We start from the raw sequence: 72,089 nt of genomic DNA, 5'->3' as shown, positions 1-72,089 counted from the left end.
ATTGCCTTAAAGCAGGTTGTGTAATAAGCACTGTGTGGCGCATTTTTTAACTTCAGAGTTCTGGAGTAGTAGTGTCCGTCATTGTTGTGATGTAGTGTGTGGGATCTGTCTCTGTGTAGCGTGTGGTAGTAGCGGAAGGCCTTATCTTAATGTAGGGTGGCTGGGGTCTGTCTGTGTTCTGGTGCAGGGTGCTAGTAGTAACTTGTAAAGGAGCAGGCAGCGCGTGTGGTCAGACGCTTAGATCGAAGTGCTAGGAATAACTGTCCCGTGCGCTGGAGAGGTGCCTACCTACGCATGTGCCATCGCTAGGCGTGTATACAAAACAGTGCAAATAGTTCTTCTGTCAGCAATATGCAAAGAAGCGCCTCTTCATGGTGGTGTCACTGGGCAGTTGTGGTGCCCTTGTTTTAGGGAACGGGCAGGTATCAGGCTACTTAGGTGTACACTAATTAAAATGTACTTTGGCTAAGGGCAGGCAAACCTGAAGCAATCATGTGCCCAATTCGGAATAAAATGAATGTGGCAGCACCCAGAGGGCTCCTTCCACAGACGCGCTCTTTGCAGGCAAGGGGGTTTCCCCCGTGCATGATGCGATGCTATGATTGTGCTGGCACTAAGGGGGCAGATGTAGGGTGTGGGCCAGCCTCGGGCTGAAAAGCATGTGCTACAGGGAAGTCTCACTGGCACGGCAGGGTCAAGTCTAGCTCAGGGGTGCATCAGATCAAATGCATAACCCTGTGCTCTTTGGATGGCAGCCTGAAACTGTCCTATATATTGGTGTAATGTAATGTAAGGTGCACTTATATAGCGCGACTGTGGAGTTTCTATTCAATGCTGTAGAACTCAGTGATGTCATTAGAATGACATCACTGAGAGACTCTGTGAATGTTGCCAGTTGATGAAGCTGGAGGTTACTCTATGGATGTGTACTTCTCATCTTAAAGAAATAAAGGACTTCACCTTGATTTTACCAAAGCTTGTTTATATCTGAAGCAACAAGCTGGTGGAGTTTCAATATTCATATCTGCAGCCAAGTGTGAAGATAATTAGCAACTTCAAGACAATAGTGCTTTCAAATTGTGGCCAAATGTAAAAAGAATGGATTGAAAGGCTAATTTAAAAGCTCGTGTTTCGTATTGAACTAGAGAGTAAGCGTTCAATTCTTCAATTTTAAATTAAAGGTTGCGTCTAAATGTTGATGGAATTAGATGTATAACTATTTAAATAAGCTTTGTGGTTAACGCGAGCCAAGTCAAGTGAAAAAGCACTCAACTCTTGAAAGTAAGCTGCGCGTGCAACCAAGGGTGGAGAAAGCCATTAACAAGCACTCAGGATAATTGAAAACAAACATCGTGTCTAGCGCGCGAGTGCAAAGGAAACCAAGCTGTTAAGCTAGTTGAAAGTAAACATTGTTCAGGGCGCGAGCGTGGGAGTGCGAGGGAACTTGAGATTAAACAAGCACAAGCACTCAAGATATCTCAAGAAAGAAATAAAGATGATTACAACAAGAGAAAAGGAGTGAAGGATATAAAAATTGCAGTTGGTGACTGGGTGATCACTAAAAGAATGGGTTTGGTTAGAAAAGGGGAAAGTAAGTTTTCCAAACCTCAAAAAGTGGTAAAGGTAATGAATTATGTGGTAACTCTTGCTGATGGAAAAATATGGAGTATGGGGAACTTGTGCAAGATTGATGTTCCAAATTCTTTTGAATGATTATATTTTTGTATCTCTTGTGATTTAGGAATGTTTTGTTATCACTAAGAATATTAACCTGTATAGTTGTTGTTTTTGGATCATTTTATTGTAAACTCTTTGTAAGGGGGGAGATGTGTGGAGTTTCTATTCAATGCTGTAGAACTCAGTGATGTCATTAGAATGACATCACTGAGAGACTCTGTGAATGTTGCCAGTTGATGAAGCTGGAGGTTACTCTATGGATGTGTACTTATCATCTTAAAAAAATAAAGGACTTAAACTACTAACCACTGCCTTTGTGGTTACTACAGCGACTGTCACCCAAAGGGTATCCTGGCGCTTAGATTACCAGTCAACAAATATCAAAGCTCAGAGAGGCGAAAGTCTAGTCTCTAGGTAATTATCTGGTTTTCAGTTCCTTCCTGAAGCGTGGCAGGGTGTTCAATTGTCTAAGCTCTGGAGGTAGTGCATTCCCGAGTCTGGAAGCAGTAGAACTGAAAGATCTGCCCCCCATTCGAGCTTTATTTACATGGGGAACACAATCCAGATTTGCAGAAGAGGAGCGCAGGGATCTAACAGGAGAGTACCATACAAACTTCCTTTGTAGTACTTTGGGCCCAGTGTTATGTAGTGCCCTGTGGACAACACAAAGTGCCTTGAATTGAACTCTTTGCACAACAGGCAACCAATGTAGGTCTTTTAGGGCCAGTGTGGCAGAGGCTCTATAAGGTCGATTTAATGCCAGCTTAGCTATAATTTCTTTATAAGAGAAGCTGGAGCACCCAAAAGGACAGCATTACAATAATCTATTCTACTTAAAACAATACTCCGTACAGCTAAAGGTCTAACTGGAGTAGGTAGAAATGGGAGAATCTTCCGAAGAGCGCGGAACAGAAATAGACAGGTGCTCACTGTTTTATTAACCTGGGAATCTAGTTGTAAGTTGCTATTCAGCAACACTCCTAAATTATGCTCTGTGTTAGCAGGCACTAAGGAATTATGTATGTGTGTTCTTATATAGCGCTCGACTTACCCTTGGGCATCTCGGTGCTTGCATTGGGAACCCGTCCTGGCTTTTTCCCTGTGAGATAACCCATACTGGACATCACCAAGGTGAAAGCCAGGCATCCCGCCGCGGGGGGGGGGCCGTAGTGGAGATTAAGCAAGCTATTGCCCAGAGTTGCAGAGTGTGAACCCATGATTCGAGTAGGCACCGAAGTGAGAATTATCGAGTCCGTGGACACTTGGGCTCAGACCCTGCCGCGTCGGGAATTGAACCCTGGTCCCGGGTCTGACCTCTGCTTCAGGGTATGCCTCCTCTAACCAGTGAGCCACACTTCTCTTAGCGGAATCTGGCCAGAAATCTGCTGGGAGGGGACGCTGAATTTTACCTGCAGTACAGCACAGGACTTCAGTTTTTTCCCCATGAAATTGTAGGGAGTTCACCTTCAGCCATTCTGCCGTTCTATGCAGACAATTATGGAACTTTTCCAAAGACGCTGCATTATTGCCTTCAACAGCGAAGTCAAGCTGAGTAACATCCGCATAGTTAATGACATCATTGTCGAATGATTTTATTAAAACTTTAAGAGGGCGAAGATATAGGTTAAACAGAATTGGACTAATGGCAGAGCCCTGTGGGACCCCCTGTTTAACATCCTTGTACTGAGAAATGAATGGTGACATAGTCACTGCTTGCTGTCTGTTAGAGAGATAAGATTGCAGCCAGTCTCGTGCCCTACCCACCACGCCCAATTCCTCCAATCTCTTAATCAAAATCCGGTGGTCAACCGTATCGAATGCGGCCGACATATCAAGCAGCACTAAAAAGGCTGTTTGACCATTGTCAGCCCGCATTCTCAGGTTATCCAAGACTGCTACCAAGGCAGTCTCGGTCCCATGTGAAGGACGAAACCCAAATTGGACTTCGTCCAGCAGCTAATTTTCCTCAAGGTACCTTGAAAGAGATTTTGTCACTACCCTCTCCAAAATCTTAATTGGATAGGGCAGCAAGGAGATGGGTCTATAGTTAGAGGGACACTGGGGATCCAATGTAGCCTTTTTTAGCAGAGGAGAGACAACTGCTTTTTTCCAGCAGTCCGGGACTGTCGCTTTAGTTAAAGATTGACAGCAAATGTGATATAAATGTGGAAAACGTTCACCACCAAACAGTTTCCAAAACTTGTGTGGGAGTGGGTCCATGGGGGAGCCTGAGGAGATGCCAGCAGCAATTGCATTAAATTTCTCTTGTGTGGGATTCTGGAAATAATCCAGAACTGTTGTGTGTTCCCTATCGCTTATGCCACACTTTATTAAAATAGCATCACCAGTATACTTGCGTGCATCATCATCCACAGAGGGTTTAAGTCAAATTAAAATTTTATTGATTTTTTCTTCAAAAAAAATTCCCAAGTCATCACATAATTCTTGTGATGCCAGGGTTTTAGATTTAGCACAAACTGGATTAGACGGACCTCTTACTAAACTAAATAAAGTTTGAGTTTTATTACTTGAATGTAGAATAGTCTCCTCAAAATATTTAGCCTTGGCTTTACCTATCGACTCTTTATAGATGTGAAGCAAGTTTTTTAGAGCCACTTTGTCTGTCTCCAGATAATTCCTCCTCCATTTCCTTTCTGCTTGTTTGCAGCTAATCTTCATCCGCCTCAGCTCTTCATTGTACCATGGGGCAGATGGCTTTTTACGGCTTTTGACTTTCCTCAGAGGTGCTAGCTGGTCTAGTGAGTTGGTAATTTGACGGCATAAATTCAGGTGATTCACTTCCACTGAATCATGCATGACATAGCTGTTATCAACAAGCAGAGGGAGGTCCGTAGATTTTAATATTTTAGACCACTCTCTACCAGTTCGAATGGCAGACCTATGAATGTCTTGTTGTTGGCAGTTAACTACTTTCAAGGAAAAGAGGACCAAATAGTGGTCTGTCCAGCATTGTGTAAGTATTTCCTTTACAGTTGTAACATTTCCATCAGAAAAAATGAGATCAAGCACATGGCCTTTCTGGTGAGTGGGGTGTAGTACCAGCTGTTGGAGATTAACGTTCTAACAGGCCTGACAAAGCTCTTTAAAAGCTGCATCAAGGACGCCATTCTCCCAGAGGTTAAAATCTCCAAGGATCAATAGCTTGGAGTGAGAGTGTGATAAATTATATATTGCATCAATCAATTCCAGATAAGCCTGAGCACCTGGTGGTCTATAGCAAAGTAGGCCTGTGCATAAGACACCACTCGTGTCTTTGAGTGAGAACCCCAATGATTCAACCCCCGGGATGTCCTCTATGCAAAGTTGAGTAGTATTCCAGATGTCTTTATAGATAAATCCTCCCCCTCTCCCATCCCACCTGGGTTTATGGCAGATTTTATAACCTGGGGGACAGGCAAAGCCAAGCTCAACATCTCTGTCTGCTCGTGCCCAACTTTCTGTAAGAAACAGGACATCGAGTTTATAGTCATCTAATAGTATATAAACCTCCATAAAATGTTTAGTCAAAAATCTGACATTGATCAATCCACAATTAAGAGTCCCTAATGTTACTTTCTTAAGGAGATTCGTACCGATTTCCGTGCCGCTGTCATTAATCGTGATCCTGTCCCTCCGAATACCAAGCTGGGTAAGCTCATCTCTAGAATAGACCAAGCGAGAAGCAGTGGGGGCAGCATGGCTGGTGCTGTGTGCGTCCAGAGCGTGGACGGGCGCAGACGGGCTCGCCTTCGGCATGCCGTTGGCGCACGCGCTGCGTGCTTGCACCGCCTCCATTAAATAGGGAGGTGCAGGTCAACAACTAGAACGCTACCCAAGATGCTCATCTCTAGAATAGACCAAGCGAGGAGCAGTGGGGGCAGCATGGCTGGTGCTGCGTGTGTCCAGAGCGCGGACTGGCGCAGACGGGCTCGCCTTCGGCGTGCCGATGGCGTGCGCGCTGCGCGCTTGCACCGCCTCCATTAAATAGGTAGGTGCAGGTCAAGAACTAGAACGCTACCCAAAATGGCAGTGCTCCGGTGACTCGCTCTTACAGACGAGTACACCAGCACATCAAGGGAGCGAGGAGGAAAGTGACTGTGTGCAGTAAAAAGAAGTAAGTGGTGCCAATAGTTAAAAATATTTTCTTTTTAAAAAATGGTCTTAAAAACAAACAATGCCCTGCTAATAAAAATAAACAACATCAGTTTCACTATCAGAGTCTCATTTTGTCTATCGCAATGAACGCGCTGCGGGTAATCTTATGGCTAACCGCGCGCTTGCACCACCTCCATTAAATAGGGAGGTGCAGGTCAACAACTAGAACGCTACCCAAGATGGCAGTGCTCCGGTGACTCGCTCTTACAGACGAGTGCACCAGCACATCAAGGGAGCGAGGAGGAAAGTGACTGTGTGCAGTAAAAACAAGTAAGTGGTGCCAATAGTTAAAAATATTTTCTTTTTTAAAAATAGTCTTAAAAACACACAATGCCCTGCTAATAAAAATAAACAACATCAATTTCACTATCAGAGTCTCGTTTTGTCTATCGCAATGAACGCGCTGCGGGTAATCTTATGGTGTGGTGCTGTTGAACGAGAGATTATAGGATCCGCAAAAGCATACCTTTGACTTGAGCGTAAGCTGCTGACATGCATCATCCAAAGCGCTAAGCGTTCGTTGGCACACCAACACTGGCAAAAGCATCTAAAGAGTTTGTTACAAAATCATGCACTAGCAAAGCCATCCAACAGGCTTTAATGTTCGCTGTCTGCACAATTACTCGGATTTTATTGGCTCTCTAATTGCTTTGTACTGAGTACTTGGGGGCATATCATCAAGGCGCTGCGATAAAATTATCGCCTCTTTAGAGTCCGTTTTCGGGAGAAAAGTGGTGATAATTTTATCGCATTATCAGCAAGGTCACGCTATCGCGTGAATCCTTGCCTTAGCACCCTTTCCCTCAACGCCCAGCTTTGCTTCTTTAATGAGATGCAAAGTGGGCGTTCCGCTCAAAAATAACGTGATAAATGTCGCTAACCAACATTTCTCCTATCAACAAACCATCCGCTAACTTGCATGGCGATAAGAAAAGTAGCGCTGACCGCGCTTATCGCTACTTTTCTTACGCCTGCTTTCAGTCCGACTTAGCCATTATATCCAATGGAAGGTGGATATAATGGCTAAGTCTGCCCTGCCCTATCAACAACGTATCACCAATCGATGTGCGATTATCGATGGATTTCCAGCGATAATCGCACATTTGGCAGCTAACTCTGGAATTTTTATCGCTTTGGAGATAAGCGTTGCTGATAGCACGCTATCTCCGCGATAAAATCCAGCGATAGCCGGCGATAATTATCGCCGGTACTTGCTGATATGCCCCCTGATTTCATTGAAAACTGAATGAAGACAAGCAAGCTGGGGCTGAATCCTATTACAAATTCAAACTGGTCTGCGCTCACCCACCAATCCGGTTAACAAACAAAATCTATACTTAGCATAGTGTGCTGCCCCACTGGTATTGTGCTTCTTCTGTCATTGCCTCCAGATATATAATACGAGTGACATTAAACCTACAACCAGCCAGGACTATAGGCTTTGTCAATGGTTGTAAGTTGCATAAGATAAATAAGAACAAATGAAGCATTTTCATTATTATATACAATGAAAACATAGGTGGTTCAGAGATGTCTTACAGGTGGGAAACACTTAGAGGGCCTGTTTCCGTTGGTTGTATGCGCTTGACTTGAGGGTCATTTTGCAAATAGACCAGTTTGAGGATTGGGCACATTTTTGATTTGATTCTAATATTTTCTTCACACTTGTGCTTCAAAATGCTATGGGCCTGATTCACAGAATTAACTTAAGACAAAATCCTAAACTTAGTACCATTTTGGTATTCACAGAATGCACTTACTACTTCTGGTATTCACAGAATGAACTTACTACTTTTGGTATTCACAGAATGGATTTACGACTACTAACTTTACGTCCGCACTCGGGCCGGAATTTCCGGCCCGGAGGCGGAGTTTCCGGCCCGGAGGCGGAGCTTCCGGCCCGGAGGCAGGGCTTCCGGGCCGGAGGCGGGGCTTCCGGGCCGGAGGCGGAGCTTCCGGACCAGAGGTGGGGATTCCGGCCAGTGGCGGAGATTCAGCATGGTCAAAATCTCCGCCTCCGGCCCGGAAGCCCCGCCTCCGAGCCGGAAGCTCCGCCTCCAGGCCGGAAGCTCCGCCTCCGGGCCGGAAATTCCGTCCCGAGTGCGGACGTAAAGTTAGTAGTCGTAAATCCATTCTGTGAATACCAAAAGTAGTAAGTTTATTCTGTGAATCGCAAAAGTAGTAAGTTCATTCTGTGAATCCCAGAAGTAGTAAGTGCATTCTGTGAATACCAAAATGGTACTAAGTTTAGGATTTTGTCTTAAGTTTGTTCTGTGAATCGGGCCCTATATTTGGATCCCCCTTTTTCTCAACAATTTGCAGTAAATATGTGGTGTAAAACCCACCATTTGAATAATTTTTTTTCAAAATGTTCTTCCGTAACCTTCCATTTGCAGTTTGAGTTCGCTCCCTTATTACATTAGGGTACAACATTTTTCACCTCACCACATTCAAAACCCACCAGCCGCCACTGACGCTGCTTGTATTTCAGAATGATCTCCCTACGTTTAATATTCTCCCCCAATTAGGAGTCACTCTCCAGCTGCGTTCCTGCCTCCTACACTGCCTTTGAAGCTCCTTCAGCTCCTCAGAGAACCAAAGGGCAGAAGTTTTCTTCCTACCCTTAGGGCAGGCTCTGGCCAGAGAGGCTATATCCTCATTGGCTGACCTCACCCATTTGTTAAAATTCTCTGCTAGTAAGCCTGGACCCTTAAGATATTTCTCTTTGAATTTAAACTGTGCCTCTGAGAACCAGCTGTTAGTAGGTGCCCAACATACTTTCCGCCACATGTCCCTCGTGTGCTCAAAACCTTACCAGACTGTGGTCCGACCAACTTAACTGCATGCAATCGCCAACAGTCATCACCTCTTGATTGAAAAAGATCCCATCCAAATTGAGTCTACCTTTATGAGTCACGGTATGGACCTGGTTGCGAAGGCCAAAACTGTGCATGAGGTCAAGTAGAGCTATAGTATCACGGTCATTCTCTTCTTCCAAATAAAAATGTAACTCCCCCAGAATGCTGATAACGCCACAGGAGATAAAAGGGTTCAAGTACTTGATGCCAGTTCATAATGAACTGCTTTTTGGGACCAGTCGGATGATAGGTCAGACTGCCTGCCAAAATCACAGAATGTTTATTTTTAATTTTGAAGTGCCCCACCTCACAACCTTCGCCACCGGTGTTGATGTGCTCTAGCGTGCAACTCAACTGCTACCTAAAAATAATGGCCAAGCCTCCACCCCTTAGAACACTCACATCCAGTCTCACTACTGCAAAACCTGGTGGTATAGCAACCGCAAAGTCTGGGCCAGAGTCCTTCTTGGCCCATGTTTCCGTAACAAACAGGCAATCTAACTGCTCTGTCCCAATCAACTTGCTAATTTCTAGACTGTGTTTGATAACGGAGTGGGAGTTAACTAACACACAACATAGGACCTCTTCTGTCCTTGCTCCCCCCAATATGCTCTTCCCCATAGTTCCTGGGGGGTTGTCTCCAGCACGACCACCGCCTCCCTAACTTTACACCTCTCAGCAGTCCAATTGCACAATGAACAACTCCACTGTTCTGCCATCCCATGATCTAACACTACCCCTCCTCCACACCTCACCTTCTGCTTCAGATTCATAAGTGTCACCCTCGTATAACTAAGCATGTGTTTAGCTGTACTCGAACCGGCAGCATTCCTGGCCCCTGATCCCATCCAGGCACGAAGAAACACAGGTGAGCTTGCCTTAGGCACGCCTTCAGTGTGTCCACACATCAGCTTGTTTAAATCCATGAGGCTGGCACATACAGCAAGAGGGAGCATCAAACAACTAGAACGCTTCCTTCTGCAGAATGTAATGGTGTGGTCACAGAGATGGCCACCAGAGGAAAACAGAGGCACCAAAAGAAGAGATAAAACTGCCTGTAACAGGCCCTAATCCAATGCAACTCCCAAAAATGCCATTTAGAAGTCAATATCACCATAAATATAAAAATATAAATAATCTCACGTAACACCAGCACCTTTGTAACCACATGACTGCTTATGCAAGGGTCCTCCTGTGTCTAGCCTGTATCTGGCAGTACACACTGACCAGTTCTATATAAATCCTCCTCTAGCTCCAGGGTCAATTCCCGTCTATTCTGTGTAAATACCCCACCAAAAATAAAACAATGTTTAATAACTGAATTTGGAAAAAAATATATTTGGAGAAAATGCAAACTGTAATGGTAATAGAACGCGTACATTATACCAATACCATCAGGTGCAGGATTTACCTGGCACATCTGAGTTGTGCACCTCAGAATGTGGAATAACGCAACAGGATCACATGTCTTTCCCTGTTACGAGGTTAAAGATTCTGATCTTGCTGCATTTTTCCCTTGCAAATTCCACCAGATTTTTACTGGCAAAATTTGCACCGCATAAACATGTGCGAAAGTAGTAATTAACCCAACAGTTAAAGTACAGATTTGGGTGCATACTCACATTTGCATCCGTAAGCAGGACTCCTGTGGCAACAGAACTTGAGCCATATGTACAAATCTTTTTTTGGAGGTCGCAGTCTTGGCAATTTTGAAATGTACCAAAGTCAAATCGTGAGTCAGTTACTTGTAACCGAATGGCAATTTGGAAGAGGAGTGTTTAGGGCGTGCCTTCGAAATACCAAAATGCAGTGGTATGCAGCAATGTTTTGCGACCGAATTACAGTCACAAAACATTAATCGTTTGCTGACTACTGAAAGGCAGTGGTAATCATTCGCAAATAGTCAAGGGTCCACATGGGAATCTTTCCACTTTGAGAATGTTAAACAAAATCTTTTTCAAGAACAGCCAGTGGTCTCAAGGACCACTGCCTATTATTTTATTTTTTGTTTTTGAAACGTATCCCGTTTTCTTTAATAAAATACAATGCCAGACATGGTGGTCTGTTGACCCCTGCAGGCTGCCATTCCTGTGATGGCCATCATTTTTGATGGGTTTCAAACTGTGACCTACTTGATTAATGTTCATGAGGTAGATCGATTTGTGACCACTACGATCACTAATTAAAAGTTCTAAGGTTTTCTCTACTTTAGAAATTGCAATTTCCTAATTGTGATTCGGTAAGAATTGCAATTTGGAAATTTGGGAAATTCCTAATTCTTGTACATCTGGCCCATGGTTCAAAATACTCTGCTGGCTGCACAGATGCAGAGGTCATTGCATGATGGGCTTTTCTGGAGCAGACCACAGCAGGCACTTGTTTCATGCCCATGTAGTGGATAACGTGAACTTATTTCACCCACTATCATTCTTAGTTCTGCTTTATTTTCAGAGGGCACTGCTCGGAAACAGTGAGCAAGGTTTGCCTCAGATAGAACACGCGTCACAAGGACCATCTAACGCACATCACGCATGCGCGGTTGGTCCTCAGACAGCCACAAGTGGATGAGTACAGGACTGGGGGCCATCTTCGTCCCTGTGTAATGTTTTCATTCGCGTCCAGCGGGATTGCGGATTTACACAATGTAGTTTTACACCTTTGAAAGTTCCAAGCAGAACATCAGTTAAACTGCCTGGGGCGGAGGAGAAGGTAAAGGCCCTAATTACATATACATTCACGGATCAGTTCTGTAAATGTAAACCTCACAACCGTCAAAAGTCCCTGTTGTGAGTGACTTGTGCGTTTTTCCAGATTCCACAGCAGGTGTTTCCAGCCACGTGCACCCCAGGACCCTAAAGGCTGTGCACAGGAGCGATCTAACCCCTATGAACAGGATGTAAACAGAGTCCTTTTACAGGGCCCTGCATGCACCATATTCTCATCAGAGTATTAAACACACAGACAGGACCTTCACACCATGTATGCAGCACAGATCCAGGGTGTCTGTAACTGTACATTTAGCACAGAGAGAGGCTATCTACGCCGGTGACGTCAGCACTTCCAGTCAGACTAGCCCTGCCAGGGTGTCCGTGTCCGACACACACAGGAGATTGACCGGTGAGGCTCGCCTGTATGTGCTTCAGAGACAGTGGACGGTAGGGGTGAAGGAATGCAGATAGTGCTGGCCTCGAGGTAGTGGGGGAGGTGCAGTTCCGGTCGTGGTAGGGGTAGATCATGGTAATTGTGGTTGATGTAGTGACGTATTTCCACCAGGGTGCGCCAGTCTGAGATATACAATGCCCTCTGCACGGTGCCCCCTCCCCTATAGGAAGAATGCCTCCATGTCACCAGCACTGACAGTCAAAGGAGGCGTTTACCTCCAGCCTGGTCCTGTCTAACCAGTACCGTGGCATGCCTCCTTCGAGCATTCCTCCTCACAGTAGGCGAGATGTAGCGTACATTCTGGGGGTGGGATCTGTAGACACTGGTTGAGCCTCATTCCTTGGTGAGCTGCTCACATTCACACAGGAGAAGAGGAGGCAGCCACAGCTTGGTGTGCTCACACAGGCTAGAGGCTAGGACCACCAGAGCCCCTGCAAGGATGAGCAGCCAGGGGCCACCTAAGAGTGGCCCACAGCAGGGGCTACCCGACTATCCACCACCTGCGTACAGCAATGAGCCCACGCCAGTCTGCCCTTTGCCACCGCCCTATGCGGTAGCCGTCAACCCTGCGTATTACCCGCCATCCTACCCTCAGTACTCCAGAAACTACCCGCAGTACACTGTAAGCTACATCAATGGCCAGAACACAGTGGTGACCACCCAGCCAGTGGTGACGCCGGCTACGAGACTGCTCCATCCACAATCCCACATGGCGTACTCCATATTCAACCTGCTCTTCTGCTGCCCGCTCATCGGAATCGCAGCTTTGGTCTACTCAATAAAGGTAGGTGTTCAAGGGAGAGTTTCTTTATTGCCCAGGGAGGGCTTCACCGAAGGGCCTGGGGTACCAGCAATGCACCCTATGACCCTTGATGACAACCCAAGGCGTACCCCTAGCCACTCCGTTCCTCTCTGCAGCCTCCTACTTCTTGCAAAGGGAGAGCAATGGCTGAAAAATACATAAAGATGTGTTTTTAACAGGCATGTTTATTTTCTGTCTGCCACCTTCCTGCTCATTGAAACAAGGGGTACTAAGAGCGATGCCAGGTGTATCTGCCAGCCACTGGTAGCAATTGTCACAATTTGCTGGTAAACTTGACACCCATGTGCTTCTGTATTGGCATGGCATGAGAGGTGCAACATGAGAGATGTTTGGAGACCTCAGCCATGAAACACTCGAATATCCAAGGTCATCAAACGTAAAGCTCTCTATGTGTTGGTGTCTCAGGGGGGGAATCTGTGTCAGGTTGAGGGTTCACACTGGAATAGCTGAACTGGTGCTGGAGTCTCAGAGGGCACCAGACAGCGGGTGTTGTGTCTGTACTGGAGTACCATGGTCCGATGTGAACCAAGATGGGGCTGCGTGGTGCTGGGACAACAAGAACACTGCTAAACAGTAGCTAGATTTCACAGGACTCTGCAGCACAAGTCTGCTTGAGCCTTTTTCTATATCTGCCTCCACACAGCTTTGTTTATCTGTAGAAGTCATGTCAGCACAACACACTCAGCACTAAAGACCAAGAGGCGATGCCGTTCATCAGTGGACTCCGTGCAGCACTCTGCTGACAGCCCCTGGAGTGCCCACTCTAGCAGACCCAACCCCACTTTAGAGGTTGTTATTCCGCAATGCCGCCCCGACCCGTAAAAAACCTCCAACAGATAAAGCTTGTAGGTCACTTTTGTTAAAGGCATCTCTGCCAGTCACGAAGAGTTCTCTAGATGGAACTGATGGTTCTCCGCCAAGGGATGGGGGCGGGACCTCCACTGCAGGGGCGTAATACAGGCCCCCGCAGCACCCGCGCTCCAGGGGGCACCCTCCGCACAGCACTCGGTCTGCAGAGCCCCTGAATGAGCCCGGAGGGGGCCCCTCCATGTGCCTTGCAGGGAGGCCCCCTCGAGTTTCGTTACGCCAGTGCTCAGCTGGTCCACTAACTTCTGAACATGGTCCTAAGTAAGTGCTCAAAAAACAAACCTTGATAAATGTATCACCAGAAACACAACATAAGCCACTGGAGCGTGACTCAGGAAAGCCTTTTTCCAGTGTATCAAGTTGATACAGAGCGACCACGTTGCTCTATGAAGCGGACGTGCTTTCTCCTCTAGAGTTGTAGGAGCAGGCTGCTGTTTCATTTTTAATCTGCTCCATTCTTGACCACTTTTCCTATAACACCGACTCAGAGACCACAGCACACCTGGCAGGACCTCATGTTATCAACAGAACCCTGGATTACTGAATCTAAGCTCAGAACCCCCTCGGAGTGACCTCCCGCTCACAGAAAGACTCCCCCTGCCGCCTGCCTTTTAGCTCAGAAATCATTTTCGTGTAAACAGCCGCCGCTGTTTTTGGCCACGTCCACACTCCTGCAATGTTGGAAAGTGAAACTACAAGTGCGAAAATTCAATGTGCTGCTGTTGGTTAAGACCTAAGGTGTCACGCATGACGCGGGTCAGTTGTGCAGGGCAGCAGCTCGCCTGCCTGGCAATGATTCAGAGCTGCCTCACATCACAGAGTCTCAGGGCCGGATTCACAGACGCAAACTGAGAGGAAAGTCTAACTTTACGACTTTCGTTATTCACAAAGGGCATTTACGAGCAGTAAAGCTAGACCTTTGTCTCAGTTAAACTTAAGTTTTGGTCTTAAGTTTAACTTTTTGGTCTCAGTTAAACTTAAGACCAAAACTTAAGTTTAGCTGAGACAAAAGTCTAAATCACTAGTTAAATGCCCTTTGTGAATACCGAAAGTCGTAAAGTTAGACTTTCGCCTCAGTTTGCCTTTGTGAATCGGACGCTCAGTTCCTTGCAGTGCGAGTGACTCCTTCCATTCTCGTCCCGGTGTGTGCCATGAGAAAAAGAATGGATCAAGATGAGCATGGCACATTGATGTATAGGTGCCAATGTTGGCAGAATCAGGATACATCAATAGGACAACTTCTAATATTTGACATTTCTTCTGTGTGACATTGCTGAGGCCCATTGAACCCTTATGTATAAAGCAGTGAGTATGCCAGATGCCACCAGGGAGTGTGTCTGTACTGGCCGTGTCTTCTGTAACTGACAACTTTAATCAGTCCGGTTATGATGGTGGTCATTCTTGACATATTTCAGGTACTCAGTCCCCTGCTGTAATGCTTGCAATGCATGTTGGAAGTTATTCTATATATGTAGTGGACATACCGGGCACAGTGATGACCAGACCTATAGTATTAACTGGACACGGATCATATTCATAATTGTTGACACTTTTACAAGCTCATCCCTTCAGGTATCTGAGGCCTCAGCCTGTGAGATTGTTGTCTTTCTGCTCCACCCATGCTCTCACTCCCCCATTCATGTACCCTTACAATAACTCATTCATCCAGTTTTCCAGCCAGTCACTTATCAGACATTCATTCAGCTCTCACCTTTAGATCAATCTGTTCATGCTGTGACTCACCTATTAGGTATCCTTGTACTCATCACGCATCCAGCCACTGACTCCTCCCCTCTCCACTCATTAACCCTACCATAGAATCGCACAAATAAACATGTCAATCAACAACCACACACATAAACATGTCAATCAACAACCATGGACATAAACATGTCAATCAACAACCACACACATAAAAATGTCAATCAACAAGAACATAAGCATGTCAATCAACAACCATGGACATAAACATGTCAATCAACAACCACACACATAAACATGTCAATCAACAAGAACATAAACATGTCAATCAACAACCATGAACATAAACATGTCAATCAACAACCACACACAAAAACATGTCAATCAACAAGAACATAAACATGTCAATCAACAACCATGAACATAAACATGTCAATCAACAACCACACACAAAAACATGTCAATCAACAAGAACATAAACATGTCAATCAACAACCATGGACATAAACATGTCAACAACCACACACATAAACATGTCAATCAACAAGAACATAAACATGTCAATCAACAACCACGGACATGAACATGTCAATAAGCAACCACGAATATAAACATGTCAATCAATAAAGAAAAACTTTCACTTAGAAATAGTAAGACCTGTTGGCTTTGCCAGTGTTTGATACCTTTCTTGTGCACGTGTTCTCACGACCCAATTATTTGTAACCGAAAGCAGAGAGGGGAGCCTGAAACGTACAGAGTAATGGAACAGCGTTTTTAATGAGCAAAGAAGAGGGTGTAGTTTGGAATTTGAATGTATACAAGAGGGAAAAATACGATATTTAACCTATGCAATGTAACATGAGCACAGGAAGGTTTCCGATCAGATCCAGCGTTCAGAGCATAGATTGGTTTATATTGAATCTTCAGAGGGATTCAGCAGTGAGTTAGGAAATAATGCGCATCTATGGAGTGGACGGGATACTCCTCACGATTGTGATGGACCCTGCATCCTCCAAACCCTAATAACCCCTCAGGCTGGACTGGTGCTTCCAAAACTATACATTGAAATTGCTTATATGTGGAAATCAGTTATTGAACAACTTTCACTCTCAAGAAAATTCATTATTGAAAGACTGAACTACCTACTTGTGGAAATGTATTTGTTACTGTAGTGTTACATATTCTAAAAGCAATATTTATCTATGAACTCACCGTCCCAATTTATTTGTTTACATTTTCTCCATACGTCATCATGATCAAAATAAGTTTATTTAATAAATGTTGAATTCTTATTTACAGTTTGAGTGTTCGTAGTGTGTGCATGTCCATGGGCTTGGAATTTTATAAAATATCTACTTGCGCAAGGAATTTGATCTTATGAAATCTGCTTTTCCCATAAAAGCTTAACTTACTATTTGAGGCCATGCAGTGAGGGGAGAGTTATGGAGCGTGCTCATTCTATCTGTGCTCTGGTAGCCTCTGCGATTATGCCAGAGCTCATAATATATCAGGGTTTGGATTCTAGAAAGACTCTGATCTTGCTATATTTCTGCAGATGTAGATACAGGATTTGGAAATATATTGAGAAACTGTAGTTCCAGGGCTGCAATGCCCTCTGAGTCTATACAAGACCACACTCTAACATACTCAAGGGTATATGTAGGAAGATGGCTCTATATATAGTGTACTAAAATGTAATACACTGTGCAGAGACTCCAGTGAATCCCCGATAGGTAAGCAGAGGTAAAATCAGACAATTGTAATGCTCTCTTGTGGTAGAGTAGGTGAGCAGGTAGGTTTATCAGAGGGTAGTGCTAGGCATTTGTTGTACTCTCAGAGGCAATAAATGAGACACACACTCAAGAATAAATCCAAGACCACTTTGGAAAAATCACTGTATTTTTATAGATATTGTTAGAAATTAAGAACTTCATTCAACAGTGAATAAATGCTTTGTATATCAATTGCAGTTCGAAATATGACTGCTTAGAGGGTTTAAGCAAACAGCGGTGAACACTTACCATTGTGATCAATGGAAAGAAGCAATAGTTAGCATTGAATATAACGGTTGCGAACAACTCAAAACATTTACTGTCGCAGTCAATGGAAAGGAGGCATAGGGTCAATGGCAGAGGACCAGAAACACATTTACAGTCGTGGTCAATGAAAGCAGCACTCCACCAGCCACGGCCCGTATAGGGCGTGCCACCAGGCGGTGACGTGGGGCATTTTACAACCCCTCACCCTGCCCCTCCCCCGCCCCACATCACCGTCCGGTGGCACGCCCTATACGGGCCGTGGCTGCACTCTACCACGGAGTTTTAGGTGACAACTGTCACTCAGACTTCAAGGGAAGTTCTACTCTGGAAGAGTAAGAGTCTTTGGAGTTCCAGGGCTCGGGCTCAGTAGGCAGTTCTGGTTTACTTGTTTCGGAGTCATCGAAGGTGGTGGGATGCAGAATTGCTTGTCACCGGTGGTGGGCAGCTACAGTTGTGGTGTGGGGCAGACCGTTGCGGTGCGGCGCTGTCCATCGCGGTCGGGCGGTAGTGTCCAAGTTGCTGCTTTCATGCAGTCGATGCCACCAGAAAGTGGGTGCAGGCTCACTGGAGAGGGGCTGTTTCCAGCATCGGTCGCAGGTACTGTGACGAGCCCTCTTACTGGTGGAGGCACTGAAGGGGGTCGGTTACCAGACTGATGACCAACAAGCCTTGGCTGCTATAACTTTCATTGTTGTGGTTAATCGCGTCAACACGGTCCGTGCTGGTCTTCACCACATGGAGATCTTTACCAGTGGTGTGCTGGGGACTAGTGGCACTAGTCCAAAGGGAGGTTCTCGCAATTTTTTAAAAGCTGGTGGGACTCCGGGGTTCTTAGAGGCTGTGCTGTTTCATGCTGAGAGGGCAGACCACAATTGTCGAATCCTTTAGAAGCAGGCATGGTTTAGCACAAATTTCTCTGCAGCAGGGCTCAGTTCTTGGATCAGCAGCACGTCTTCTTCAGTTTCTTCTTTTCGTTCGTAGAATCTGAAGTCAAGATATCAGGGAGCCACCAAAATACTAAATTTATGAGCATTGAGGGAGAGACAGGTAGCAGCCAATGGGCTGGTTACTTGTAGGGTGTCTTCACCGTCTATATGCTAATCCCATATGGGGAAGTGGGCTTATCCCTGACCCTGATAGGCTATCTTCCTCATTTTCAAGATGGTGGAAAGTGAAAAGTGGAGATCACTTCGCCTGCCCTGCCTTATGTGTGGTGCACGCTGGAGGTATGCTCCCTCTTGGTTTAACTAATTTACCAGCCTTTCCTCCTGCCAAAAGTGAAGCAGAAAAGGAGTCTTGGCCTCCCCCACTATCTGGAGGTACCTGGGTGGGATTTAAATGGTGGCATTGCCTTTTGAGCGTCCTGCCCAGGAAGGCCATCCTGTCCTGGGGGAGGGGTGAAGCACCTCTGTCCAAAGCAGGCTTTGTCTTCGTCCTCTTAGAGCGCTGGCTCTCACCCCATGAGATCATAAACATGTCAAGTGGTGACAGATTGACGAAAACCAGTCAGGAACCACACCTGCGCTTATTAGGTTTTTACTGGAGCCTCTGAAAGGGTGAATCTATTAACAAATACATCACTGGCATCAGTGAGAATATATTAAGACAAGATGTTTGGTACCAAACATCTTAGAAATCAGTGAAGCCTTCATGGACCTAGGAAACTTGTGTTGACAAGTATCCAGCCCATGTACTCTTTATGGCTTCCCTGTTCACTTACAACATCCCAGAAGAGATTGGACATTGTAGGGGCATATTTGCTCATGCAGATATTTATTTTATTTATTTGTAGAGTTTTATATATCGCAAACGTAAACCGAAGGGATCAGAGCACTTCACAGTGTTTACATAGTAGTAATTATGTGGTTTATATAAAACATATTGGAGTAGACATACAGGCAAAGAGGCAATATAAGAAAAACATTTAATGGAGTTAGGATCAGTAGCTGTTACATTATTGAGGTAGACATAGCTTATAAATAGATATTGTTTAAGTAACACATACTAGCAGCACATTTTGGGGTAGGCATAAAGACATAATTGCTGTACATAAGCGAAATATCTAAGGCACTTTTTTAAGGTAGAGACACCTTATATATATATATAGATATTGTTTTAACAGCGCAGGTATCAGTACCTATTTGGGTAGGGATAAAGACATAATGACAGTACGCACGCAAAATATATGAAGGCATTAGGATCAGTAGCTGATACATTATTGAGGCATAAGAGCATAGCTATATATGTTTTTAACAATGCATAGATACATTTGTGCAGGGGTACCCAAGTAGTAAATAAACATACATAGGACAAATTAGGATCAGTAGCACATTATTGAGGTAGAAATAACATATATATATAAATATATATATGGATGTAATATATATATTTAAATTTATATATTTAAATTACCTACTGGCGGTCACCAGTAGGTAGTTATAGTTAGGATCAAGTTTCCATAGGAAGAGCCTTTTTTGTTTTGCTTATAACTTTGGCGTCGTTTGATGAATATTCATGAAATTTTCCAACCTAATTCTTTGTTTATATCAGCTCCTATGTTGAAAATTTGTGGGTGATTCGTCAAGGAGGGGCCGAGAAAAAAGGGGGGTCCCAAAACGTTTTTTCTCCATGCAGCTTCCATAGGAAACTTTAGACAAGGCTACAGGTCGAACGGGTGAACGGAATTACCCACATTTGGCAGGGAGAAGGGTCTTGGTCTAGAAAGCACGCTTTTGTTTATTTGGTGTAAATCCATTCAGTAGTTTTAGAGAAATATCAACATTTACAGGTATTGATATTTGGGAATTCTGTCATCTGATTGGCTGAGGCGTTACGAGTACGAGCTTGCTGGTTATTGGCTGCGAACAGTTGCAACTAGGAAGTGTTGGCAGCCATTTTGTGATTCCGTTGAAGCGAGTAAGGGGAAAAAAGGGCAAAAAAAGTAGGAAAGAGGAGGGTAGGAGCGCTGTGAGCTCTGTGGGGGGTACAGGGAGTGTGAAGCGCAGTATTCACCCCTACCAGTGTGAAAGTGCTGTTTTGCCCAGAGTGAGATGGTGCTGAAGTGAGGTGCCGGTAAACTCGGGGATGAAACCATGTGCCTAAACTGTGAGCTGATTTCTGTAAACTGATATGCTCTGGGTGCTGTAGCATAGCTGTGCAAGTGGTGTTAGTATGCGTTTAGATGATAGCGGGAGTGGGAAGCAAAGTACTCACTCCTACCGGTCTGAAGACTCGGGGATCAAACCGTGAGCCTAAGCCGTGAGCTGATTGCTGTAAAGTGATGTGCTGTGGGCGCTGTAGGATACTGGCCGCTATAGCATACCTGTGTAAGTAGTGTTAGTATGCATTTATGCTATACAGCAAGTGGGAAGCGAACTACTCACCCCTACCGGTGTGAAGACTCAAATACTGTGTTTTTGCAAGCAGGAATAAAGAAATGATCGTGAATAATATAATGCAGAATGTTGCAATGCCACAGAAGACAAATGGTGAAATCAGGTGTGTCTAAGAAAGTGGCTGTGCGTAATAAAGCGATGGAGTCTGCAAGTTATATAAAAAGTGTCTTTATTTAAGTGCCATAAATGGACCCACTGGAGCAAGAGCTAAGGCATCCAGCTGAGGCAAACTCCAACCGCTTCTGCTGTATTCAAACCTAAGCTCCTGCATCAGTGAATTCCACATGACATGTTACAGTTCCCTGTGACATAAACAGTACCTATTAGACATGAATGACTCTAAATTCGATAATGAAAATAAAGGTAGGATAGGATTACCATATGTATCCTTTAAGAAAACAAACAAACAAACAAAATATTCCAAAATGTAATCATCAAACTTCTTAGGTGCCCTGGTACTTCTTTTTTGTAACACAAAATTATCAACAGCAGAACAGTCAGCAATCTCTTCTACAGTAGATTCAATCTGGTGCGTGTCAGAATTGGTAACAGTTCTACTCACATCGGAACTTTGAGGAGGAACACAAACATTGCGTTTCTCAGAAGAACATTCGGTACCCTTCTCGTCAAACCATACATTATTGTCTTCAGCCCTTTCAAAAAACATTCTTGTGCAAGAGCTAAGACATCGAGCTGAGGCAAACTCCAACCGCTTCTGCTATATTCAAACCTAAGTTGCTGCATCAGTGAATCGCACATTACACGTTACAGTTCCATGTGACATAAACAATAGCTATTAGACATGAATGAGTAAATTCTATAATGAAAATTAAGGTAGGAAACGATTACCAGACTGTGCCAACTAGTCCATAAACAATGTCGTGTTTTTTGATCTTGATCGCCAGCTTGTGAACAGAGGCTGAGGATGAGCAAATTTGTGTGAAAGGGCTTCGTGGATAACAGGCAGGCAGAGAGACATGTGCACAAAGAATATACATGGTTTCAAAATGGATGTCAGGTTTAGGCTAATTTAGCAAGTAAATAGCGTATTTGCATAAGCCATACATCACCCATCCCTGATTAGGCTGTAGACGTAAGGGGCAATAATGAAAACAGAGTTCAAATGCCTGAGTATACTTAGAAAGTTGTTAAATGAAAATAGTTTAAATGAAGTGTATTAAAAAAATTTATAGGAAAAAGTAAAAAAAGTTGGAAAAAATCAATCCAAGGATACTGTGAATTTCTTACAAGTCTTGGAGATTGCAGTCCGGAAGTTCTTCAGCGGCTTGAGATGCGTAATGTTCCAAGAGGTGATTGTTGTCATCGTGTGAGAAAAGCGAAGCGATCCAATTAATATCCTTGAAGGGACAGTAATGTTCCTCGAATGTTGGAGCGGCAATTTGAATTGGCAGGCAATCTGCGATGTTGTCAAAGGTCGCACGTTGCAGGAGATCTTTCACGGCTGCGCAGGAATCCCATTCCGCCAGGATGCCTTTTTGCGTTGCATCCGCCATTGCTCCACTGCCCGAACAATCAAGTTCATGGTTTTCAAGATACTCCATTACCTGCTGGATATTGGGAGCGATTGTTGGGATGTTGGCAAGGCATCTATCTATTCGCCAGTCGAATGGGCAAGTTTTGCAATAAAAAGATGGTTGCACGCAGATTGCATATGTGTAAATAAATGTCATGTTGTAGCTGGCTCCGATAATAGATAGAGGCAGGCAGCCGAAAAGTTGTTCCATTTTGTCACGGTATAGATGTAGCTTCGCCTAGAGGCGTATTCTGTCGGACATGATTGTTACCACAGGGAGTTCAGCCATTTTTTACAAGGAAAAATAGTAGTAGGATGGCCGCAAACAGAGCGAGAATTATGGGCACTGTTCCTGTTATTCCAGAGATGATCGAATGTATGAAGTCTGGTATTATACCAAAAACAGCCTGTGACAAGGCCGGAGGAGATAGTGTTAAAAAAATGTGCCAGATCTTGAGTGTCAGATGTGTTGAAAATTGTGTAACAATTCACAAAGTGTAATAGGAGGTTCGTATTTAAAAGGGACTGTATTTTACTTGAAGTTCATGCTATATGCAGTCGATAAATTTCTTTCAGTTTGCTCAGTTTAATGAAATCTGTTTTCAAAGTAGGTATTGAAGGCCAAGTTGAACTGTGGGAGTTACTTTGTGTGGGTGGGAATAGACATTGCCACAGGAAGTTACTCGGTTTGAAACAGTAAGGACATACGGTATGCCAGCTCACATTCCGTAGCAGTCCATGTTATTAAGAACCAGATAACTGCTGTTAGAAAGCTATGTGAATGTTGGTCTGATTGTGGGAGTTGGCGTGCTTTTAAGAAAGCATGCAAGATTGGGGGCTGTAAGCTTAGAAGCGTCGTGCAGTTGGACATTCTTGCATAGTAATGAATGACTGCCATTGTGCCATTGTGGTAGCACCTTTCACCTGTGAGAAAAACTTCTGTATCCTCTTTAAGACAATGATATGTAAATGGGAGAAACCACTGATCGTGAATAAATGCGCTAACTTATATTATCACACACAACATGACAAACATGTACACCTAGCAGACACAACAACACTACGTACAGTGGGAACCGTGGCTGGCCATGTACACAACGCAAACGTGGCATGGCTCCTCTGCCACAGAATGCAGAATGTGGGGAGAGATGGGAGCAAAGTATGTGCGAAGGTGGCAAGTGATTCTCGATTATCAAAGTATACAATGCAAAGTGTTGAGGGGATGTGCCGGAGAGACTTGAGTATGCAGAGCACAGACATGTACATGTCAACATACACTGATGGTTTATTGAGTGAAGTGGACAGTGGATGCAACCATGATAGTACAGTCAGTAGGGAAGATTACGAAAACATAGTGCGTACGTGCCCCCTCACCCCAAATCTTTAGCATAGTGGGCTGGCTCGACGTACGCAAGGCTAGCGTGGGGGTATGAATAAATGGCACGTTTCTCTGGGAGTGGTTCTCTTCCGGAATGGCGAACGTGTCTGCTAGGTCTGCGCAGCTTACACCGCCACGAGGCTGACACCGTTAGTGAAGGTGGGTGCGTTAATGATGCTCTCAGCCTGCTGGTACCCAGAAACCGTCATGGCCGCTGCGACACACAAATGCCCCACAGTTCACCTTTTGACACCATCGCATGTGAAAGAGGGCCCACCACGTGCCGGCAGAAGCTTCTGGGCCGAGGTCTGCGAGCTGGGAAGGCTTCTGAGATCAACGCTGGCTACTGTGACACAGGCACACAGCACCCAGCCTGAGGCCCAGCACCGTGGAGTGCTCTTTATACTACTAACACAGTAGTCCAAAATGTGCCAACAGTGGAACGGTGTCTTGATTCCACAACGGACGATGTTAGAACTGCATCTGAGAGTGGAGATGAAGGTACTGTGTTTGACCAGGTGCAACCAACTCTAGGTCCCAACAGTGGAACGGTGTCTTGATCCCACAATGGACGATGTTAGAACTACATCTGAGAGTGGAGATGAAGGTACTCTCTTCGACCAGGTGCAACCAACTCATACCTTACGGCTACCATGCTGAGACGCGACTGTTTCTTTGGAGGATAAACATTTTTTTGCCTTCAATTGCCTATTTCGCCATCTTTCATATGTACCATCATTATGAGTATATGAAGGTCTGCCTTATATATACTTCACTATATTAACAATACAAAAGACGAACAAAGATCAGAAGGATTATATCTATCACTCTTGGATACTTTATGTACTTTGGAAATAGCCCTGACGAAGTTCCTGCAAGGAACGAAACGCGTTGGCTGTACGTCGTTCGTGTTACATTCATCAGAATTAAAAAGAAAGAAACATCACATTGATTGGACTATTTGATTTAATGTGTTCAATCCCAATGAGTGCACCTTCCACCTTTGGATCTATGCTTTGATTTACTTTACATCTTTGGACGACAGATGTAGGAAGTGTTTTTTGCACCAAAGTCTTTGATTATTAACAACACGTGTTCTGGTTGAGCTGGACCTTGGTCGGTCGTTCTGTCTTTGTTTGCAAAACTCTATGTCCCAACAGTGGAACAGTATCTTGATCCCATAATGGACAATGTCCAATATTACCTGCTGCTTGGTTTTCACAGAACTCCCTCCGTTGAGGTGCATCACACTTTGTGCTTCCGTAGCTAACTGCTGCACATTATTATTGGGATTGGATGACGGCAGTCGATGGTCTACACCGCGGTACAGAAGGCCCGAACAGTGAAACAGGGTCTTGATTCTATGATTGAGGATGTCAGAAGTTAAAGTCTGTGATTATTTCAGTGTACCCCCTCCAATCAGGTGCAACCAACTCCGTGCTTCCGAATCCAACGGCAGGTAGCTGTGAGACGTTAATGACCACTGCCTGTGGCCTACACTGTGGTCAGCAGGGCTCACAATTCAGATGGAGTGGTGATTGTTAAATTACGGAATTCAGTAGGCAACGAACTACAACGTCTATTGAAATATACACAATATCCTTTTAGTATACTTGCTTGAAGAACTTTTTTTAGATGAGTTATAGGTTTAGTACAATGACCAAATTATTCTTGGTAGTGGAAAAGAACACTGAATAACAGTCTACACTGTGGACAGCAGAGATCGCAATTCGAATTGTTCTGATTTATTTATTGCAGAGTTTTTTGTAAGTTATGTTGTTGTATTTTGTGAAGAGTAAGTGAGAAAAAGTATTCATGGATGTCTGTGCTGACTACTGCCTTCAATTTACACTGCAGGCAGCAGTGTTCACAATTCAGATCGAGTCGCTATTGTAGATGACGCAGTCCTGTAGGCAAAAGACATTGCTCCAGTGCGCTCTGTCCGCACTACGCATACGCATCATCACAGGCTCCGCATACGCTTTTTGTTGCTTCGTGTACTGCAAACAGGACAGCTCAAGTCAACGCCACGTGGCTGTGGGCCCTTGCTGACCGCTCTCTCTGGCCTACACTATAGACAGCAGTATTCACAATTCCAATCGAGTTGCTATTGCAGATGATGCAGTCCTGTAGGCAACAGACTTTGCTCCTAGCACGGCTCGCTCGCAGCACGGATCATCGCTGGCTGTACACATGCTGAATGCTTTTGATGTGGCTATCTGAGTGCACTAGAACTGATGGACCCTTTATGATACAATCTTTTTGTGTATTATTTCAGATCTACTGCCTGTATCTCAGTATACCACAAGTTATGGTTCTTTCACGATAGAATCTTTTGTGTATTATTTCACATCTACTGTCCCTACCTTACTGCAGCACAAACTATTGACCCTTTTATTATTTAATCTCTGTGTGTGATCCAATGATTACTGTTCTAGTTGATGCTAGCAGCAACCATTCCGTGAGGGCTGGTTTACACTCACTCCACACGCATTCAGCACAGACGTCACTGGATATGTGACCCTGGTAATAAAAAGGAGTCGAGCGCACGTGCCCGTACTCACTTCCACTATCTATCTGTGTCCGTGTGTTCATTATCTATGCATGATACTGACCCTGGGCCGTACCACATTACATTGTGCTGCGGACAGCGTATGCAACCATGTTACCTCTGGCAGTGGGAAAAAGTTTGGTTATGTAACTTTTAGGTGCATGGCTATCACAGGTGCAAGGCTACTTTACAGACCATGAATATTGATGAAGATGATGGTTGCATGTTTTGTGTAGTGTAAGACATGTGTACATAGCAAAACGTTTTCAAAAAAGCTCTCTAAGCAGAAGAGGTGTGTCATATCAAATGCTGTAGAGAGAATAACTAAAATGGGTGGCGTTCTCCAACTGCTACAATGGGAAATGTTATGAACTAATCAAATGCTTTTTTTTAAGGTCACATGGCAATTGCGCACTCAGCGCGCAAGGAGACCGCACCCGACGCGATTTTGAGAAAATATATTTACCATAATATAAGTTTATTACAGTTAGAAATATATAAATGTTTAAAATATTTTAGATTATCGCTTGCTCTCATATACACTTTAAAGTTATTTAGATATGGTTTTGAGACATAAAGAAACTAGCACACTGTCAGCATTTAGGACGTATTTCTTAAAAGAAAGGCAAAAATGATTCCAACTGTTTACAGCAATCAATAAATGGTTGACCGCCCATGTTTAAGAGTGTGTCGTACTGCGCTATGAAGCCCCGCTGGGTGGAGTCGATGCTACTTAAGATATTACATAAATAAATAAATATAAGGGGGCTGTTAACTTTGTTATTCTGTTCAGAGGTGGGGGTCTGTCCTTTAAGTGAAGACCCAATAAGAGATGGCAGCTAACACTTGTTTGAAGATGCGACCCCTTTCACTGGACCTATTTACCTCTCTTATCACAAGAGCTGGGCCCCGCTGTCCCCAAACTAACCCCTCCAGCCACCTTTTCATATCTCTTATCCGTCACCAGCAGCCTCCGCCCAGGCGAGGGACATTAAACCTCTGTTTGCACAGTTGGGCCGAGTGTCTGGTGTCAAATGACGGCTGGTTATACAGGGGCTCATTCACAGGGCCTCAGCACCTGCTTTGAAGAGAAGTGAGTCAAACACGCCTGCATCCTGCAGCCAGCCAGCCGAACATGGTTCGAGTCACTGCGTGCCGAGCTGGAGGCAGCCGCTGCACTACAGAGTAAAACTTTTGGCGCGCATGCGCACAATGTAAAGCATTTCGCGCATGCGAGAGTCTGGACAGGTCAGGCAAAAGAAAGTGCGAATGCAGGCACCCAATCATATGAAAGGGGGTGTGGTGGTGGTCAGAGAAGTCACAGACTTTCGGAGGGAACAGGGGGAGGCAGGGGAACAAAAGAGTTGCGGAAGTAAAGGGGCTGATAGCCATGGAAGGATAAAATTAACGTCATGGTAGTAAGGAGGCGGGATTAATACACCGGCAACCAATGAGAATGCAGCATTTCAGATTTGAGCCAATCAAAAGCATGGGCAAAAAGTGGGAGGAGCTTCCCCCACAATACTGTATACAGCATCTCTCGCTGCCTAGGCGAAACCTAAAAATGAGGGCCTGGCGTATCCGGCGCAACACCACACCTCTATGACGTAACACAGGGCCTGGCAGCGTGCACTCGTCGCATATGGAATGCGCAGCCAGCGCGACCCCATATGTATATGATGTAACGCGCGGCTTGGTACCGCGCACCCGTCGCATACCAAACTAGCAGCTGGCGCGACCTCATACGTATATGATTTTAGGCGGGACGCAGTGCCACAAACCCGTCAGATACGAAATGCGCATCCTTTACGAGTTTAGCAATATGGCAGATAGGATTCGCGTGCTGATGGAGCTTGGTACACTACCAGTACGGGACTCATGTTTTCTAAAAAAAAAAAGATGTACATACTTTTTTGGGAAGATATGAAACATTACATCATTTTTAAAATAAAAAAAGGATAATAGAGTTCCTAAATATTACAAAAAAAATATAGGTTTTATAAATATTAAAATGTGAAATTAACATTTAGAAAACCTTCGAAATTCACTGAAAAAACCATAGGTTTAACAGACGTTATAGTTAGGAATTAGCATTTAAAAAACCTTTGAAATTCACTAAAAAAACCATAGGTTTCAGGGACATTATAGTTAGTTGTGCATTTGACTCATATAAAACCAGAGAAATTCGCCCGTTATAGTAAGTTGAGCTAACTCTAACTCGCGTGCCCGCAATGCACTGGTGATGACGTCACATATTACATCACTCATGACATGGTCAGTGAATCCACTCCTGTGATATTTGCTTTATTCCACTTGGTCAAAATCTCATTATGAGCTTTCCAACATAAATTGAGAATAAATGTAGAAAAAAGAAATAAAAAGACTGTCGAACAGAAAAATAAAAAATAAAGCAAACCCCTTTCCCTGTGCTCATTCTATCTCTATCATCTCCCACAGAGTTTAAAAACCAGCCAATCCTCACTCAGACACAAGAGGTCCCCCAAGAGGGGGTTCTTCCCAGCGATAACTAACCTAGGTGAGCATGGAGCTCCTCATCGTGGTTGAGGCCACCAGGGTACTTGCTTCTTAAACTAATGAAGTAATCCGACTCCGTTCGTCTCAACTTCCTTTCTCTAGCTCCCCCTCTTGTGTGACCTGGAATCCTGTCAATGCCAAAAAAGGAAATTTTTAGAAGATATGTTGGCAACATTCCCATGTATTAGTTCACTGTGTTTGGCCAGCGTGTATGTCATATCCTTATTCCTGACAGCACAGGGATGTTCAAGAATCCTCTTTTTCACAGGGAAAGTCGTGCTGCCCACATACTTGAGACCACACACACATGTCAAAACATACATCACATAATCGCTATTGCAATTCATGAATTTATGTATCTTGGATGTCCTGCCTATGGGGAGTGAGTATGTTTTGATATTGGTACTGTTCGCACATGCCTTGCATCTCCCAAACTAGAAAAACCCTGGGAGTTCCTGCAACCAGGATACTGTTTGATTTGGGCATTTATCCAAATGGCTATGAACCAAGATGTCTCTCAAGGAGCTACACTGACTTACCAGTTTGCCGATAATCAAATCAGATCTGACTAAGTGCCAGTGCTTCCTCACTATACTATGGATAGGTTTGGACTCATTGTTGAAAGTAGTTATCAGTCTTACTTCATGTTTCTTGCACTCTTTGGGTTTAGGCGTAAGAAGACTATTCCTGTCCACACTGGAAGCTTTTCCAATGGCTGCCCTGATAGTTCTTCTGGCTTAGCCCCTAGCTCTAAACCGGCCAGCCATGATGTTCCCCTCTGCCGTATAGGCTTCCCTTGTGCTGCAATTTCTCTTTGACCTTAGGAGTTGCCCGTAGGGGATGCCCCTTTTCAGATTCTTAGGGTGGGAACTCTGGGCATGCAGAATGTTGTTGCCCGCAGTTTCTTTACTATACAATTTAGTGGTAATCACCTCATCTTTGAACTCAATTTGTACATCGAAAAACTCAATGGTATAACTATAGGTCCTACTTGTGAATCTTAAATTCAAATCATTGTTGGCTATACTAGCCAGGAAATCATCCAATGATTCCTGTGGTCCGTCCCAGATGAGAAATATGTCATCTATGTAACGAGCCCACAGGATCAGATGCCCAAGCCACTCTTCATTCCTCTCATTCCAAATGTGCTCTGCCTCCCACCACCCCATGAACATGCAGGCGTAGCTAGGAGCAAAGCAACTCCCCATCGCAGTCCCAGTAACTTGTTTATACAATTGATCTTCAAATAGAAAAAAGTTATTTTCCAAGCAGAAGTGCAACATTTCAATTAAAATCATGGAATGACCATACATAGCTAATGAAAAAGTACTTGCATGCTTCAAGGCCCATATATATATATATCCAAGAAACATCACTTCATTACAAAGTAACCGGATGACACAGCGGAGACGTCACGTCAGTCAAGTTATTTTATTGGCAACAGGTGTGGCATGACGCGTTTTGGCATAGTTTTGCCTTTATCAAATGCTGTGAATGTTTGGAGTTTGCCTCCTCCCTCTTTTTAAACATATTGGAATACTCCCATTGGTGAGAGTTCAGCTGGCCCCGATTTTTCATTGGAGTGTTCCTGTAGTTTTGGATGACGAACTACAGTTCCCAGCAGGCAACAACACTGGGTGAGTATCTCCTGTGGGGCATAGATGTTGTCACTTTGGACGCTGAAATTTCTTTTGTAAAAAGAGTTAGTGTCAGTTTGTCAGTCCCAATAAATTCTCTGCCACAGACTTCAACTGGGTCCCCAGACGCCCTGCCACATTCCAAGGCAGATGCAGAGCTGTGAAACGCTAATACAATGACCCCGTTTCTCCGTGAAGTCACGGACTGCACCTCGCAGCAGTACCTTGCATGTCCTGGTCACGGCGGTCAAAAGACTTTCCACTTCCATGGATTTCCTTCAGTTTCATACCAATGATGCCTTTGACAACTTGCAGGGCGGGCCTTCTTCCGTGCCACTGGTAAGCACGTAATACATTCAAGAATGATCACTTCATTACAAAGTAACCAGAGGACAGAGCGGGACATCAGTAAAGTCCGTTTATTGGCAACAGGTGTGGCATGATGCGTTTCGGCGTAGTTTTGCCTTTATCAAACGCCGTGAATGTTGGGAGTTTGCCTCCTCCCTCTTTTTAAACATGTTGGAATACTCCCATTGGTGAGAGTTCAGCTGGCCCCGATTTTTCATTGGAGTGTATCTATAGTTCTGGATGATGAACTGCAGTTCCCAGCAGGCAACAACACTGGGTGAGTATCTCCTGTCGGGCATAGATGGAGTCACTGTGGACGCTGAAATTTCTTTTGTAAAAAGAGTTAATGTCAGTTTGTGAGTCTGAATACACTCTCTGCCACAGACTTCACCTGGGTCCCCAGACGCCCTGCCACAGTCCAAGGCAGATGCAGAGCTGTGAAACGCTAATACAATGACCGCGTTTCTCCGTGAAGTCACAGACTGCACCTCACAGCAGTCCCTTGCATGTCCTGGTTGCAGCAGTCAAAAGGCTTTCCACTCCCATGGATTTCCTTCAGTTTCATACCAATGATGCCTTTGACAACTTGTCGGGAGGGTCCGCCTTCCGTGCCACTGGTAAGCACGTAATACAGCCAAGAAAGATTACTTCATTACAAAGTAACCAGAGGACCCAGCGGGGATGTCAGTAAAGTCTGTTTATTGGCAACAGGTATGGCATGACGCGTTTCGGCATAGTTTTGCCTTTATCAAATGCCGTGAATGTTGGGAGTTTGCCTCCTCCCTCTTTTTAAACAAGTTGGAATACTCCCATTGGTGAGAGTTCAGCTGGCCGCGATTTTTCATTGTAGTGTTCCTGTAGTTTTGGATGACGAACTACAGTTCCCAGCAGGCAACAACACTGGGTGAGTATCTCCTGTGGGGCATAGATGGAGTCACTTTGGACGCTGAAATTTCTTTTGTAAAAAGAGTTAGTGTCAGTTTGTCAGTCCCAATAAACTCTCTGCCACAGACTTCAACTGGGTCCCCAGACGCTCTGCCACATTCCAAGGCAGACACAGAGCTGTGAAACGCTAATACAATTACCCCGTTTCTCCGTGAAGTCACGGACTGCACCTCGCAGCAGTACCTTGCATGTCCAGGTCGCGGCGGTCAAAAGACTTTCCACTCCCATGGATTTCCTTCAGTTTCATACCAATGATGCCTTTGACAACTTGTAGGGCGGTTCCTCCTTCCGTGCCACTGGTAAGCACGTAATACATTCAAGAAAGATCACTTCATTACAAAGTAACCAGAGGACAGAGCGGGCACATCAGTAAAGTCCGTTTATTGGCAACAGGTGTGGCATGATGCGTTTCGACGTAGTTTTGCCTTTATCAAATGCCGTGAATGTTGGGAGTTTGCCTCCTCCCACTTTTTAAACAAGTTGGAATACTCCCATTGGTGAGAGTTTAGCTGGCCCCGATTTTTCATTGGAGTGTTCCTGTAGTTCTGGATGACGAACTACAGTTCCCAGCAGGCAGCAACACTGGGTGAGTATCTCCTGTGGGGCATAGATGGAGTCACTGTGGACGCTGACATTTCTTTTGTAAAAAGAGTTAGTGTCAGTTTGTCAGTCCCAATAAACTCTCTGCTACAGACTTCACCTGGGTCCCCAGACACCTTGCCACATTCCAAGGCAGACGCAGAGCTGTGAAACGCTTATTCAATGACCGCGTTTCTCCGTGAAGTCCTGGACTGCACCACGCAGCAGTCCCTTGCATCTCCTGGTTGCGGCGGTCAAAAGGCTTTCCACTCCCATGGATTTCCTTCAGTTTCATACCAATGATGCCTTTGACAACTTGTAGGGCGGGTCCTCCTTCCGTGCCACTGGTAAGCATGTTATACATCCAAGAAAGATCACTTCATTACAAAGTAACCGGAGGACACAGCGGGGACGTCAGTAAAGTCCGTTAATTGGCAACAGGTGTGGCATGACGTGTTTCGGCATAGTTTTGCCTTTATCAAATGCCGTGAATGTTGGGAGTTTGCCTCCTCCCTGAACCTGTTCCTGTTCCTGTAGTTCTGGATATATATATATATATATATATATATATATTCACTTAAAAAACCATAGGTTTCACACATGTTATAGTTAGCTGGGCATTTCCCTCGTAAAAAAACAATGAAATTCCCCCGTTATAGTTAGTGCAGGCAACTATAACTCACGCGTCCGCAATCCGCTGCTGATGACGTCAGATATTACATCACTGTATTTAGACACTTATTTACCCATGTCTTCTTCCATTCATCTTTAGCTATACATATATTACATTTTTTTTTTTTCAGAAAGACACATATGTCATCAGTGATGTAATATCTGGCGTCATCAGCAGCGGATTGCGGACGCGTGAGTTATAGTTGCCTGCACTAACTATAACGGGGGAATTTCATTGGTTTTTTACGAGGGAAATGCCCAGCTAACTATAACATGTGTGAAACCTATGGTTTTTTAAGTGAATTTGCAAGGTTTTTTAAATGCTAATTCCTAACTATAACGTGTGTGAAACCTATGGTTTTTTCAGTGAATTTGTACGTTTTTTTAAATGCTAAGTTATGTATTTATTAATATATTTTTTTAAACAACACTTTTTCACGGCGCGCGCACGGCTTCGCGCACCGTGTGCACGCGGGTGGCACGCGGTGCGCTTCGCGCACCGCGCGCCCACTTCACGCAGTTCGTGCCGTGCGCGCACGGAGCGCTTCGCGCACCGTGCACACGCGGTGGTCAAGCAGTGCGCTTTGCGCACCGTGCGCCCACTTTACGCAGTTCGCCCCCAAGGGCCAAATACATTTTTTTTTTCGAAAAATCGCTGCGTGCGCGCACGCTGTGCGAACTTCGCAGATTTTTTTCCGTTTGGGTGGTGCGCGCAGGGTGCGCGCACTCGGCGAAGTTTTGAAAAAAAAAAAAAATTATTTTTGGCCCTTGGGGGTCCTTCTGGGACCCCCTGACCACGGCTAGGGGGTCAGGAACTGTCCACCCTGCCCCCTTTTCACGTTCTCCACATTTGTTTTTCACCCCCTCAGAGTGCGAGAGACAAAATGGCGGCCGACACTTCCTGGTTTCGACCGATTCGAATGTTTACTAAGATCTAACAACCAATCAGAATTGCGCTCGCGCACGGCAAGGTGCGCGCACCCAGCGCGCACGCTGCGCGCGTACAGATATATATATTGATTTAAATGCTATTTTCTCTGGAAATACTGAACAGATTTACACCAAACCTGCAAAAGGCACTTCATGGACCTTATGGCTACCTCTCTGCCAAATTTCACGTAATTCTGTTCAGCCGTTCGGGCTGTAGCTGCGACTAAAGTCCCTATGGAAAAATCCATGGGGAAAACGCGTTTTGGGACCCCCCCTTTTTCTCGGCCCTCGCTTGACGAATCACCCCGAGACTTTCAGGGTAGGAGCGGAGCGGAGCGCCCCATTAGTTTTGGAAATTTCGCGAGGATTCGTCAATCGGCGCCAAAGTTATTCAAAATAGAATTTTGAGATTTCCTATGGAAACTCGGTCCTAACTATAACTATCTACTGGCGACCGCCAGTAGATAATATATATATATATATATATATAGTAATATACCCTGATGCCCTGAAACTGCTCGATCTTAACGCCGCTTTTGATACGGTTTCCCATCAGATCCTCCTGCGTCGCCTAGAGGAGGCGGGGGTGGTGGGTCTTGCCCTGGATTTGTTTCGATCTTTTCTGTCTGACACAGCATTCCAGGTCACTGCCCCGCCCTTTCTCTTGCACGCCCATTCCATCAAGCAGGGGGTTCCCCAGGGCTCGGCATTGAGCCCTGCTCTGTTTAACCTCTACGTTCAACCCCTGGCTGCGGTGGCGAGGGACCATGGCTTGACCATGGTCTCGTATGCTGATGACACGGAGCTGGTGGTGGCTGTCTCCGCCGATCACACACGGGGCGCCTCGCAGTTTCGGAGCGGCCTAGCGGCGGTCGCGCATTGGATGACCACCAACTGCCTTCAACTTAACGCCAACATGTTAGAAGTGTTGTTGGTGGGGAGAGATAAGGGGCTCTGGAGCACGCAATGGTGGCCCGCGTCCTTGGACAGTGCCCCCACCCCTAAGTCGGCAGTGAAAAATCTAGGGATCTGGTTCGACTCCACTCTTGGGTTCCAGGAGCACACCAAGAAGGTTGCTGGTACCTGTTTTGGACTTCTCCGGGGTCTGAGGCCCATGTTGGGTTTCTTTGACCCACCCACCCACCAGCTGATAGTCCAGGCGACTATTTTGTCCAGATTAGACTATTCCAACTCACTTATGTTAGGCGCCAACAAGGCGGAAGTGACTCGCCTTCAGCGAGTCCAGAATGCAACCACCCGAGTCCTGCTGAGGCTCCCCAGAACCTGCTCCACGACGGGTGCATTGAGTCGCCTACACTGGCTACCCATGTCTAAAAGGATCAAATTCAAAGCACTATGCTTGACCTTCAAAATACTAAAGCTTTCATCCCCTGAGATTTTGTCCAATCTGCTTGTCCCCTATGTACCCACCCGCCAGCTACGCTCTGCAGAGCAATTTCTGGCAACGGTCCCCCGGGTGAAACGCCTCAGAGCGGGGGGGGGCCGGTCCTTGCCGCTACACTGTGGAACTATCTCCCTGTTCAGATCCGCCGCCTAGATTGCTTGTTACCCTTCCATAAGGCCATCAAAACCTACCTGTTCCCCACAGTCTAGCCCCGAGCTTTCTACTGACACTGCTACCAGCGCCGGGACGCCACTTTGGTGAGGCAGCTGTGCGCTATACAAGAATACCTAACATAACTTAACATAACATAACATAACATACATAGGACCAGGGATTGAGAGTGGGTTGCGGAGTGCAGTAGATTGAATTTATGCCCACAAATAGTATCTAGTACAGCCTGCCTTAGGGCTTTAGGCCTGCAGTAGAGATGATTACCTATATCTTATGCACTGCATGGGTTGTGCGCCGCGTCGACTCTTTCGGATTTTCCTGCATCAAGACATGCAGCCTGCAATGGCAGAGTGCATTTCATTGGTCAGGGGGCCCTGGGGTGGTGTAATCAGTGCTGCAGTCCCAGAGGCCCCTCTTCAGTACCCATGCCCTAGGTACCAGGGTACCATTTACTAGGGACTTATAGGGGTAACTCAAGTTGTGCCAATCATGGTACAGTTTTGGAGAAAGAGATCTGGCACTGGGAACCTAGTTAGCAGGCACCCAGTGCACTTACAGTTTGAAATCACATCAGGCATCAGGCAAAAAGTGGGGGCTAACCATGGAAAAAGAGGAACTTTACTACACTATACACCAACTCGTCTGCAATCTCTTCCCATGCTGAAAAAAGATGAAAATGTACTCCTGCCAAGGTCAAGAGTAAATCCTGTTCCAGGTTGGGCGAGAAGAGAGATTTAGGGGAAGTGAATCTGCTATCACTCAGCAGAGTTTAGCATGAGCAAGTATACACTTTATATACGCAAATTAAAACAAGTATATTCCAGAGGGTCATACTGTCCTACACCCATGAGTGGGTAGGTCACCCAGTATTTCTTTTTACGTCTTGGATTTGTAGTTCTGTTAACCGCACTATTTAATGGGGTCTACAAGCTCCTGGCCTAGACTAGCTACTCATGCATGGACCTTGGACATTTGAGATTGACAGCCCTGACACCCAGTAATAGGAGACTTCTCCGTTGGATGCAACGTGTCTCATATGTGCTCACCAATGTCTGTGCTGTCAGCCTTAGGGCTGGTGCAGTCTGCAGCCTGGTTGGCCAGGTTTTTGGTGTGTGACAGGAATGGGGATGGTGACAGGAGCTGGTAGCTTGGATGGGAGTGGAACAGGGTCTGGATATGTAACAGAGGCTGGGAACATTATGGGCACTGTGAGTGTGACAGGAAGTGGAAGTGTGATGGACACTGTAGAGTTGCAGGCATTGGTGTGTGACAGCGATGGGGAGGGTGCTAGAAGATGAGAGTGGCGAGGACAGGGAGGGCAACAGAGGCTGAAAGCATGAGTGGGAGGGAGGCAGGCAATGGAAGCGTGACAGAGGTAGACCTCATGATAGCGACGCAGCACGTGACAGGGGTTGGGAGTAAGAGAGAGATAGAGAGGGTGACTGAGACTTTTCAACTGGGACCGGAAGTGCGACAAGGATGTGGAGGAGGCAACAATGGGAGTGTAAAATAAATGGAGAGGGTGACAGGGACCAAGAGGGTACCACCGATTAGAAGAGTGGCAGTGACTGAGAGGACGATAGGGACAGGGATTTTGGCAGAGATGGAGAGGTGGGCTGGCAAGCTTATCATAAGCGGTATGGGAAGTGTGGCAGGCATTGGGAGGATGACGAGGATGGGGAGGCAGGCATGGGTTGGGAGCGTAGCTGGGATGTGATTGTAACAGGAGTTGAGAGGGTGGCAAGAACTGAAAGTGACAGAGATGGCTAGAGTCATCTGTAGCACAACCCTCCCTGACCCCACACTTGGTTCTGGTGGTTGGTGAATGTGATGTTATCTCCGAGGTGAAACCTGAGCAAACCCTATGGAGACGGAGACCAACTGTTCACTATCTGCCCCACCTTCGTCACTACCCATACCACCTCACACACCTCATTCTACCCAAACACTCTTACTTCTGCCTGGTTACTTTCTCATTACTTGCCCACCAACCACAGCTCTGCCATCCCAACTGCCCCCACTGCAGTCACTACTCAACAGTTCCCACGCCACCATCCTACCCCAGACTATAATTATGACAGCTGTCCCTCCCTACCACCTGCCCCATGCCTTAGCTCACACCTCAATCTTAACCCCACCCTCGAATTAACTGACCCCACCTTACCCATCACTACTCTTCCACTAGCTGCCACACACCTGGCATCTTCCACCCCTGCACCCTTGTCCAACAGTCACCACCTGCCTGACTCCCAAACGCCTGTCCCTCAGGGCATTCACCCCTAACCACATCCATTCTACAATGTACCTTGCCCCCACACCTCTTGTAAATCTGAATTTAAAGATTCCGTCCCAGCCCTGCCAGCCCCAGAGACATTTTGCAGCAAGCTACATTTTCTACACTTTACTGTGAAATCTGGTGCCTCAGACATATTTCTCCATCAGTTCCCCCACTCTGACACCTAAAGTGTTAAACACATTTGACTAGCCCTGACCCTCTATTCCTTCAGTCCCACTGAGCCCCTGAGGTCCCCAGTTCTCTAGACACCCACAACCGGACACAGGTTGGTCTGTCCATATACTATTTGAATGAAGATTTATCTACCTATTTCTTGTCCTGAGGGCCTCTCTTCCCTCTCAGAGGCAGCTTGGCCTCAGAGACACCCCACATTCAGCACTCTAGTCCTCTTCCTGACTCTGTTGCCCCTCCCCCACTTCAGACATGACAAACAGAATGAATTGGAATACAATAAAGTGCATGAAATGTATTTATGTGTGAAGTGTCACTTGCACATTGGACCTGGCTCCAGCGGCATACCGGGAAAAAATAAATTGATGAGGGGGTGTTGCCTGATTCACCCCTTGGTTCCTCACTTCTGCAAGATGGTGTTAGTGCCAATGGTGGGAGAGACGGTGGGGCCAGTGCTCGGTTTGTAACTGTCCTGTCCCCACCACCCCCACAGTGCAGTGCTGTAGCTCACGGGTTATAGGTCCCCTCCATTCTCTCCTGTCACCTGGTTCTTTTCTCTTCCATTTTCCTTGACCACTTTGCTCATCCTTATCTCCTTTCTCTTTCTAGCTTAACCTCTCTTCTCCCATTCCGTTATCTTTTCATGTCCTCCCCCATTCTTTCACCCTCTCCTTTTCTTTCACCCCTTTCCGCTCTCTACTTGTTACCTTACCTTCTACTCCCTCTGCGCCCATCCCCCTGAAAAGTAATCAAGTCCCCGGCCATCACTGTGTCTTAAAAAATTAAAAATCATAACAGGCAGCCTCTGCAGAACATCAGCGGGTGCAGGGTAGACTGGGTCACCCTCAACCCCTGGGGCTAGAGTATTACACCGGCTCCACCAATAGTATCAACGCCCCTGCCCCTGTGCTCCGCCACCCGGCAACAGCCGCACCTCCTTGTTTGCATTTAAAGTTTTACTTCCTTGTTCATTCCCTGAGAGTTTTAGCATTTTCCAGGATGTTGTGTTTCTGTAGTTTTTTCATGCAACATATTACTCATGTATAGTGCGAAGTGTGAAAACAGTTCCCTCCATGTATCTGTGTGAATTCAGGTTGTGGGTGGGTGTTTAGAAAGGGCCTTGATTGACAGCTCTAGAGTTCAGCCAAAGGCCCTTCAAATCTCTCACAGTTTACATTTGTTGATGATAAAGGGGTTCAGGATTCCCGCTCCTCCAATCCTTCACCTGTTTGCAGAGTGCACAGAGCAATTGTTAAATGAACACATTAATATTGTGATCCTGTGCCAAAGAGTATGAAGGAGGTGCACATCAGTCGAAATATTACCAGGGTTACAGTTAATGTGGATGGGTGCGGTGTGTGCTGGATTGGTAAAGTGAAAGAGATGCAAGAAAGCATGTGCAGGAGATAGTGAAAAGAGGGTGCTGTAGAGAAGATAGGGAGAGTGAGATGTGCAGACCAAGTGTCCTCCTCACACGACATCTTACTTCTCGTCACTGCCCTCAACTCCATCCAAGAATGGATGACGTGTCATCATCTAAAGCTAAATCCCTGTAAGAACCGAATCCCTTCTTATCTCTACCTGAATCTCTCCACTTCCTATTCAATCATGGATGGACAATCTGAACATTCTTAATAGCAAACCTACCATCGTTGACAGTGCCTAAAGCCTAGGTGTCATCCTGGACAAAAGACCTTACCTCCAATCTAAAACCAACATCAAGGGTAAGAATGCACGCTTCCAACTGCACCTTCTCTGGGGGATCTGACGTTACATTCCTGAGCAAGACCTGAAAATTAATATCCAATCTTTGGTACTCTCCAGACTGAACTACTGTAATTCACTCCTTGCAGGCCTACCCAAATACCCACCTATCTCCTTTAAAATTCATTGTCCACTCGGCTGCGTATTTCGGCTACGTTTTCCAAAATAAATGCCCATACCACATCTCTGCTGAGAACTCTCTGCTGGCTTCCTATTGAAGCTAGGACCATATACAAGACTGCTTGTATCACCCATAACGCCATTCACACTTCCGCCCCTTGCTACCGAGCAAACAAACTCAAGATCAGAAGGCTCTAGACCTTCTCAAAATGCTGAAAATCTGCTGCTCGAACCTTCAACTTTCAAAAGGGAAAGACTTATGGCAAAGCCTTTCTCAGGTAAGGCGACTAGAATTTTGAATGTGCTGCCTCGAAACAGTCCTTAATACTCCTCTCTTTCAAAAAAAGACATTTTTACCAGTGACAGTCCTTGCCAAGTTCCCTATCAGGCATTCATCCTCACTCTGTAAATATGTGATAGGTATTTGTGTAACCTTAATTGCCTCCATTTTCCGAAATTTGTAATCTGTAATGAAAATGGCATTTGTAAATGAGTAACCCTCACCATGTGGAACCGTTGTAACGATACGTATTGTCACCTACTACCTTGTTGCTCTGAATTTCTCATGTAATGTTCTTCGCTCTGATACTTCTGGGTAATGTCCGCGCTATATAAAAATGCATAAATAAATAAGTGTTGCAGAAATATGTGAGTAGAAAAAGGGCATAAGCATCTAATCGATAACAAAAAAAAATTGCGGAAGAAAGTGCTGTGAAAAGAAGTATGGCATATTATCAAGACAGGCGATAAAATTATCGCCGCTTTAGATGTCCTTCACATCTAACACGGGCTTCAATTGGATTTTCATAGAGCATATTATCAAGCCCATTATGGCCGTTTTAGCAGCAGTTTTCTGCCGCTAAAGCGGCGATAATTGTATCGCCTGTCTTGATAATATGCCCCGACGGGAGTAAATGAGACACTCCATAGGCCACTACACCTTCCAGTGCCCTCTCTGATGTTTAATTCAGTCTACTTAAAATAAAGCGAGAGAGAAAAACACACAAGGGGGAAGAATGAGAAAGACGAGAGCGGAAACATATTGAAGGAGAAAGCAGAAACGTGCAAGAGGGAGAAAAAGCTGCAGTGAGTCAGTGTCTGGCGATGGATTAAAGAGGCAAGAACTGGGTACGTGTGTTCTCTTTGTTATTTCTCCAGAGCCAGGGAAAGGCGGCAGCAGTTCTTTGCATCTCCCCCCTCTATGTCTCTGCCCTGGGTGGCGGACAGGCGCGCAACACCCATTGGACTCAAAGGGCTTCAGCCCCCCCCGTCGTGTGTGGCAGCCCGGGATGAGACACCTTCCCGGGCAAAAAAGCAGCCGCACCCGAGCACTTTACAGGTCTTTAAAAGACCATTTGCATGTTAATGAGGCCTTGCTGTTGTTTCACCCCTTCTAAGAGCCCCTGCAGCTCCACTCTGCCTATTGCTTAAAGTTCAGCCCCCCCCGAAATTTTTGCTCAGCCCCCCCCCGAAATTTGGCTCTAGTTGCGCCTCTGGTGGCGGAGCATGGTGAGGGAGGTGTCTGTTCTGCCTGGCTCTGTCCTGGGGGGCCGGGGGCAAGCATGGGAAGGGAAAGGAGTTCGGTCGGGCTTGCTTCCGCTGGGATCCTTCCCTTCTCTCTAGGCTGAGGCTGAACTGGGAGGAGGGTACAGGGAGGATGGCTGGCTGGCTGCTGTTGGCTGCAAGGCTCATATCAATGTGGGAAAGTGAGCACAGGAATGAGAAGATGAAGAGAATGAGGGCGGTTTAAAGGGACCCGTTAAAGAGGCAATGTCAGTTATATCCTTGTGGCACCCAGGGCCGCCGTTGCAGTGTTTTTATGTATGCTTTTCTGCTTCCTTCTCATTTTTCATGGGAAATATTTGTCAAATAAATTGTTAGTTGCCTTTTCGGTGTGAGCAGCAGTAATAATGGGAGGTGAAAAAAGGTGGCCAATTAAAATAATGTAAAAACACAAACCAAAAAACAGAACTAACAGGTGGACAACCAGAAGGAACCCTGAGGGTGCGATGCACAGACGAGAGGAGGGGCCATTGCACGATGTACTGGGGGAAGCGTTGAGATGGCCAGCAAAACAAGGTCTACTTATTGAAAACACCTGCACCCAGCACCCAAATGAGGGACAATTGCAAAACACATGCACCAATAAAAAGGCAGCATTTGTAAACGGCACAACAAAGAACAAATGGCAATGATGGGCGTGCCAAAAGCGCACAGAGGAGATACATGTCTTTCAGAATGCGCATGCACACTACCTAGGCTCTACCTAAATATGACAAAATTATGTAATATTACCAAAACAAAATGTGGCACATTATGCTGCATAATTTGTCTTTCTTACCACATAATTTACTCAGCCCTGCTGCATAATTCCATTGGCCCAGGATATGGACACTGAAAGTGTACCTGTTGGTTTTATTAACCCTGTTGTTTACTGCACATTGTTGCTTCAATAGTCACGCCGCCGAGTTTTGATCGTACAACAGTGCCATCAAGTGGAATTTCTTAGAAGTGCAGGGTGTTCACTACTAGTATTTTGAAACCATATCAATAACAAGGCCAGCATAAAAAAGTGTGTTAAAGCCTCTTAAGAGACAGGCAGCAAGATAGACCTGGAGCCGATACCGAGGAAGCAATAGCATACATGCCAACATTTTAGAAGCGGAAAGTGGGAGATTAAAAAAACATATATGGGAGAATGTATTTCTCCTATTGACATCTATTGAAGGAGAGGCCTTAATCGGGTCTATTGTCATGTATGGGACTTGCAATTATGCTGCTGCAAGGTACCAGAAAAGCAAAATATTTTTTTTGTCTTACCTGTCAGGAGCACAGAGAAAGCGTTATAGCTGCCAGTGCATACTCTGAGTCACACAAGAACAGACCCTGTCGGCAAAAACCTGTTGACAAATCGGGGTTTTGCATGCAGGAATAGGGAGGTGGGAGACTAGCCTTGAATTCGGTAGTCTCCCGCCTTAATCGGGAGTGTTAGCATGTATGCAATATTGTCATAAAACAGGTGCAGTAAGGCAGATCTGCTAACACCGATAGTAGGTGTAGGGAAGAGTATAAGGTACGCTGCTACCTATGCAGTGGCAGAATGGTAAAATGATGGGCCACAAAATTTGAACAGGGGCCAGTTGTGTCTCCCGGGGCGGCCGCGTGCATAGGCCGCACCGGGGTGCTGTGTGCGTAGTGTGCGTAGTGTGGGGCACACAAGAAAAGAACAACCAGCACACTTGTGTTAGTCTGGTGCAGAACTGTCTAAGCGTGGCTTCGCCCATTTATTAATACATCGGGGTCCCGTGACCCTAGTGTAAGCTGATTCCCCATTGCCCCTGAAGCCAGGGGCACTTAAGGCAACACCCCTTGTCGTACAATTTTACAGCTCCCTGAGTCTCCCAAACCTCACAGATATTGATTAACCTCAGAAGAAATTGGGCCCTTCTGAAGGGGTTGGGACCCCTGAAAGGTTGGGGCCCCCCCTGTCTCGCAGGGACTGCAAGGGCCTGTATTACACCCCTGTGCCTTTGGAAGTTTAAGGAGAGGGGTAAAGTAGGGTGAGGAACAACCAGGGATTTTAGTTGCAAAGAAAGTGGACACATTTGAATATGCCTTGGGCTGTACAACCCAGCCAGCCAGTACCCGATGGGTTGAGTTGAAAAAGTATGTTTATTAATACATTTGTGCATAAATCTGCACACACACTCATACATACACAACATATGAAAAAGTAACAATCATGAAAACAATACAAAAATAAAAGACTCATGCATTATTTATGCATAATAAAATTCTTTTATTGCTATTAAAACCGAGCATCCTGACAGAAATAACCCAAGAATTCATTTTAGCTAAAAAGGTAATCACAAACTGCCCTATATAAATCGCCATCTTTAAGAATAAAGTTGTAAAAAACTTTTTCCACAGATTCAAAAAATAGGACCACTACTATGTGACAAATAGAATATTTTTTTGTATCTAATAAACATGGGCACAATTCTTTTTTTTGTCTTTTAATATTGCACAGAACTCAAGAACAGAATACAAAGGGTTAAATTCTACTTGCAGTTTTAAAATGTTTAACTGAAGGTAAGCTATACAGATAGGGAAATGTATTTATACTTTCCGATAATGTTAAGGTAAACATGATAGAGGCATTCCCCACTCAATAGTCTTAGTCCATTCTTAAAGATGTTTATAACATGGAGCATTTTAAAGCTTTCATTGCTGGGAAAGGTTCCCATAATTCACTACTACCATATGTGTCATGTTTGTATCTAAGATTAATGATCACCTTTTGAAGAAATCTACCTCACTTTTTTCACAGCATGGAGCTTATTCCAGCAAAGACAACAACATTTTGTTGGATGCTTGTTATAAATTGGGTTTCTGGTTGGCAGAGGTATGCACCCTGTTCAAGCAGGAACCACAGTCCTAGTCAGTGTAAGTCAGATACACACCGTAAATTAACCTGTGCTCACTCTCTGATAGCTTGGCACAGAGCAGGCAGGCTTAACAAAAGAGGTAACGTGTAAAGTATTTATAGGATTGGATAACATTTATAGAGCGCTCTAAAACCCAAAGGTGCCAAAGCACTATAGCAGAACAGGCAATGCATAAGCATCGAGGTGATATGCATCGCTTCCGACCAGTGCAACAACAGCAATGTGTCCGTTTTAGCAGACAACAGCAGAAGACAACGAGAACACCCAATTCCAAGGGCCCAGGACTGGATTGGCACCACTTGGCAGGGCAGGACTCACAGTTGGCAGATTCCAGAGGCTGTAGCAGGGTTGTTGAAAGTCTTTGAGTTTCCTGGAACCTTTAAACAGGAGGCAAGCCAGCAAGCTCTTTGAGTCACTTTGGTTCTGGGGTTGTATAGATACAGATCCAGTCCCTCTCACTCCCAGTTAAGGTGGGTTGCAGGCAGCAGGGCAGGCATGGCAATCAGGAGTCCAGCAGAGTCCAGGAGAGCCTAGCAGAGTGACTGCACAGCAGTCCTTCTTCCTGACAAAATGTCCTCAGGTCCATAAGTGTATTGTGCTGGTGGTGTGAGGAGTCCTATATGTATACCCAGTTGTCTTTGAAGTGGGGGAGACTGAAAGAGGGTTCTCTGAAGGGCACAAAGTCCCTTTCTGCTTAGGCTCCTCAAAGCTCTCCTCAGGGGGGTATGCAGCTCTTTGTGTGGGGACAGGCACAGCCTGTTCAGGTGCAAATGTCTGCTCCTCCCTCCTACCCCATCATGATGTTAATAGACCATCTGCATGTGGACAGCCCTTCAGGCACACCTAAGCTCCCTTTGCATGTGGCTGTCTAGAAGGAATGCACAAAGCCCAGCTATCGCCCATCTCAGACGTGTATTCAGAGACAGGCAGAGGCACAGAATGGTTAAAGTAAGAAAATGCCAACTTTCTAAAAGCCCAAATTTACCATAAATTGTGATTTTAAATGGCGAGTCCAAATATCTTTTTTTTTTTCCCAATTGGGAATTACACCTATAAACAGTAATAAGGTACTCGCAAGCCTGTATTTGGTTAGCATGGATAATGCCTAAATAAGGGTAGGATTTCTATGCCTAAATATGGGCAATGCGAAATGTGCCTATATAAGGACATAAATCTGGAAACCGATATACGGTATCTAAATCGACACACAACAGTGGGGTCGACTCCTAGCAATTTCCCTGCTTGGGCTACTGAGCGTATTTGTCAATGTTCCCTCTGAAACTGGAAAATTAGTCAGAATGGATGGCCCCAGGAGTAGGAGACCGCAGAGGCTCGCAGGTGAGCAGTGATGGGCCGGAACACTTTGCTTTTCTGCAAGGGGGACAGAGCCAGATCCTGGTAAAGCAATGCCCCTAATGCGGAAGTTGTTGCGCCAGAAGTGGTTTTCTAAATCTTTTGTGTGAGCATGAAATTTCAGATTTTGCTCACAAAGGCAGAGGACCTCCTGTTGCAGATCTTCGATTTCCCCGTCTCTGCTTTTCTCATGTTCTTCCAGGGTGTTGATCCATTCGCTAGGGAATCGATATCCCGGCGGACCTCTCTCAAGTCACCAGAGAGCTCCTTCCTCATCGACTGGAAGTCTTCCTGTAGGGACGAGAACAATGACTCAATGAAGGCGTGGCTGATCGGGGCCTCCATTTCACTCGTCTCCTGTGGGTTGTCCACATTCCGTTGTTGGATATTGTCTTCAGAGGAGGGGTTAAGAGTTTTAAGAAGCATGTCTTTCACTGACCTGTCCCTCCTCCCTTTGCTGGTAGACATCGTGTTCAAGCCTCCATGAGCTGTTAGGGCCTTGTTCCAGTGTGGATCAGCGGAAGTAGGCCCGTCTGGAGGCAGGGGCCGCATTGCTAGGCGAAGCCCCGACCAACGGCTCTGCTGTATTCCCAGCGATCGGGTCTCCAATGCTCTTAGTTGCGAGTCTGGCTCTGGGGGGTCCGCCCTCCCCGCCGCCCAGCAGTATCTTAGGCCGCCTGCTCATCCTAGCAGTATGCTATATGGGACTTTATTGCTGCCTCCCACTGGCCGCAGGCTATCAGTCTGTGCCACACTTGGGGGGAAAGAAAGGGGGCCACCAAGGCTCCTCTTACTCAGCAATCCACCTCATGCCAGGAGGTGCCACTCCCCTACTCCCTCCGTAGTCAGAGTGCTGGTCCAGGCTTGGTACTGGCAACACAAAGTTGGATCCAATATGGCTGTCGGGCACAGTGAAGGGAGAGGCAAGCTCTGACACCCCCCCCCCCAAGCCGGGCCCTGTGCTTATCCCTACAGGACTGTAGCAGGTGTCACAGCTGAGGGGGGAGTCCGAACCCCAGGTCCCCTTGGACAGCGTGTGCCACTGTTCATCCCCGGTCTGGAGGCCCGACCCCCCCCCCCCAGATGCCACTCACCTCACCTGCTCCTCACATCGCGGTGACACTCCCTAGGCCGCTCTGCTTCGTCGCCTCGACTCCCGTCGGCCTGCCCCAGGTCCTCTCACTGTCAGGAGGGGGAGCACCGCACTGCTTCCTCGAGGCTGTCTGAGTTCTTCAGGCCTGCGTTCAAGGCCAGCAGCATCAGCACCGTGGACCGCGATCCACGCAGCGCTCACTGCTTTAGTGCAGGCCGCAGCGCTGACCTGCTTGTGTCTGTGATGTGGAGCCTTCACCCCCACCTCAATGTCGAGACGGGGGAGTCCCGCTGCAACCACGCCGCCGGCCCAGACTGCGGCCGGTAAAGGCCTCTCTGTCGCTGCTCCTCGTCAATGCAGCTCAGTCGGCTTCAGTCGCCGCCCACAGAAGCTCTGCGTCCTCTGGCAGCGCAACCTCTGGAGGCCACCCCATTAGCATCCACATCTCTCCAATGGTCCTGGGAGTCAAACGCCATGCAGGTTCACAGATGGCCTCTTAGGTTGATGGGCAATACATAGGGCCGGCCCAGGCGTGAGCAGAGACACACAGCGGCACGCCTCAACTAGACGCCATCTTGGCCACGCCCCCCCATGTTATTTCTTTTAGACAGCCAACTGGAATGATCTAACTCTACCTGAGCCCAATTTTATGTATCTAATTCTTTCATAAGAGAAAGGAGGCTCTGGCAGAGATCTCCATCTGGTAAATTATAGGGAAAGTTAAAAAAGTTTAGTTAAACTTGAAAGAAAATTGTAAAAATATTTTATATTAAATATTAATGTAAATCAATGTAATATATTTATTTTAAATGCAGAACAAAGTAATAAAATGCTACAGCACTGTTAACTTAATTTTGAATTAAATATTTAATCAATTTAAATAAAGAAATTAAATAAAAAATGTTTTAAGATTTATTTAAAAAGCCCACTAAAAGTCGAATGTTTGTATTTACATGGTGTCATGGAAATTACAAAGAGTTCTGTATATAATTAATTAATACTAATTTGAATTTTTTTAAAAGAACATTTTATTTGTTTTAAATTAAAAAATGTGATAAAATATTTTAGCACCTAGTAAAATTTGTTTTTATAATACTAATCTAATTTTATCAACATTCAATCTAATTCATATATAATTTAAGAAGTTGAAATATATTATTTTCATCTAATATTTCCTATGTGCTTCTATTTGAAGTCCATGCCTCCATTATATTCTCTGGGATGGTGTTGCAGTGTCAGTGATTGTGGACTTACTGCTGCTTCTTTTTGGCTGAAGTGACTTTACAATTGTACATTTGGCTCCACCCCGTTTCAGGGAGTGGAGGCATGTAAGTTTACACTTGAGTAAAAACACTCAGAAATGCTGAATAACTAAAAATAGTAAAGTTATTTAAAAGTGGCAGACATTTAGACTTACTCATGTGTAAGCCAGCCTTTGTGAATCGGTCCCAGAGTGTCCTGAATGTCTGGTGGAAGGGAATTCCAATACAGGTTGTGATCAGTAAATCATTCAGTTCCAGTAGGTGCATATCAGGATAGAATGCCATCTTGGTAGACAGGACTCAGGTCTTTTACTGCTTTGAAATCAAGTACCAGATACTTGGACAAGGCTTGGTGTTTAGCAATGCTTCAGTGGGGTTGGTGGTGATAAGCTCTTGTGGGGTACATTTGGATAAATTATACAGAGTTCAGGTAGAACATTTGTGACCTTTTCTTAAGTAGAGGAATATTGATGGAATCCAATAAGAAGACTATTGCACTAGTCTAGTCTACTGAATACCGATGGCTTGAGTTGGTTGTGTTAAATGCTGTGTGTGCTTGTATGCTGCATAATTGGGAGCATATTGCAGTATTTGTAGTAGTACAAAATGGCTTCCATTTACAGGGATGGGCATACAAGAGCTATAAGGTGTCTGAATGAGGAAGTGAATTTCAGAGAGTAGGGGGAAAATAGTTGGTATCAACAGGAGAGACAAGTGTTCATTACAAGGGGAAGTTTAGGACCTCAGTTTTGAGGATTATAACACGAGTGAACTCAAATCCATCCGTTATCTGTGAGGCCGTCTGTGATGTGTGCCTGGAGATGGAGTTAGAAAATAGTAAAAAAGTGAAAACGATTTGGATGTCATTGGCATAGAGGTGAATGAAGAAGTCAAACATCAAGAAAATATAACAGGGGAAGAAAAGTACATAGAGAAGGGGAGAGGAAAAGCATGGAGCTATGTAGAGTACATTTAGGTAGAGCAGCAGGAGCTCATGACTGAGTTCCATGCGATGAAGAGGTGTGGAGGTCCACAGTGCCAAATGCAGCATACAAGAGAAGGCATATGAGGATGGACAAAAGATATGAAAGGCAGTGGTGATTAAGTTGGATACATATGAAACCCCTTGTATCCATACAGAGAACGTTATGGAAGCCAGATAGAGGATTTTTGCAGGAAAGGTAAAGTGTAAGGCAACTTAGGACCATATGTTCCAATATTTTCGACAGAAATGGGAGTTGGTATACTGGATGATAGTTAACAGGACACAAGGGATCGGCAATAGGTTTTTTGTAAGCGGGAGAACTACTGCAAAGTGAAGCAGGTTGGATGTATATCAGTTGTGAGATGTTCAGGGTAGAAGTGAGAGGTTATAATCAGGTATGTAATCACAAAAGGGCTCCACAATGTGTGGAGGAGGGAACAGGAGGCGTGGGGTTCTAGGAGCTAGCGGCCTCCATTGCTAAATGTTTACCACAGAAAGCTGCTCCTAGTGAAGTATGACCCTACTACAGTTATAAAACCATTGTGAGTGGGGACATCTCACAGAAAGTAACGGACTGGTCTCACACACCACCTGGTGTCATGCTTCATCATCGGCCAGTCCTCGCCCTCTAAAACCTTTGTTTGATAGAGGGCGGGCATACACCTGGAGACAGGGATGCACTTCTAAACTAAAGAGTGGGGGCCCGTGAAATGGAAAGTGAAGTTAAAAATCATTATAGTTACCAGAAAGTAAGTTTTAATGTGGCCAATAACTATATGATACTAAAAACAAAGGACGGTGAGTGGGGTTTTTAGTGTCCCCTAACCGTCTCGTGAATGGTCAACATGTTTCTGCCATGTAGGCCCGAGCGGGTCCAGGGCATTCATCCGGACCTAAGTTTAAACTGGGGGCTCCGTTCTTACCAACAAGTAGCAAGAAATTACCACTGTGCGGGTGTGGCGAAGGCCGCACTCCGCTTCCTAAATGGCTTCCAAACGTCAAGCCTATAGGGAGATATAAAAAAATGAACAAACATATATATATAAACCTGTAGAACTGGGTCAAAAAAACATTAAATGCGAGACATAATAAAAAGAAACAGCGCATGCGTAAGTTCCTTAAGGTGAGTGACTATTCACGTGACTTGTGCCACTCTATGTATGTACACAAACAGATCGAGAGTATTGAGAGCGTGGTAGCTCTCATGGGTCTTACCCTAGTTGAAACAACTACTTGCCACATGGGGGTGGGGAGGGGAAACTCCTGTTCATTCTGGAGGGAGAGAAGGTAAACCTAAGTTTCCATCAAACAATGTGTGGGAGATGATTTTCCACATACGTGTGTAGCACACGCTCATTCACACAGTAACGAACCGGAAGGGTCCAGTTACAGCATTCACTGCATTCATACTCTTACTGTCTCAGGAAAAGAATCCCACGTTCGTCCTATGTTGTTGCTCCCGGTCCTCCCGAATGTTAGAATGAGGCCGCGGGTCGGTGTTTTTGTAGAGCGCTCGTGGCTTAATTAGAAACAGCGCTGAGTAATAGAGCCTGAAAAGTGGCTCCTGGTGTGGGGTTTCCGGTGTCCCGAGCGGACGCGGGAAGGATGCGTGCGGCGGGGTGCCTGGTTTAGTCATGGCTGAAGTGCGGGACCAATGGTATTCCTCAAAGGTGGTGCATGCCCAAAAAAGGGGAACGGAGGGCTTGACACTCCCATGACGGTGATGTCACGTGTGAGCGAGGTGAAGTTTCAGAGAGAGAGCGCGTCTGAGGTCGCCTTGGCAACGCGGGGGTGCCGCGGTGAGAGGGTTCTGATTCGTTCACAGTGAACCAGTGTGAAGTGATCGCTTTATGTTGTTATGTGCATGGTAAACCATGCGAGGAGGAGCATGCTTCAAAATCGAGTTTCATGGAGAGAGCGCGTCTGGGGTCGCCCTGGTGACGCGGGGGTGCCGCGGTGAGAGAGTTCTGATTCGCTCCCAGGGAACCAGTGTGGAGTGATCGCCTAACGTTGGTAGGGCGCAGTGAACCATGCAAGGAGGTGCGTGCGTCAAAATCAAAAGTACGCGGTTGATATCCCAAATGCAGAGGGGGTCATGGCCCAAGTAGCGATCATCCTAGTTAGAATGGGCGTGATAAAGCGAGCGGGCAGTCTTTTAGTGTCAAGGAGGCGCGGATGTCGCTAAATTGCAGAGGGGGTCCTGGCTCACGTAGCCGGCGCGGGCTTGTAAGAAGAGTGTAAAGAAAAGGATTAGTGATGTGGGCAGTCTTTCAGTGCCAAGCGGGCGCGGATGTCGCCAAGTTGCAGAGGGGGTCCTGGCTCAAGTAGGGCGCGGAAGTGTAAGAAGAGTGTAAAGAAAATGATTAGTGATGCGGGGGGAGGGAAGGGTGTCCCAGGGCGCAAAGATGAACAAGTTCAAGCCATGGAGCAAGGGTGGCGTGTTGGCGTCACAAGAGGGGGGGCAAACGTACACAGGAAGAGGATTCATCTACCCAATTGGAGCCAAGGGATGTCGTCGTTGAGGCCCTTCTCATGGGACCATAGACGGTAGACCCACCGTTGTTCCCTTACGTGTAACGCTTTTGAGAGGTCAAATTTACTTTTATTCATCACTTCAAGGACGGTCCATCGAAGGTCAATGTCCTTGTGATGTTTTTCCAGAAAATGACGTGTTAGTTTGGTATTTGTTCTCTTACATCTGATGGTGCTACAGTGTTTGTTAATGCGTATCCTGATTTTTCTGGTTGTCATGCCAACATACTGGAGACCACATGGACATGTTATTAGGTAAACAACATTCTCAGTATTGCAATTGCTGAATGTACGGAGTTGCCATGGTTTTCCTGTGCCTATGTTGACTTCTTTCGTGTTGGCAGTTAGATTGCAAGATGTACATCCACCGCATGAAAAATGTCCCATCACACGTGGTTGGTCCCAAAGCCTCTGTTTTTCAGTGCCATCTGCAGTTGGCATACTGGTGCGTACTAGTTGATCTCACAGGTTTTTGTTGCGTTTAAATGCAAATAATGGGGGTTCCCACTGTTTTCCAGCGCTGTTCAAGATATTCCATCTTTTTCTAATGATCTTCTGTACTGTGTTGGAGAGAGGAGTGAATGTGGTGACACACACTGTTCTTTCGGTGTTCTCCTTTTCCACATCCTCTAGAAGTGCTTCCCTTGGGTTGTTTCTTGCTCGCTTCTTTGCCCTACGTACCATCTTTTTCGGGTAGTGGCGATCAACGAGTTTCTTTTCTAGTTGGGATGCCTGTTCTTCGAAGGTATGAATATCAGAGCAGTTTCTCCTAACGCGAAGGAATTGTCCAACCAGGAGGTTTTGTCTCAGGGCCTTAGGGTGATAGCTCTCATATATTAGAAGGCTATTCCTATCGGTGGGCTTGTTGTGCACAAACAAATACATTCCAGTTGGACTGGTGGGAGAGAAAATGGATGTGCCCAGATGGATAGACAGACAACTAGGCACCCGGATCGTGAGAGCCAAGGGACTGTGTGTTTGCGAGCCATATGTTCAGAAATAGCAGAAATATTTACCCTTGGATTAGGTACAGTGGTTATCTGTACTTAGAGTTGGTGATGCTATTTTACAGCAAGACAAAGATTTTTATACCTCAGGAAGTGACTAACCCGCACACAGACCTAGGCACCCTTCCACTCACCAGCAAGACCATTGATTAAGGGAAGCAACCTACATCTGTACTGACAACTAATTCCAATATCTTTGGAGCTAAAATAAAGATATACAGAAAAATATCAGAGCCACAATCACTTCTTTGCTTAGATTTCTCGTCCGTGTGCCCCAAGGCTTCTCAAGAATCCAGAGACATTCCAGCGTTTGATGGCTGGAAAACACTGCAGATTACAAGAGATTTTTGGAAGTGCTGGTGTATTTTGATGATTTCTTGGTAGCTGAAGAGCCTCTGGAAGAACACAGCAATTTATTGTTGAAGGTGCTAGACAGACTGAAAGTAGAGGAACTCAAACAAAGATTCACAGACAACTGATATATTTGACAGAAGCTGAAATGTGCAAACTGATCTCAAACACCCTGATGTTAAGTATGTGAGCCTTTTATTTTGAGAAGGACTCTAGAGGGCCAAAAAGTATTTAATATACTTCTGTAGAAACTCATAACTGCCTTAGTGTTGGTTTACATTGATCCATAGTTATACTCGGATACTAGTTAAAATGGACAAGATAAAGTTTTATATCCACACGGAGTAAAAGAAGCAACACCACATGGCCTATATATACACAAGAGTGTGGGCTCTGTGGTTTGGGATTACCCTATTATGTAATCACCTACCACATCACAGATACTTAGAGAGATTAGGAGAGATTGGATATTGAGAGCCAATGAACACTTGGATTTGATAGACATGCTGAAAGAATGATTCAAGAGGATATTCAACATATTGTCTCATTTTTAGGTCAAGCCTATAGCGCCAGCACGCATGTGCTGCTCGCTTTGCGACGCATGCAATATTCAGTACAGAGTGGTGGGAGCTCTTCACCCATTGGCTTGTGTCTTTGTCCTCCGTAAATGCTGTCTTCTGATTCATTTTGAGGCTTGTTAGTTTCTCCTTATTATGGCTATGTTGTCATTTGTCATCTTCCATGGCTACTGGCCCCTTTACTTTGAGTGTTACACTGTACGTGGACGGTGAGTACTCCTTTGTGCCCCCTTCTCCCCCCCGCCGACACTCCTGTTGTACCTTCCCGTGCCCCCACCCTCCCTCCCACTTCGAGAGGGTGCCGTAATCTGGAGATGGTTCTTGCAGGCTTTACTAAAGTGAAACGATAAAAACACGCCTGGTTTAAAAACTACAGATCGACACAGTCATTTACTGTTAAAAAGAGAACTGGATCGTTCTATCAATCCTTCCTAGTTATTTTGAGAGCTTCATGCTGATAAAATGTTACTACAAGCTCTTCTGTACTGCGGCTGCCTGCGTGGGAGCCGGAACAAGGACCGGAAGTGGGCGAGTGACTATCCAGTAAAAGTGATTGAGAAAATCGAAAGGCCAGAGACAAGTCTGAAGCAATTTGGAAGCAAACAGAGAGCCTGGCCATAATTGGAATTACTGCTATTCTAACGACAGAGGATAAGAAGCAATCATGTGAAGATGAGCAGGAAATAAAATGATGTGCAAAGCATACACGAACCTGCCTTTCCTTTTTGTGCAGTGGTAACGCGGCACCCTTTGTTCTTGACATTTGTAAAGGATTGACCTCATCGTAATTCATGCAACACGCAGTCCATTGAACAGCCCTATCGGTGTATACTGAGCAATTAATAAATCTGTTGTGGCAAATACATATTGGGTTGCTCTGCGGGTCCATTATTCTTCATTACACGTCATGCAATTTAGCGTCTGTTTTAAGAGACCACCTGCTTGTTATGTACTATTCTCTTTTTTTACTCATGCTTCTTTCATCTTCGAACTGACACGTTAATCTAGTAGCATATGCCTGGCTGTTGAATTTGCCATTTTAATACATAAACAAGTAATACAAAAAAATCCATATTTTTCTTTGCACTCAGCTTGCAAAGCTTTCCATAAACATGAGTCTCCCGTCTCCATCCCATGACTTACTATGCGCAATAAATCGGTTTTTTGGGCAATAGACAGTTTAAGTTTTGGTCAGATTTCATATGTTACCTTGTTAAATTGCGGTATATTAGTGTTCCCTTAACTGCTGAAATGTTTAGGCTGATAGTGAAGCTTTTTCTTATATTCGTACATGCTCAACTTTCAATCATTTAGTGCAATGAGAAATATTAAAATGTATAATGCCACACATTTCTTGACAAACCCATTTCTTGATGCCCCCTGTTTTTGGTGCCCCCTGTGTATGCATGCGCACTCATTGGCTGGCCCCAATTAACACCCTCTGATTAGCAGGCATTCCTCCGCAGCGCGGCAGACACAGAAAAGGGAATACATTGCATTTAATGTATGCTTCTCGTGACATTGATTGGAGGCTGTGTTTAAGGACAGTGAGGGAGAGGGCGCCCTCTCTGGTGGCAGGGCTGCCTTGATGGGATTGTAATGGGGGTGGGAGGGAGTGGCGCTCGGCGAGGGAACGGCTGTGCCCCTCATGTTAGTTTAATTCATCATCACAGACTTTAATGTCAAGTGAGCCGTCATGTGCTGCGATTAAACAATATTATAGAATGTGGCTTGGGCAGGGGCATAACACAGGCCCCCGCATCCACGCGGTGGGGGGGGGGGGGCGAGCTGCAGGGGGCCCCCACAGCACAGTACTGAAGCCTGCACGCTTCGGATTAAATCCGGAGCGGGCCCCTCTGTGTACATTGCATGGGGGGAGGTTAGGGGCTTAAACTTTCGTTACGCCACTGGGCTTGGGTAATGGAGGCATGTACCAGAGCTTGGTTAATTTGTAAATCTATATTGCGCCGCTTAGCCCCGGTGAGGGCATCCATGGGCAAGAGGAGGTTAAGTGAATTGCCCAGACATTGCGAGATTCGAACCGGGATCCCCCGATCCGGAGTCGGCAGCTCTGTCCACCGTGTCACACCCTCTCGTTTCAGCTGTAATACCCAAAATAATTGTAAAAATAAGTTGAGGAAAGTGCCCGATCGTAAATGGAGCGAGTGTCATTCCAGGGTTTGGAAAAGCCACTGCTGATGCAATGGTGAATTTGCTGGTATCGATTTCTTTTGGCGGGATCACAAACACGTTCTCCTTTAAATGGACTGAGATTTTTAATATGCAAAATGTCTTTCTGATTCTTTTTCCACAAATATGGCTATATTAACACTCTGAGCTGACTGGAATAAGTGCTCAGTGAAAAGGCTTTTTTTTATAATATTTAAAAAAAAAAAAAAAAAAAGGCCTCTTAATCTGAAGGTTTTGCGTTTAGCAGCAATGCCAGTATGACACACCAAGTTACATTCTATCGGATGGGGTACTCCTTTCTTCAACCGTTAGAAGGATGAATAGAGAAGTCAGCCCTGTTGGTCCTCGAGTATGTGCTCTGAGGATTGCACACTGACCCGTAGCATGCGCTCAACCCACTTAGCCTCTGTAGGGGACCCGCTCTTGTTTGAAATTCGGGTCGCATCGTCTTTATGCTGCTATATATAACCCGTTCAGCAGGAATTATGCGTTTGTGAAGTGTAATGAAAAATAAAGGATAATCAGTTACTTGGTAGACTCAAAGAAGTAATGTTTTATTCACATGCAGGGTGTAAAAATAAGATTAAATGAAATTCAATACAAATTTGAACTCTGACAGCTAGTTAGTGATATTACGCAGACCTTTCGCTGCTCGACGACCGGAGAGGATATTGGGGCATATCAGCAACAACCAGCGATAATTATCGCTAAGCGCACTTAGCGCTAGGATAATTATCGCCGGCTAACGTGGATTTTTATCGCCCAGATAGCATGCTATTAGCAACCCTTAACACAACAGCGATAAAAATCCTAGCGCTAACTGCCTAACGTGAGATTATCGCTGGAAACCCAGCGATAATCTCACAAAGTTCGCCGTTAGCTTGTTGATAGGGCCTCACAAACTTAGCCATGATATCCACCTTCCATAGGATATCATGGCTAAGTCAGTCCTGAAGCAGGCGTAAGGAAAATAGCGATAACAGGGGTTATCGCTACTTTTCTTGCCGCTATGCTTCATAGCATGGCGCTTGATGATAGGAGAAATGTCGCTTAGCGACATTTCTCCTGTCATGTCATGTCAGGAACGCCCACTTTGCATCTCATTAGAGATGCAAAGCTGGGCGTTAGGAATTCGTGCGCTAATGCAAGGTTTCACGCGTTAGCGTGACCTTGCTAATTAGGCGATAAAATTATCGTGGCTTTTCGGCCGAAAACGTCCGCAAAAGCGGCGATAATTTTTCTATCGCCGCGTTGTAGATATGCCCCATTGTGCGCTATACACCGCGCACCTGCGAGGGGCTGAAAACATGAATGGTGTGCTGAATCGGACGCCCCCTCCCCGTTAAACCGGAAATCCGTCTTCTTACAGGCACTACAAATAAGTGATGGCAATGTGAAGACCCCTAAACCCCGCCCCCCCCAATTCGTTTCTAAAATATCTGAGATGGGAGTAAATAATTGTGCTGACGTCATCGGCAAAGCGGCATGCGTGCTGAGTTTGTAGGTAGATTTACTCCCGGTTTCCCGGGGTGTGACAAATACTTTCCCTACGTCACCTCCCCAGCGCCTACACCCTAAATAAGTATTTAAAAGCACTGCAGTGAGCATACCTCTGGGAGGGAGACCAAGTAACACCCCCCCCATCCCTGTGTAACCCTCACTGTTGTTTGGAAATGGCCAGCCCCACCCCCGAAATCAAGCTCTACTCCTGCTGAAATCGCAGCGGCGTATACTCTAAAATGTGTGTTCTTCCTTACAAACATAATAGATTTGAAAGTTAACCCTCCGTTAGAGCAAGCAAAGAGTCACCGCAACAGTTTTTAGGTCGAGCATTCAAGACCTCTTGTATATACTTTATTATATACTTATATGTGTCGACAGGCCCGGCTCCAGGAATTTTTATTCGGGTGAGCCAAGGCTGCATTTAGATGGGCCACTGCGGGCTCGATTTGTCACATGTATGTCTGGGCAGGCCTGCTTCAGGGCCCTCCTTTATCTCTTCTTAGTCTTACAAGGCCCAGTAAAACGCACTCTGTTCCAAATCTCGTTCTAAATATTATCACTCTTAAAAAGTGCTTTTCTTCCATGTAATGTTCCTTTGATGGGAAGAGGAGGTTTCTGAGGTGGGAGTATCAGGCAACTGACACTCCTCGGGCTTCCTCTGTGCCAGCCTTCAAGGAGAATCCCTCATCATTACTACCTCCACCTGACCCCGGACTCTGCAACGCACTTCCTTACAGGCCTGATTATCCACTACTCCTCTCCTGTGCACCTTATCTCACAGCTGACCTTGGGCCCCAGCCCCATATCGGGCACCATCGGGCTCCACTTTCATTTTTCCCGGCAAAAACATTAGTAAAATCACCTTCAAACTTAAAACATTGAATAGAGCAGTAAATATAATTAGCACGCACTTTAAATAAAGTATGTTCCACGGTAACCCTAAAGACCCGACTGCTAATTAAATAAACAAAAACAGAAAGGCCATGACAGGGCCGGGTTTAGCGCTGATGCGAAAGTCTTTTTTGGAGCCACACCAATAACCTTTCTCCGTAAATACCTTTACTACCACCTTCCAACAGTGTCCCTCATCCCTCCATGGCCCCCCCTATTGACCTCTTCCTCGGATTCCCTCACTGCCACCCTCCAACAGTGCCCCTCATCGCTCCATAGCCCCTTCCACTACCTCCTCCTCAGATTTCCTCACTGCCACCCTCCAACAGTGCCCCTCATCTTTACGTAGCCCCTCTCTCATATGCATTTCATTTGTTGTATAGCGCAACTCGTATCAGTGTAGTGTGGGTCAGTACTTTACACCACGCACACATTATACAGAGACAATGAATCACACAACTATATAAATCAGTCTACAGGGAATGTCACATAAGCCAATGAGGATTACAAGGTGTATGAATCACATGTCATACATACTGGTGGGCAGTATATTTTAAGAGGGTTTGGTCTGGGAAAACACAACCTTAAGATTTACAGAGTATTTCATGGGGTCAGCTTTACTGAAAAAAATGTATATCTGCCCAAACATACTCATTTTGGCGACATTAGAATAATGAAAGACTGAGGAAGTTCTAACTATATCACAAAACTAAAAAAGCGAAGTTCTAACTATACCATTCATGTTTGTATGCAGCTCTTTGATGACAGTTCATTGGTCACTGTCCCATGTTAGGATTGTAACTTCTGAACTGCAAGTAACACAAGGATCTCCGTGACAAAGGCAGTAACCAACTGAGCTTCCACATAAACTACAGTTCATCTGCATTTAAAAACCGCAGACAAATGATTGCTCTCCAGCAGGATCATTAATCACCACAGTTATCTGGGCAGTTTGTATTGTCTTATTGTTGTCCTGCATCAGCCACGATAATGATAAAAACTGTTTAAATGAAGCACACACGAAGTATGTGTCCTCCTGATCCTGTGCACATTTTAAACCGAAAAACAAATAGTAACACATTCTCTTACCTACTCCTTTTAGTCAAACTTTGTGTCACAGCCTGATGTGATAAGCTGCTGCAGGGGTCAGGAAAGGTGAATAGGAATAAACAAACTTCTTTTCTCCTGTGCTGCATAGAAAAAGAAAAATCCACGCAGCAGGACAGTAGGCAAAGGTTACCCTTGTCAAAGAAAGGATTTGTCCCTTTCGCCATGTGGAGATAAAGGGGTGAAAAAATAAACAACGCCTGGTTAACATGTAATGGTCTTTTAAAGACCTGTGAAGTACTCAGGTGCGTCTGCGATAATCTCAAAAACTGCCTGTGTGTCTGTGTGTGCCCAGGAAGCTGTCTCAGCCTGGGCTGACACACACAACTGGGGGTTGAAGCACTCGGAGCCAAATGGCGTTGCGTCCCTACCTTTAAGACCCTACCTTTAAGACTTTAGGGCCAAGGCTCCTGTTTGGGTGGGCCAGGCTCATGTTTAGGTGGGCCTGGCCCACCAGGCCCACCCGCTAGAACCGGGCCTGTGTGTAGATACCCTAGGACCTGTCTGCTTCCGCTTAGGGACTTTTTTTCTGTTCAACTGCCTCTATTTAACTGTCTTGATAGAAAATGACCAGTAGAGGTCAGTAAAATACCAGAATCAATTTAGCATTTGCTAGATTCCAGTCCATACAGAAAATTGTCTTCCACGAGCACCCATAGACAATAACATATTTTTCAAATCTTGCGATTTCAGTGATATGACCACCGAATACCCTGATTTTATATTAAAACAGAGCTCTGGACTATACCATTTCCTGCCAAAATCCAATATTTCTCTCCATGTGTTCCCATACCTGGCGTGCCACGCAATTTGGTGCTTACTTTCCCTCCATGTTAAAGATCAGTAGATGTTTCAGCACCCAGGCTAATGTGCTACATAGCTAAATACATATACGGTCCCAAAAGCGAGACCGATTGCATTACAAATGCTTGATGGACGAGTTGACATCTTTTCAATTAAAATCAAACATTTTATTGGCTTGCTTGGTGAAGCTATGTTAATTTTAATAAATGGATCCTGGCTGCTCTTGATAAGCTGGTTCCATTAACTAAGGTGGCCACTACACCATCAAAACATCATGTTAGCTGGTTTTATTCTCATCTTCAAGTTTAAAAAAAGGAATGCAAAATGTTAGAGAGTAGGCGGCGAAAGAATAAAAAATCCACAAACTATTTTATATGCTAGATCCTCACACACCCTATTGGTGTCATGCTTCATCATCAGTTATCATCCTGGTCACTAAAAACCAGGGTGGGCTCAACCATATTCCATGGAGCACTCTGAATATTTTCTGTCACAGTCTCTACAATAAAAATACCTCGGAGCACCTAGGTATCCCTTTATCCTTGGTGTTCTTGTTATAATTAGAAATGTAAAACAGGGTTCACAACTTCCCCAATTAATAAGGTTTTTTAGGAAAATTGATAACAATTTGGCAGGATATGCTGTTTCAGAACTGGAAGTCGGTAAATGTAAATGTAAATTGATACTTGTATAGCGCACTACTCACCCGCAAGGGTCTCAAGGCGCTTGTACGAATACCGCTGTGAAACCCATCGTGGCTTTCCCTGTGAGGCATCCACTCCTGGGCACCCCCAAGGTGGAGGCCAGGCATCCTTAGCGTTGTGGAGATTAAGCAAGCTATTGCCCAGAGTTGCAGAGTGGGACTCCATGATTGGAATGGCACCGAGGCAAGAATTATCAGGTCCGTGGAATTTTTTGAGCCCAATACCCACCAAGGCAGGGAATTGAACCCTGGTCCCGGGCTAGACCTCTGCATCAGGGTCTGCCACTCTAATCATTGAGCCACACTTCTCCATGGTCACAAGTTGCCCCTGATGCAGAAGATTGCCCTTGCAGTTGGTGGCAGTGAAACTGGATGCAAATTGGAGGAGCACAATGTGGATAATTTCAGTTCATACATCCAGGATTGGGTCAAATCAGTCCCTAATTGCTACTAATTCTCAAGGGCACAATTCAGAATTATGTGGAAAGTGTGCACCCAATAATTAACATAATTAGCAGTGTGATTTTTGTTTGCTCTTTAACCAGAGCTTCAGTAGGATTTTTCTCTGGCTTCAACCTTTCTTTGGGAAAATACTCCAGGGAATCTTCAGATGCAGGTGAAATGTCTTCAATCCACAAAGTTTGAAACTACACAAAGAAAAAAGTTGTAAACTTCATGCAGATTTTTGGATTCACATTCCATAGGAGATATATGTGGACTGGAAACACTTCAATGTTTTCGAAAGCAACACTCAGTGTATTTCCGGATCCAAAGTCAGGAAATATTCCTAGGCTGGGAACTCCAAATCAGTGTTGGTGTGTCTGCAGCCAGGTTTTCAGTCATACTTCAGCTAGTTTTGGGAAAACAATGCCTTGTTTGTTGATGATTTGTTGTTACATGGTTACATTTGTGTCGGTATTATATTTTAATTCTCTTCTAATATTTATCTGTATATATTTTTACTATAAAAACCTCAGATCCCTGACTCTTTTTTCGTACTATTTGGGATGCCGCCTCACTCTATGAACAACATTGTACAAGTCCTGGGCATTCCTTCTGTAAATCTTTGCCAGAAGGTTTTTTAGTCCAAAGAAAAGCAGGAGTCCTACTGACACAAAGTTTTAAGCTATCAAACAAAAGAAAAAGACAAGAAACATAGGGGCATATTATGACATTAGTGGCGCAGGGCAGCGCAGCAAGTCACCTTGCAACGCTGCCCTGCGTCACAGGGAAAGGGCAGGAATGCACAGCGTTCATCCAATATGGCACATTCCTGTCCTTTTCCCTTGCCCTGGCGCCATTTTGGCAACAGAGCGCCAACACAGGCACCTTTACACCGTGGTGCCTTTAAGGGTGGCTGTGTTGTAGCCAGGAGTGTTTTTGTGCAGGGAGGGACACCTTCTTTCTATGTGTGCAGCATGGAGCACACATAGGAAGAGGAATAAATGAGGGGAAATAAACATATTTCTCCTAGTAACACCAGAGAGGCGTATCTTTTTGGCGCATTTCCAGGTTTACCTGTTCTTCTAAATATGGGAACGCTTTAAAATCCATTGAAATTGAGCGGGTTTTCCTATGCAACATCCATGGAAACGCCTCCCTGGTGGACAGTAATACAACGCAACGAGTTTGCTCTGCATTACATTACTCGAGATTTATGAAGCCACGCAAGGCCATGCAAGGTGGGGTGCATGGCTTGATAAATCTTGCTGTACATTTGCATCGCTGTTGCACTACATTGTGTGGTGCAAAAGTGACACAAAGGGGCTCATAAATACACCCCATAGTGTTGTGACAACATAATGTGATGAGGGAACCCTACATGCTAGACAGTACAACTATAGAAATATGTCATCAGGGAAGGTATGAACAGGCTTCACTGGGGAAATTTGACCATAATGTGGCGATTTGGAGAGGATTTGGTTAATTGTGATCAAATGCTAAACACTGGATGTGAACAGTAATAAAAACAAAATGTCATATTTTTTGTTTTTCAGACTCAGAGTGCCAATATGTCTGGAGATACTCAGAAGGCAATAAGGAACTCACGAATGGCCCTATTAATGAACAATCTGGCACTATCCATTGGAATCGTTGTTATCACGATTATCATTGTGCTCTGCATAGTTCTCAGATGATAAGGAAGTCTTCTTTTTGCTTCCCTTTTTGGGCAGAATTTGCCAAAGCTTCAACTTAGCCTTTTTGCCTTTAAAAGGACACTGCTAAACAATTATGGAGGAGTTCTTGAGGGGACGAACGCTGAATTTGAAAGAAGTTGTTACTTTTTCTATGTCTACTGTGTCTGTGTCGATTTTAAGTTATACTGAGGATTATCCTTCATTCGCCTCCAGGAGTCTCCTCATTGAGTCTTTACTTCTTTACTGGCACTGATGCAAAATGCCTTTGTTCAATTGACGCCAGTGGAAAGAGATTATATATGGCCTTCACTAAGTCTGGAAATATACACTGTACGAAACCAATACACCTGAGTCCGATATAGGATTCCAAGAAAGTCCATTCTGAATAGAGTTAGGTCTGTGACCCAAACTTCACTAAAAGTAGCAGTCAACACCAAAATATCTGGGAAATCTAACTCATTCTTGGAGGCATTTCTTGATCTCTGTTCAGATCTTCGCAACCGTTTCTTGTCTACCGACTTCATCTTCCTCTTTCTACTATTTCAGCATATATGCCCCCAAAACAAATGTTCTCTTTGCCACTGTCAACAAAATTGACATTTTACAGTTCTAAATTTGCCTTCTTATTCAGTTTGCCTCTTACCTCCTTTCCCTTAGCTACTTACCTCAGTTTATCTCTATAGATACATGTTTGACATCTTGCGTTTGACATCTTGTTTTCCCTTTCTACCTATTTCCCCCTCTCTAATGTCCCTACCTTCTACTGTTTAAGTTACTACTTCTATCTCCTCATTCTGGTTCCCTGTACTCGGGGACTACTGTACTCTAGTGTACTCACTCATCTCCCACTCTGACCTCCATTGTTCTCTCTTCCTTCTTCTATCTCTTTGTAAATATTTATAAGTTACTGGAATTCTATATCAGGTTACCATTCATCTCTTTCGTTAGCACATGGTTGAATGCAGTTTCTGTTGGCATATGTTCACTCTTAGAGTAATTGTCCTTGTTCATCTGTATTGTGAGACTCACAGTTGTTTTGAAGAGGGTGACTTCTGCCCTGTTATGGCTGGTAATAACTGTGCTGTAAAAGAATGGATATAATATAAATAATTACGTCAGAAATTGATTAAATAACCCAGATGACGCTCTCCCTTGGAGCAATCCCTTCAAATCATGGTGGACTAATGTTCTTGACTTCTTGGACTCAACAAAGAATCTCAAAAAGCACTCAACCATAGTGAAATAATAATATTAAATTATTCTGTGCTTTAGAACAGAAACATAACTATCTGGAGAGTGATGTCAGAAAACATGAAGATGTACGTCTCTACTTCTAAACCTATGAAGTTGAATACCATCGCCAGTATGTCATGTTCGAACAATATGATTGTGGCCTGTGGAACCATTCCTGAGTCCATGCTAAATGGCTGTACTGAGATATCCCAAATGTTCTCACTTCCTGTAGTGGTAGGGATGCATGACCGTTAAAAAGATAAACTGGAAAATGTATTAAATATTGTGAAAAAGTTCATTCATGATCTGCAGATATTTTTTTGAACACCAGGGTCCTTACCACCATAAGGGCGCAATTTCCCTGTTTGCACCATGGCACACCATAAAACAGGTGCAAACAGGGAAAGTGTCCTATTAGAGTGAATGCACTGCCCTCAAGGCAGCCACAAAGTCGCTTTGCTCTGGGGGCAGCTCATTTAAGTGAAATATGGAGTGGGTGCTTCACAGCCACTCCGTGTTTCACGGTGCAGGCAGCAACCGCCTGCACTTTGAACAAGGGAGATAGATCCCCTTGCAGACGGGTGCAGTGAGTGCATCCGTCTGCACAGGGATTCTGGGGGGTCAATAGTACCCAGTTTGTCCCCTCCAGATGGCTGTCTTCAGGAGATGCACTGAAAGTGCACCACCTTTTTTGTGACGCACAATCAGAGCATCTCCTAAATGCATCGTTTCCTCTGCTTCCACATCTATAACATGGCACAGGGCATAGAAGCAAAGTGATTCTCTCCTTTGCATAGAGCCACAACCCCATGCAAGTGTTAGCGCTGGCGCTACATGTGTGCCTGCGCAATCAGTATTACAGAAGGGACAGAAAGGGTGGACAAGCGTGTGCGACCCCGTCAGGAATACCAAAGTGCCCTGGGGCGCACAAAGTGGGCACACATGCCTGTTGCCCCCCTGGGGTACTTCCTGTAATTAGGTCTCAGATTGTGGTAAGAATAATGAGGAGATGTGTGAAGCTCTTTTGCAGTTGCAAACCCTGCAATTCACAAAATCACAGTTTGTGATGGAAAAATATCATTCCTTAATGTGCAAACGTCATTGAGCGAGTGGGTAAATTCTTTCTGACTCATAAAAGATCACTTACGAATCAGAAATAGGATTGGGGCTAGAAGGGTCGTCTCCTTCCCATTTCTGATTCTAAAAGTAATGTATCAATGGTTTGTGAGAGCACATGCGGTTGCAGACCATTGATGATTTACAGAACACCGCGTTTTGGGGGTAACTGGTTTGCAATGAGGAATGTGTCCCAATCCCTATATGAATAGTTTCACCATCCACATCTTGGTGAGGGGACATGTGAGGGTGAGCCACTCCTGATGTGTTACCTAATAAGCAATACATTTTATTTGTTAGCAGCTAAGTACTTAGTGGACATAGACTGCTTTGAAAAACATTTGCTATCTGATTTGGAAAGCAAAGGCCTCCACCCCTGCATTGGCAGCCAATTACAGGGGATCATAAATTGCAACATATTTCAACCTGCATCATAACTACTTAATATTCATTAGGCAAACTGCATTGCCCTTCATAAACCAGGAAGTGCACACATTAAAAATTCCTGATATGTGAATGATACATCAAGAATAATACAAGGAGAGTGGGGGGCCGGGAGCGTAGTTAGAGAAAGGGGGGAGGTCCAGTACCCGTGCTCCCACAGAATACAGTATATATACTAGGAGGGTAGCTGTTCCTTAGAGAATAGAGATGAGACCAAAAGCTGGGTGTGTGAGCTTGTCGCGAGGTTGGGTCGGGGTAAGTGTGGGGGGAATTCTTCCTTTAGAATATAGTGCCCTCACACACCCTTGCAAGTGTCATGCTTCATCATAGGGCGTTGCTCCTCGTGGGGGTGGCGCTGCAGTCCCTCACGGGCCCCGCTAGAGGGTTTTTTGTCGGAGATCTTTTACGGAGACGCCGCAGTTGTGCATGGGGGTGTGTGGGCCTATAAAAAGGGAAGGTGTGTGAGTTGGTTAAAATTACTATATGGAAACCAGAACCAAAGTTTTTATTCACGGATCCATATGGCAAATTAAAAAGAATCCTGGAGGTCCTCTTTGGAAAGAATATGGAGTGCAGATGTATGACTGACCGCTGCTTTCAGGATGGGTGCTGTTGTGAATAAAGTCCTACTAAAATGGGGTCAACATGTTTCGCGCTTGCTGTTGGTCCCTAAGGTATCCCGTAGCGCTTCGTCAGGACCGGTGTAAAAGGTGAGAACAAAGTGAAGCAGGTTCCAGAGAAAAAGAAATCTGTGAACCTGTAATAGCTTAATATTAAAGGATTTATGCGTCCAAGCGCTGATAGGAACTCTTTCTGTAGGAACCTATGCCCAACCTGGTGAGATAAAAACAAGTTTGGAGAGAAAATACAAGACAAAACATATAGTAAGGTTTACATCATAACTAATGGTCAAATAATACTTGCATGTTGTGTTCATATTGTCAATAAACACAGTAGTGTGCTCAATTAATCGTCATGCACACTGTGTGACCATGCAAGTAAATCAACCCGGTGTAGGGGCATGAGTACCCCAGTGCAGTTGACCGTTGTGCAGGGGTATATATTCTATAGGCGTTTATCAGTGGTCGTGTGCCTAATAATCCCCGCATATTGCCAGCTGTATGCCGAAAACCATCTAGATCGAGTCATAGTAGGGGGTCGAGTATGATGGAAGAGACTCGTGGTCGGAGTTGTCAAAAAATCAGTGCTCGAAGAGCAAGGTATTGTGTGTTGTGCCGGTGGTGATGGTACAAGTAGGTATGGCGGAGCTGTCAATAGTCAAGCTTGCCGCTAGCAGATAAGAAAATGGCAGTGCGAAAGTTACAATGTAACTAATGCATGTGGGCAAACAACGACTGTGAAGGAACCACTCCTAAAAAAATGATGATCATCATGCACACACTCTCTCTAGTTAACAGCGCGCCTACCCTCCTAGTCCAGGGGACGGGCTCCGTCGGCGCCTCAGAGGTAACAGGTAGAGGAACTGGAGGAAAGTGGGTGCGATGTCAGCACACGTAGGTAGTGGGACCCGTTGTAAAATGTTTTCGTGAAAAAGAACAGCAGTATCGGTTCAAAGGGTACTCACGTCTGCTCTCCTGCTCCGGGTGTGGAAACCTACCCCTCCTCCGTAGTGTGCCGGGATTGGTGAGGAGGGGTTGGGGAAGTGGGCTTTAAATATTAATCCCATTTGACACCGACCGAGTGATCTGGGCAGGTCTGAGCGTTAAGGAAGTGCGTGGTGACATGTGTGTGGCCAAGCAATGCTGATTGGCGCATCACGTGGATGGCGCTACAGTGTTGGTGTAGCCGGGAAGTGGAAGGGGCGGCCATCTTGGAATGGTCAGTGATCAGAGGGGAAAAAAGGAATATTTGGTAAATGTTGTTGATCCGCGGTTGAGCGGAGAGGTGAACATTGGGTAAACAAGCAGTAGAGGAGTCCAAATACTGAGTGACTCACGGGCGAGAGTGGCATATCGTGAGGTTCCCACACAGTACGTTCGTAAAATGCGGACTGTTCATATCGATATGAACGTGCAGTGGCAGGCAGTGTGTGTGATAATCAAGAGATGCTCAGCTCTCTAGTTGTGTATCAATAGTAGGTAAGCGCTTGTAAATGACATGGTGGAAAGGGTAAGGAGGTTAAGTTCCCTATCTAGAAAAGTGGAGTCGGGGAACTCAAGGTATGGAGGTGGGATACATCAGTATGTGATGTCAGAAGTTTAATTCGACCAAAGGGATTCCATCGTTGAGTCCTGCAGTGTCACATTTCAGTCTGCGGACCCATCGTTGTTCTTGTTTCAATAGAGAACGTTTTGTCCAGTTGGGGTTGGAAGCGATGATGGTCCACCTCAAACTATTCGCAGTGTGTCTCTGCTCTGAGGAATGTGTGAGTAGTTTGGTGTTTATTCTACCCTGCCTTATAGTGCTCTTATGTTCACCAATACGTATCTTGACTGCTCTGGTGATCATGCCCACATTTCTTTTATTGCAGGGGCAGAGAATGGTATAGCCACAGTTAGTGGTGTTACAATTGGTGTGTCTAGTTTTGCGCCAAGGTGTAGCTAGGCCCAAATCGATCTCTTTCGAGGTCGTGGTTTCTGCACATGTCGAGCAGGAGCCACAGGGATAATGGCCTACTACTGGTGGTAAAGCCCATAGTGTGGGTTGTTGTGTCAGTTGTGGTTTGGGTCTGGTGTGCACAAGATGGTCTTTAAGATTTTGTGTGCGTTTAAATGCAAAGAGTGGAGGAGGGTCGGGTTTGAAAGTGCCTGAGTTCAATATGTCCCAATGTTTCCTGATGACTTTTTGTATTTTGTTTGAACTGGGTGTAAATGTGGTGACACATGTGATGATGTCTGATTTGGGTGTTTCCTTGATTTCAAGGAGGGCGGCCCTAGGGTTATTCCTAGCTCTATTTGTGCTTGGCGAATGAAATTGCTTGGGTAGTGACGTTTCTTGAGGTTGTCCCTGAGGATGTTGGACTGTTTCTCAAATTCCATGATGGTGTCACAGTTCCTGCGAAGACGCAGGAATTGGCCCACTGGTATGTTGGTCCTAAGTGCCCTAGGATGGTGGCTGTCGTAAGTAAGGAGACTGTTCCTATCTGTGGGTTTCCTGTAGTTAGTAGTATGTAGGTAGCCATTATCTAAAGAAATGAGAAGGTCCAGGAAAGGAATTTCTTGTTGAGCACACTACTGTGTTTATTGACAATATGAACACAACATGCGAGTATTATTTGGCCATTATTTATGAAGTAAACCTTACTATATGTTTTGTCTTGTCTTTTCTCTCCAAACTTGTTTTTATCTCACCAGGTTGGGCATAGGTTCCTACAAAAAGAGTTCCTATCAGCGCTTGGAAGCTTAACTCCTTTAATATTAAGGTATTCCAGGTTCACAGACTTCTTTTTCTCTGGAACCTGCTTCACTTTGTTCTCACCTTTTACACCTGTCCTGACGAAGCGCTACGGGATCCCTTAGGGACTAACAGCAAGCGAGAAACACGTTGACCCCATTTTAGTAGGACATACATCTGCACTTCCAAAGAGGAGCTCAAGGATTCTTTTTAATTTGCCATATGGATCCGTGAATAAAAACTTTGGTTCTGGTTTCCATATAGTAATTTTAACCAACTCACTCACCTTCCCTTTTTATAGGCCCACACACCCCCATGCACAACTGCGGCGTCTCCGTAAAAGATCTCCGACAAAGAGTCCTCTAGCGAGGCCCGTGAGGGACTGCAGCGCCACCCCCACGGGGAGCAACGCCCTATGATGAAGCATGACACTCGCAAGGGTGTGTGAGGGCACTATATTCTAAAGGAGGAATTCCCCCCACACTTACCCCGGCCCAACCTCGCGACAAGCTCACGCACCTACCTTTTGGTCTCATCTCTATTCTCTAAGGAACAGCTACCCTTCTAGTGTATATAATGATACATCAAGCCCATAGGTTTTCTATATATCAGTCTAAGTCCTCTTATATCTCAATGATCCACATGACCAGTCCATTTCAGATACACCAAGAAACATTTCTTCTCCTAGTCAGAAACCTATAAGGACCAACCTTTTCATACAAATTCTTATTGCAGCATAAGCTCAGTTGTACTCCTCACCGCTAGGGATAAATGTTTCTGCTTCCACAACCTTCCTCATGCACTAACCCCAACGTCACCTGGTGCCTCTCAGTACTGTGACTGGAACATTTTCTAGCTGTATTAAATGAACATTTCAATTCTTTGTTCGTACAATGTTCTTTTATTTTAATTAGCAGCTTTTAATTCACCAGTTGTAAAATACTAACCTCTAATTTCTTGTACCACATCTCCATGAGTCATACAAAAGAAAGGAGTTCATTAGTCAGGAGAAATAAACCCGGAGGAGATTGAGAACTTTCAGTTTGAAGCTGTTCCACCCTGTAATCCTTTCTGTTTCCCTTAAGAACTGCTTTTGCTCAACTTCTGCCAAGAAAAACCATTATGTATAACATTACTAGATCCAAAGTATCCATCTTATCATATTATGCAAACAAATGGTCATTATGACAAGTATGTAAAATAGTGTAAAGAAACCTAAAGTATACTGTGTCAAGGTATAATTCAGTGCTACTATGTCTTGACAGGATAATCCTTGCTTCCTTATCCCTGCAAGAATTAAAACTTTCCTTCATCATAGACCGGACATTTTGCATCCTGTGCCATGACCACAGGTATGGATTATGCATGTTCAAAGCTTGTTCACCTCCAGAAAAGCTAATCTTATCACCAGTTTGAAGTAGAAGTCTTTAAAATAAATCCTATGGACCAACTTGTGGAATTCATATTGTTTTCCACGCGAGCCTTCATAATGTAAACATTCTGGATGCCATAGTCACATGTCCAATTTAACTAATTGTTGTGAACCTCCCAAATAAAAGGGTACACCAACAAAGATTTCCTTAACCCCAAGAGGATTTTGCTTATTTAAGCTCTTTTGGAGAAAAGGAATACAGACAGGCGTCTCTCATTCTCTCTGTGATGAGTGAAGTTCATCTAATTATAAATCTGCCAGAGATCATCTTTTCTGCAGGGGTATATGTAGTTGTGTGGAGACTCCTGAAAGTAGTTGACAAGCAGCAGCTGGTTTTTATAATGATTGGATATTTACAACAAACACACAAATCTTCTGAGTCAAAATAATGCATATTATTGTATTGTCAGCAGCCATTGATGGAGCAAGGATTCAAAAAAACTAAACTTGCACAGAGCATACCCTCATTAACAGTACTATTAGAAGTAGTAAAGAAAACAAAATTCATATACACGCACAACATTTACATATGGGAATAAGAGCGTTACGTATGCTTAATTAATGAAAATAAAACGCAACACAACTAAAACCCGCTTTAAATGGGAAAACGCTTCTGCGCATGTGCGAATTAGAACTACGTAGATAGTAACGTGAATAACCGGTTTTGAGAGGGAAAACTCTCACGCATGCGCAGAAATTACTAACATTGGTTCTTGAGGTACCGCGTGCCTGGCATATGCTTGCCTGAATTTAAAGAGAGCTGTCACTGCTAATGCTTTTGCTTAACAAAGAAGAAAGTAACATGGGATAGAGTAGAAGTGGGTGGTGAACAGTGAAAATCACTTATTTGAGAAATAAACATTTGCTTATGATTCCTTTATTAATAGTGCTCCCGGTTTTATGGTATTTATTGTTTTGCCATTTCCATCTGTATTTATCCATATTTATTTTTGGGGCGTTTTATCTGTATTTATCCACATTTATTTTCCCTACAAAGAAAAAGACGACGCTGCAGCTAGTTTTTTCCCACATTTATGTAAATTGACAATGCACACATGCACTCGTTTGTTATTGGTCAACAAAATACATTCATTTGAAAACTTTGCCATTCACAGAATGTCCCAAATACGCCTAAAAGTGCTATCAAAAGCCATTTGTCTCAGAGCCTTGCAGTTTCTGCATCGGCACAGAGTTCCACATCCTCTCCCACACTGAACACCATACTGCCTCACTGAGAGAAACTCACACTGCCTTCAGCTACAACCCAACTATGCCCCACTATAAACATCTGGAAGCAACCCAATTCAAATTATGCACTAGTCAAGAGTAATATGTTGCCTAAAAAAAAAGCATGTCTGTCTGTGCCCAGCACTGCTTTCTAAACTGCATGTTATCATTTTTGAATTGGGAAAAACTAATATCATTGCAAGGCCCACAGTGCAGAAATTGGAGCGGGAGGGGGGCAGGCCGAGTTCACGCAGTGATGGCTCTGCACTTCCTTCCAGGGTTGGGGGTGCACCGAAAACGTAAGCAAAAAACCTCCCCCTTGGACAGAGGGAAGCTAGTCGGTCACGAAAGGCAATCAGTCAATGAGAGGTGCAAACGGGGCTGATTTTACTGTCTCCCCGATTTAAGTCAAGTTGAATTGTTAAAAGCGTGATTGATGCTGTATCACACCAGAAGGGTGACGGGAGGGGGGATCTAGCACCAGGCCCGACTGGAGCAAGCCCCAATTCATTGTTCACATTAATACATTCTTAAATAAACAGCGAATGGAAAGGCCCGTTATCATTAAAATATAATCCTGCTGTGATTTAAAATAAGGGTTACAACAAACAAATGATGGACGGAA

The 72,089-nt window shown here is 44.9% G+C and overlaps 1 long non-coding RNA gene across 1 annotated transcript; it reads left to right on the top strand.

Moving 5' to 3' along the window:
- Nucleotides 1-12,050: 12,050 nt before the first annotated feature.
- LOC146809093 (uncharacterized) lies at nucleotides 12,051-64,189 on the top strand. Its single transcript, XR_014966322.1, has 2 exons — nucleotides 12,051-12,636; nucleotides 62,518-64,189. It is a non-coding gene; the product is annotated as an uncharacterized LOC146809093 (long non-coding RNA).
- Nucleotides 64,190-72,089: the final 7,900 nt, after the last annotated feature.

Source organism: Triturus cristatus, chromosome 7 (genome assembly GCF_964204655.1).
Source record: "Triturus cristatus chromosome 7, aTriCri1.1, whole genome shotgun sequence".
Taxonomy (NCBI): Eukaryota; Metazoa; Chordata; class Amphibia; order Caudata; family Salamandridae; genus Triturus; species Triturus cristatus.
The sequence above is the reverse complement of the archived record's forward strand: the minus strand, read 5'-3'. Positions and strand labels throughout refer to the sequence as shown.